At 37.4% G+C, this 72089-nt stretch overlaps 2 protein-coding genes across 7 annotated transcripts in view; both read left to right on the plus strand.

The window, feature by feature from the left end:
* The first annotated feature begins 8277 nt into the window (after window positions 1-8277).
* Window positions 8278-38558, plus strand: LOC109050906 (E3 ubiquitin-protein ligase SMURF1). Of its 5 annotated transcripts, none has more exons than XM_042721283.1 (19): window positions 8278-8603; window positions 25357-25395; window positions 27573-27681; window positions 27849-27982; window positions 28126-28191; window positions 28272-28347; window positions 28568-28806; window positions 29545-29629; window positions 30077-30097; window positions 30779-30925; window positions 31244-31445; window positions 32335-32438; window positions 32708-32822; window positions 33018-33196; window positions 33841-33978; window positions 34332-34452; window positions 35284-35485; window positions 36017-36092; window positions 36374-38558. In XM_042721283.1, exons 1-19 carry the CDS (start codon window positions 8438-8440, stop codon window positions 36471-36473), a joined length of 2319 nt encoding a protein of 772 aa, XP_042577217.1. In that variant the 5' UTR covers window positions 8278-8437; the 3' UTR covers window positions 36474-38558. The 5 variants fall into 5 exon arrangements, with proteins under 5 accessions (XP_042577217.1, XP_042577211.1, XP_042577219.1 ...); XM_042721277.1 differs by having other exon boundaries at window positions 8280-8603; window positions 36008-36092; XM_042721285.1 differs by lacking the exon at window positions 30077-30097 and having other exon boundaries at window positions 8281-8603.
* Window positions 38559-47946: 9388 nt separating this feature from the next.
* The window catches only part of LOC109056739 (E3 ubiquitin-protein ligase RNF216-like), a 27292-nt gene continuing 3149 nt past the window's right edge, over window positions 47947-72089 (plus strand). Inside the window, exons 1-14 of one of the 2 annotated variants that reach the window (XM_042721290.1) lie at window positions 47947-48092; window positions 48915-49053; window positions 49155-49294; window positions 55144-55722; window positions 55819-55895; window positions 55980-56082; window positions 56214-56375; window positions 57282-57396; window positions 57491-57627; window positions 57768-57818; window positions 58059-58196; window positions 59079-59227; window positions 59468-59546; window positions 68525-68622. In XM_042721290.1, the coding sequence (XP_042577224.1) occupies window positions 48987-49053; window positions 49155-49294; window positions 55144-55722; window positions 55819-55895; window positions 55980-56082; window positions 56214-56375; window positions 57282-57396; window positions 57491-57627; window positions 57768-57818; window positions 58059-58196; window positions 59079-59227; window positions 59468-59546; window positions 68525-68622 (1895 nt within the window). In that variant the 5' untranslated portion in view covers window positions 47947-48092; window positions 48915-48986. Of the gene's footprint in view, window positions 48093-48231; window positions 48462-48914; window positions 49054-49154; window positions 49295-55143; window positions 55723-55818; window positions 55896-55979; window positions 56083-56213; window positions 56376-57281; window positions 57397-57490; window positions 57628-57767; window positions 57819-58058; window positions 58197-59078; window positions 59228-59467; window positions 59547-68524; window positions 68623-72089 lie in introns of those variants that run through there. The other variant, XM_042721291.1, reaches the window with a different exon arrangement.

Raw genomic sequence — 72089 nt, forward strand, 5'->3', positions numbered from 1 at the left:
GATGAAGGTTGGGCCTCTGCCTTCTCAACCTCCCAATCCAACCCCAGTTTATCCACCGCGCGGGAAACCACTACCAACAGCTCGTTGTAGGAGGGGGAAGCACGCTTCTCCTGTCCACTAGGAAGGAGAGGGCTGCATGCGGCAGCCATGATGTCCTCAGACTCCGAGGCCACAGTGGATAAGACGTCGTCGACATGTGGCCCACAACCGAAGGAGATAGCATCGTAGGCTTCCAGGGTAGGCTGTAAATCCTCATTTGCGACGGGATCCACAAAGTTTATGCCCATTTCCTGCACTCGAGTCGGGGAGAGTGAGCGACGTGGAGAGAACTCCAGCGCAGCACTGTCCTAGTAGTCCATGTCGCACATGTCTCCCCAAGCAATCGCCTCGTGCGGTACCTCGGCAGCCGCAGAAGTGACACGGCGGGGGTTGGACAACATTTTTTTTTATAATAGTGCTCTCATTATAATGTTATGTAGCCTATATGACAGTAGTTATTAATGTTCTGCATTTTTGATGACCAGTAGAATGAAGTATTTGATAGCAGGTTTTTTAATTAATGGGATTTAACTCATCATTTATCTCATATAGAATACGCTTCATCATTTATACAACATAACGTTAATATTCTATGTATAGGCCACCTGCACAAAATGCCCCGAATGCATGAACGTGTCTGTGTGGCTCAAAATGAACTACTTTTGTGAACGTGTTCTTTATGCAACAACATGCAGAAACACAGCAACTAAACTCTAAAAATTCACAGCGTTTTATTATAATAGTGTTCTCATTATAATGTTATGTGTATGACAGTCCTGGTCATAGTTATTATGCACTGTTGTTTGTCCTGCTCGCGCTGAGCGCTGAAGAAATATTCGCCGTACTATGAAGTGCTTTACTGCAGCGCAACTCAACCGAATGCATCTTATACGACATATACGATATATACACACTACTTAATAGAATGAATATAAACGTATTGGGAGAAAACCGGTAGTTCTATGTGAAATCAGACATTTGAGCATTTATAGCCAAAATGGCATGATCATAACAGCCGCGAATATTAGACTGTGAGATTGGTGGTCGAAACAGGCTCCTCCTATCAAAGTATTGAATAGTTGACTATTTAGGGTCACCCCTAATAATGTTGCAGTGTTTTGCCAGAATATAACTTAACCTTGTGTTAAAACCATTTTTAATTATGTACTCAATAATGCCTTCTGTTGTTGAACTGGGAAAAAAGTACACACATATTGGATATGGATATGTACGTGAGTCAACATGTGTTTAGAACTGAAATTTGAAAATGTTGTAAATGAATTATTTTAGTCTTTCGTTCAGTTTTCCCTTAATCTCACTCTCAATCTCAATCAACCACTGCTCTCTTATTGTCTCATTAAGTCATGCAGTTCATTCACACTCTGTCACTCTCTGTGTATCTCTGCCATCAATAAAGCATAAAATTTATTTTTAACATTAAAAAAAGTTCCACAAAAAAATATAGGCTAAAATATAGGCCCTGGGAGACTTCCTGAGGTGGAAACTTGGATTTTGTTTAGTTTATATATATATATATATATATATATATATATATATATATATATATATATATATATATATATATATATACAGGTCCTTCTCAAAAAATTAGCATATTGTGATAAAAGTTCATTATTTTCCATAATGTAATGATAAAAATTAAACTTTCATATATTTTAAATTCATTGCACACCAACTGAAATATTTCAGGTCTTTTATTGTTTTGAAACTGATGATTTTGGCATACAGATCATGAAAACCCAAAAATCTCAAAAAATTTGCATATCATGAAAAGGTTCTCTAAACGAGCTATTAACCTAATCATCTGAATCAACTAATTAACTCTAAACACCTGCAAAAGATTCCTGAGGCTTTTAAAAACTCCCAGTCTGGTTCATTACTCAAAACCGCAATCATGGGTAAGACTGCCGACCTGACTGCTGTCCAGAAGGCCATCATTGACACCCTCAAGCGAGAGGGTAAGACACAGAAAGAAATTTCTGAACGAATAGGCTGTTCCCAGAGTGCTGTATCAAGGCACCTCAGTGGGAAGTCTGTGGGAAGGAAAAAGTGTGGCAAAAAAAACATTGCACAACGAGAAGAGGTGACCGGACCCTGAGGAAGATTGTGGAGAAGGACCGATTCCAGACCTTGGGGGACCTGCGGAAGCAGTGGACTGAGTCTGGAGTAGAAACATCCAGAGCCACCGTGCACAGGCTTGTGCTTTTAAACCAGAAACAGCGGCAGAAGCGCCTGACCTGGGCTACAGAGAAGCAGCACTGGACTGTTGCTCAGTGGTCCAAAGTACTTTTTTCGGATGAAAGCAAATTTTGCATGTCATTCGGAAATCAAGGTGCCAGAGTCTGGAGGAAGACTGGGGAGAAGGAAATGCCAAAATGCCTGAAGTCCAGTGTCAAGTACCCACAGTCAGTGATGGTCTGGGGTGCCATGTCAGCTGCTGGTGTTGGAGATGAAGATTTCATTTTTCAGCACGACCTGGCAACTGCTCACAGTGCCAAAACCACTGGTAAATGGTTTACTGACCATGGTATTACTGTGCCCAATTGGCCTGCCAACTCTCCTGACCTGAACCCCATAGAGAATCTGTGGGATATTGTGAAGAGAAAGTTGAGAGATGCAAGACCCAACACTCTGGATGAGCTTAAGGCCGCTATCGAAGCATCCTGGGCCTCCATAACACCTCAGCAGTGCCACAGGCTGATTGCCTCCATGCCACGCCGCATTGAAGCAGTCATTTCTGCAAAAGGATCCCCGACCAAGTATTGAGTGCATAACTGAACATAATTATTTGAAGGTTGACTTTTTTGTATTAAAAACACTTTTCTTTTTATTGGTCGGATGAAATATGCAAATTTTTTGAGATAGGAATTTTGGGTTTTCATGAGCTGTATGCCAAAATCATCAGTATTAAAACAATAAAAGACCTGAAATATTTCAGTTGGTGTGCAATGAATCTAAAATATATGAAAGTTTAATTTTTATCATTACATTATGGAAAATAATATAACAATATGCTAATTTTTTTAGAAGGACCTGTGTATATATATATATACATATTTACAGTTTAATTGTTGTTTTCTTTCTCAGATAGATGCTGGAACAAAAAGCAGCCAGGCCACAGCATCTAAAATGGAGACTTCTATTAAAGTGGCTCCGTAACGTAAGTGACTTGGACAGTGGAAGGAGCAGAAGAACCAGAAGATCAGAGATCAGGCAGAGCTCTACTGGTGCTATCTATAATTATTTATAATATCTACTTAATGTTCTGTAGTTATAATTGGTCATTGTTCTGTTTTATAAATCTATTCAATATATTCTAGTGTTCAATAGTTTTTTTTTCTTCAAGATATTACTTGTATTCAGCAAGGGCACATTAAACTGATAAAAAGCAACAATAAAAGATTTTACATTGTTGGACAAAAATCATATAAATAAAAAATGCTGCTCTTTTAAAAGCTATATTCAAAGTAACCTGAAAAAAATATATATTACTGTTTCCAAAAATTAAGCAGCACAACTGTTTTTGAGATGATATAAAAAAAAATGTTTATTGAGCACCAAAACAGAATATTTGAATCATTTCTGTTGGATTGTATGAGACAGAAGACTGCAGTAATGGCTGCTGAAAATTAAACATCAGTAAAACAAGTTTTTTTTTTTTTTTAAATATTAAAACAATTATTAAAATGTTTTATATTTCTTAATGTTACTGCTTTAACTGTATTTCTTATCAAATAAATGTAGTTTTGGATATAATAATAGACATCATAAAAAAACATTTACAAAAAACACCTACAAAAAACACCAACACTAAACTTGAACAGTGTTTTTTTTTTTAATTATTTTTTTTTCTGCATTTTTTACATGGCCGTGAATAAATCAAAGTATTTGAAATTTATGACTTGAAATTTATGACTTCTGCTTTCAACGTGTAATTATTCTGCATGTGATTTAATAATAATATTGCAGCATTCTGCAGGTACAAAGTTTTATTTGTTAAGGCCACAAAGGCCCTACACAGGTTTATGTCCACATTTCCCTCCAAAGTGTGGGCATACTGTGAGGTCTGCTGGGGGCCCTAGGTTTACATTTTTTAGCTGGGACGCTATAGCGAATCGAAGCATTTTTGTAATAAAGATATCCATATTCAAAACGTAATAATCACTTTAATGTAGCTTGCACCAGCAGTTGTACACAGAAGTATTTCCAGGTGGATGACGTATGGGGTCGGAGTTGTGCATGCGCCAGTGAGTCTCGTGAAAACCAACGTTTGTTAACAGGAGCAAAGGAAGCAAAGTTTCAGCAAAGTTAAACCAGTCTCTTGCATTATATTGAAAAACATTCTTCTTTACAAATCCTCGTTTTGTATTTCTTATTAGTGACCATTGTTTTGTTGTTTTATTTTTTTAATATACATTAGAAACATTTTTAGATCTGCATTCATGACATTGTAACGAGTAATTAAATCTAAACTTTATCTAAAAATCTAAATTTTCCCTTGATTTAAAAAACCAGATGAGTTGCCCAAAAGTTAAAAAAAATTTTTTTGTTATTTTAATGGTATCATTTACATGTGTGTGTATGCGTGTATGTGAGTGCATGTGTAAAGAGTAAATCATAAAATCATCTTTGTGAACCAGAAATCCTTGTTGATTTCATCATGAGCTAGTGATAGTGTAGCAGCTTTTTGTGTAGGAAGAATAGACAAGTAAAAAACATTTGTCTTTAATCTACTGATTATAATGTGGCTATGTTGTGTTATTATTGAGTAGTGGTGGATCAATAAGGCTGTTAACTCAAAGCTGTGAACACACATGCTGCTCCCCAGATACTCAGAGGGTATTCCTGACAACTATTAGTTAGCTATCAAAACTATAGGCGGTATATGCTCAGATGACTAAATGTACTTTCTTAATATTGGTATATGTAAATTCACCAATAATTATGAAATGTAGGTCTAAATGCAAAAAGGAGTCCCAAATTCATCTGACAATGGTATATTTTGATTATTTAATTATTTATATATATATATATATATATATATATATATATATATATACAGGTATATATATATATAAGATATAATATATATATATATATATATATATATACATACATATATACAGTATATTCATCTATATTAACACCAAAACTTTTCTTCTGTTGTAGATGTGGTTTTCCCATCTGTAGAGTCACATTAACTTGTAGCTTAGACAAAACTCTGAGTTTTCATTCACATAACATATCCATTCACATATAAAAGAGACAGGAAATACTGTTTATTTATCATTTTCTACCAATTTATAGATCACAACAATGAAAACAGGGACAGAAACAGCCCATTTGTTTGTATATTGTTCCACAGTGTCACATTTTCCTTTGGCTTATGTTTATTTATATTGATATCTCAAGATGTAACTTTTTTAATATTTATATATATATATTAAATTCATAAAATGACTCACTACTAATGGATTTTAAAAATTAATTAAATCTAAATAAATTCATTCATTCATTCATTCATTCACATGCTCTCTTTCAATTCCTGTTCTACTTCATCAAATCAGTCAGTTAACAGATCTTTCTAAGGCTCTGTCTGTTTTAGTTGGCAAACAATCAAATCCTGCACTTACTGTATCATAAACATGACCAAGAGGTGGCAGAAGTGAGCTACATCTACTCGATTGAGTAAGCTATGTCAATAAGGTGTCTATCCATATTATGTTTGCATTCTTTCATATCTGGGGTAGTTTACAGCATATTTATCACATTCTAAAACATTCTGACATATATCATTTGTTGTGAATTGTAGTTAAACGTCCTCAATGACTGATTTTGTTCTCAGCTCATGTCTGGCATTTAATTATAAGCCCTAGTGTTGCAATCACTTTCTAAAATCCCAAGCACAAAAATACTGCCAGAACTAATACCTAAATTTTGTAATTTAACTAAAATGATTTTTTTTTTCTGTTACTTCATAACATTATTATTGAGAAGCCCCTTTTTTATTTGCCTGCAGTCAAATTGACAATATTTTATGATCAATATCTACATATCCTCTGAGGTGACATGCCATAATTACATGATGTCCGCAATAATCAATAAATATATTAGAATGTTACCATTCATTTTTGAGTTCATTAAACCACATTGCATCCCACACAATGAACTGATTTAATTAAATGCATTAATATGTATTTGTTTCCATTTTAATGATTCTTCAGATCAAATACATTTCATTGTAATGCCAAAACCACAATGCCTCTCTGCTCATTAAAGTGGTGACGGACTGAAAAAGGCCAGTGTGTGGCCTGCCCCCCTCATTAGCCTGCTGTTTATGTGGATTGGCTTTTCTTCTGCACGACACTATTGAATGGCTCTATTGTTTCCAGTTGCTAAAGTCCTCAAATCCAATCCCTTCCTCTATTATTCAGACTAACCGTATTTGCTTCCACCCCATCTATCTATCTATCTATCTATCTATCTATCTATCTATCTATCTATCTATCTATCTATCTATCTATCTGTCCGTCCGTCCGTCCGTCTGTCTGTCTGTATGTCTAATAATATATTAATTAAAATGTAAAATATTAATTAAAATACTCTCGATGACATCGCTGAAAAACAGCCAACATAGTAATTTTTCATTAAATAATTCAGCATTTATACGTATGATTAATGTCCTTCTAGATCACACATATAGGCTAACGTTACCACAGATGCACTGGCAGCAAAGAATAAATGAGGAAATCAAATTAAAGTTGTATTATCACAACCTAGAACGGGTATCCAAAATAAGATTTCTTGGAATCTGGTTAGACAGCAGACTCACATGGAAAGGGCATATAGAGAAGATGGAGGAGAAATGTAAAAGAGTGTTGAGTAGAGTGAGATGTGTGTCTGGGCAAGGCTGGGGGGCAGAGGCTGGCATTGAAAACTATTTACATAACATTAATCAGATCAATAACTATGGAAGCATAGTATATGGATCAGCAGCAAAAACTCATCTAGATAAATTGGAGCGAATTCAAGCAAAGGTATTAAGGATCTGCTGTGGGGCTTATCCGTCATCGCCTGTTTCAGCATTACAGGTAGAAGTAGGGGACATGCCTCTCAAATTAAGAAGACAACAGTTAACTGCAGTATATTGGGCAAATCTTATGGGACAGGACAAATCACATCCCACTTTAAGGGTACTAGAGCAGTGTTAGGAGTATGGAAAAAGGGAATGTAATAGTTTTGGATGGGTGGTTGGAGATTTAGGAGTTGGCTATTAAGGAGTTAAATATTACTCCAAGAGTGGCTTTACCAGCAATGCCTTTGTGGATTTTGCAACAGGCTTCAGGTGATTTAAAAATGCTGGAACATAGGAAAAAAGAAGGCCAGAGTGAACTAGAGGAAATCCAGGTAAGGGAGAATACCTGTGGTTAAAGTATGGACATAAAACACAACTACATACGGATGCATCAAAAAATCCAGATAATGAACAAGTAGGGGTAGCAGTTGTCATTCCAAAAATGCAAATATTCAGAAAGGTAAGGATCTCAAATAAGTCATCAGTATTTTCAGGGGAATTAATAGCAATAATGATGAGTAAGCGAGGCAGGATTAAAGGACGGGGTAGTATGTTCAGGTCTGCTCTTATGTGCATTGAAGCACAACAGTCAGACACTAGACAGGATTTAATAGTGTAAATTCTGCAAGAATTATATACGTTACAACAGAAAAGGGTGAGTGTAATATTCATGTGGGATCCAGCTCACGTGGGGGTGAAAGGGAACAAAGGGAACAGGCGAAACAAGCTCTGAGGGCCACTAGAATAGAACGAATAAAAAAACGAGTGTCATCATGTATTGTGAAAAGTATAAAGATGACAGAGAAAAGTTATTAGAAGAGGTTCAGAGGAAAGAGGGCATTGAAATTAATTTAAGATGCCTGTTAAACCCAGAACAGAGAAGTAATAACAGGGCCGCTTTAATTAAATATTTGGAGAAAACATGTTTAATGAATAGGATTTGAATTAGGTATATATAACATTTTTAAACCAGAGGAGCTGAACACGCAGCGCTGGCTGTAGTTAATTGAGAGGAGGAGGATGGGGGGGTGGTAGAATCTCTGGATCGAGTTCACAGTAGGTGGCGGTAATGCGCGAATTGGTGCGATCCGCCAAAAACAGGGAAGAAGAAGAAGAAGAACGCACTGAAGCGCGCGCTCATGCCCAGCCGCGAGTACGTGCACGTACAGCTGTACTAACGTGATGTCATAACGCCGTTGAGCTAAAAAAAAAAAAAAAAAAATGTTAGCCTGTGTTGTTAAGTCTGAAAGCTACAGGGGATTTGCCAGACGGAAATAATACCGTTCTATCGCCTAGAAACACATGCACAGCCCACATATTAGCGTAGCGCGTTTTTATACGTTTTTCTATCCGCTTGAAGCGAGCGTCGTGGGTTTATCCTGGAGAAAGTTGGTTGGTTATTTTGTGGGAGTGATGTCGAATCCTGGGACTCGAAGGAACGGGTCAAGCATCAAAATCCGACTGACAGGTAAAACACCAACAAATATCTAATTTATGGCTTTAACCGTATAATAACAGGGTTAATTAACGTTTTGTACTTTTCGTTCGTTATCATCGCTGTGTATTTGTGGGTAATGTGTGTATGGAAGGCTAAGCGACTCTCCTGCTAGCTCCTGCCGCAGCAGCCTGGCTCTTAATGCTACATGCAATGCTAACACCAAAAACAGTCTTTAATTTAATCAGCATCTATATAAACAGTACAATAGCCAGTGGACTTGCTTTATTTTCACTTATGTGAACGTTATCAGCCGAAAGCAGCTCCCTCTGCATGGTTTACGTTGGATTAGTCATAAATCAGCTGAGCATAAACCGGATGAAGCAAATGCAGCTGTTTTCTCGGTTCCCCTCATCTGGACGGCCGTGTCTCCGTTGTGTAACTTATTAAGATATCAAGACTATTGTGCTAGACTATTCATTAAAGCGTCGAGTTGTGTATTTCTTGTCAGATTTGAGCACTGATGGAAGTTAACAAGGGGTTACAGTGCTCGGTCTTTATATGCTAATATACTCTTTCACAATCCACTGTTGGGGATTTCTTGAGGGAGGATATTTTTCCCTACTCTTTAGAAATCACTTCTCGGAAATTAACAGGGTATGATTGATGCATGCTGATCTCATTGATCTCATCAGAGGACTGGTCTCTGTAAACCAGATCTGCTGTTGACGGTGTTTATGGAATCGCTTCTACTTTGTGAGTCGCTTTGGATAAAAGCGTCTGCTAAATGACTAAATGTGAATGCAAAATTATAAGGTTATATGCTTTTGTATGATATCATAGACTCAGCATGGGCAAGGTTAAAAGCATTCTGTTTTATTGCTTTTTTGGTAACACTTTGCAACAGGGCCCCTTTAGTTAATGCATTAATTAAATTACCTAACATTTGTTACAGCATTTATTCATCTTTGTTAACGTTTGCCAGTTAAAACACTGTTCAATGTTCATGTTAGCTCAGGTCCATTAAATCATATTAACAAGATAGAAGTTTTGATTTTAATAATGAATTAGTAAATGTTGAAATTAATATTAACTCGTATTAATAAATGCATTAGAAGTATTTTACTTGGTTAGTTCATTTTAACTCTGGTTCATGTTAACTGTATTGTAGTGTTACTGCTTTTCCTCTTTTTCCTGTTAACAGTTGATGCATGCCACTAGTGCCACTAGTTACATGGGCATTTTTTTCATTTTAATGTGAGAAAGTTTGACGAATAGTTGGATGTAGTTTTTTTTTTTTTTTTTTTTTTTTTTTTTTTTTTTACATCTCCCATGGCCCCATTTTTGTCTGGCAGAATTATTTTGATGTCAAACTCAACACTGTACTATGAACTGCTTTGATGAAGGCAGTGACGACACCAAATAAAGACTTTTTGTTTCCATACAAATAAGAGAGCTCTGAATGAGCCGGTCTTAATTTACACAGATGCATTTGTGTCTCACAACATCTCCTCTGTGGCCACTTGAGTTTGTTTGTGGAAGAGATGTCCACAGCAGAGGTGGAGAGCTGCTGGGCCACAGACAAACCCAGTGCCTCCAGCTCTGCTTCTTTTGGTCCCCCCTGGGCCCATGAAAAGAATTCTAATTGGACAAGGAATGTCTGTCTCATGAAACAAAATGAGTGTTGAATCTCTTCAATGGCTGCTTCACTGTTTAGACTCACAGGGCGTTTAAGGCCGGAGGATTTGGGTAACCAAATCTTGCAAGATCTTTATCTGTATGATAGTCATCAGTAGATGCAGCATTTTTCTGTGTTATTCTCAGCGTCTTGTTTGCTGGTATGTTTTGAGTTGTTTCACGTAATTGCTTTCTAATTGATGAAGAACGGCAGTTTTTGCCAACCACTGCATCAAATCTTGTTTATGGACAGTAGCAACCTTAACATATCAGCGGATGTGGGAATTTAGTCACCCTCATGTTGTTCCAACCCTTTAGTTCTTTTGTGAAACATAAATGAAGATATTTTGAGAAATGTCAATGTTGTTTGCTTCCCAAAGTTCTTCAAAATATCTTAATTTGTCTTTCACCGTCGTACAGGTGTGAAAAAAACACATGCATTCTGTCATCATTTACTCGCCCTCATTTTGGGTGGACTATCCTTTTAATGATTGTTTTAGTACTTTTTAGAAATAGTTAATTTTGGAAAATGATAACATGCAGTTCATATTGCATCTAGCCTACTGCCTTCATAAGGGTATTGCCAAATTAGATAATTTCAGCACAACAGATATATTGATGAATAGACTACATGTAATGCTGTTCTCGCAAAAGATGTTTACATACATTTTTAATGACATTCCACATCCTCTTTACTGACATAGTATAAGCCAGTTTTGAAGAACTGCACCTATGTTGGAATGCTTAAAAAAACAAAAACAAACAATAACGTGGTAACATATTAACACAAATTCATGTATTTAACGTCATAACAGGATATGCACTACAAGTTAATAACTACACAGAGTTAAGTCTCACAAGCGTTTAGTGCTACATAACAGTAACTATTATTGGTTCATGAGGTTCAGTACAATATGGTGCGTGAGTCAGATAATTTCAGTATCAGCAAAAGAACTGGTTCTTGTACCCAATTCCACGTGTTAGCCTAAAAACGTGATCTTTTGACAATAAAGATAAAAAAAATTGTTTGTAGTCAACTTGCAGGACCTTTTTACACACAGATTCCTGGTAGTTTTGTGTTATGGCTTCATGCCATCTGATAAGGGTTGACAATCAACACCCTCACACTATAGTGTCTAGGAGGCTTTGACGGCAGTATGCTTTTTGTGACCTTATCAGCGAGGGGTCGTAGACAATAAGTGCCTGAGGAGGACAATAGAGTGACTAATTTAATTCCTCAAAAAAAAAAAAAAAATTCTGCATGGTCAGTTTTTCTAAAGCCCCGTCCACACGGAGACGCGTTTCGTTGTATACGCATAAATTTTGTATCGTATAGGCATTAAGTCCACACAGATCCAGTGTTTTGGGAGAGTGAAACCGATACCTTTTGAAACAGGGTCTTTGCGTTTTCATGTGGACAGCAAATCCGTATATTTTCTGAAACGATGACATCATCAGCCCACATCTCGCCCCTAGTCAGACACTGCTACGTCACGTAAGAGTAACAAAAACATGAACAAACACTGAACGATTGTCTTTTTATTAACTAACATTAACACAGATTAATAAATGTATTGTTCCATGTTCGTTTGTATGCCGTGCGCAAGGTTTATGCGCATAGTCCAAGTCTTATTCTCCATTTTTAGTGTATCTCTGTGGCAGAATTACAGTGCCACATGCTGGTCTGGCATGTATACTACATCGGTTTGTCAGTTTTGTAGTTTCGTGTGGACGCAGATATTTCTTGAGACAAGGAAAAATAAGATTGGATAGGGAAAGCTCTGGCTTCGTGTGGACGTAGCCTAAATTCCTCCTCACCGAAACAAGTACAGTTTTGAGTACAGTGATATGTTTGATATTATATATATTTTTTTTCTTAAATATTTTACCAAATCTGAATTATTTTCCCAAATACATTTGATGTTGTTGATGTTTAATTGTTTTTTAGAATGTCTGTCTTTTCATGTTTCACACAACCGGAAGTAGGATGTGGCTTCTGTGATCATTTTTTTTTTTCATGATTGAGTGATATTGTGGGTTTTATGTGCTTTTTTGCACCGTAATAACACAGATTGTGTCGTGTTGTAACTGTTGTTCAGTAATTGATTTTTAAAACCAATTGTGTGTGTTTTCCACCTAAATGATTTTGTATGGTCTGAATATTTCTGATTTCTTCATGTCCAACTGAATTGTAGAACCTGATGTCAGATTATTAAGATTAATGACATTTGTGACCTGATTATATCCTTTCAGTAATTTCATTAGAGGGGTCAAAAGAGGGGCAGAATTCTGTTAATTTCATCACTGAAGCATGCACCTCCTTGCTGTTTTTATTTTAAGCTTGCTCAGAAGTTATCATGGTTACAGAGTAAAAATGCAGTTTTCTTATTTTTCTCATTGTTGTTTCCTCATTACTTGGAAAGGTCTTTACTGATAGTGCCCTGAGAAAGCACCTGACTTCACATATTTTCAACTGTTCTTCACCCTGAAGGTATTTTTTTGTGGATTAGTTGGGCTGTTTGGTTTTTGTTGTTGTGTTAATGAATACGGGAGTTTGGATGCAACCGTATAAGAATGCAAAACATTACAGAGTCCTCGATTTTTATTCTGCTTTTATTGTAAGTTGTTCTTTCACTGAAGCTGTTACAAACACGCTCACACACAGGGATAATAAATTTTAAGGCCATTCAGGCTTCAAAACATTTGTTTGTTACTGCAAAACAGCTGTGTTTAACTTCTGGTGTTAGTGAGACTCTGTTGTATACCTCCAAAATCTGTAAAGCTACCAGGGGATTTGGCAAAGCTGATTCTTAAAGCCTCTATAGACTCAATGATGTGTTGATGCTTTCGCAATTAGCATTTCTTTAACTAAACTCCAGGTGTGCTATTCAGTCCAATCAAAATACATAGGGTTGAATAAATTGCATTATTAAATGCTACGCCTGTTTTAAACCGATTATACAATGCATTTAACTTGATCAGGTTTATATTTTGCTCAGGACTTGTCATTGTGCTTGATGTTTTCTGGCAAAGATATAGGATTGCATTTTCTGATATTATTATACAATGGTAGCCCAGGATGTCCAGTTAAACTCTGTTATCATGTTTTGGTATATTTGCTTTGTTCTCAAACTATTTGTGGTCTAACAATTCAGTTTTGCGTGCTCGATTGATGCTCACTGTTTTTGTATTCTAACTTGATGCATCACAAATTACATTGCACCAATTAGGAAATTCGAGGCATACTTAAATACTTGTTTAACCTCTTCAACATTTTGTTTGGGCTAAATAATGCAAATCCATTAATAATTAAACATTTGCAAGAAGAATGTGTATTTTCAGAAATGCACCGTAATGCAAATGTGCATTAAATAGTGGGTGCCGAACAGTGTGCGGCTTTTTTTTTTTTTTTTTTTTTTTCCTTGCCACACCAAAATACACACTTCAAAGCACATTTTTAATGTGGTTCAAAATCTGATACGTATCTGAACCACTCTGGTTCCAGAGATTCTTATTTCACAATTTTTCATCATTAATTGTAAAAGCGTTTTTTTTTATATATATAACTGTACCAGCTTTGTTTTTAAATCTGTAGCTCCAGAGCCACTTTGTTTGTACAAGAAGTCAAGCAATAATGACATGTCAGACACACTTTTTGCAGTAAAGTAACATAAATACAAACAGAAACACCACAAGTACTCTCACCGACTCATGTTGTCTAAGTTTGTGTGCGCAAATTTTTAGCATGATGTAAATAACATGAGTGAGAATAAATAGTTTTATTTTTTGACTATGCAAAATTACTAAATTGCAGCATAATAACTGGTATGAGTGAGTGTCTTCAGTGTGAATTGCAAAGTCTGTCTTCGTTTATAATGGTAATTGCCTAGTTTTGTCAATTGCTTAACATATTTCTAACAAGGACATGTTGTTCTAACAATGCCTCTTGGTGGTCACTCATGTAAACACAGTCTTAAGTGACTGAAAACAGGTGGCACGAAAGCTGGATCTGTGCATTAAGCCCTTCAGTGCAAATGCAGCCATGTTTGCCTTTTATGTTGACTTGATGTGCTGACTTTAGAGTAGATGCTGTGAATGATTTATTGAACATCCCATGTCCTCTCCATAATCATTTGCACAGTAGTAGTTTTTTTGTAATGTGTAGCAGCCTAGTTCAAGCCTGGATTATGCTCTATGTACAAAGCTGTTGCATGGCATGGCCAGCTACTGTGACTTGCATCAGGTGAAAGAAGCAGCATGAAAAGCAGCTTACTGCCTGTGACTGTGAGCTTGTGCTAGAAGCAGAGGGCTGCACACTGGGGAATCCTGCTTATTCATTAAGGAGCACTAGCAGCTGTCTGCTGTTATTGTTTCTTTGTCACGTGCAGCCTGCTTGTCTGTTTTCTCTCTTTCCTCTTTCTCTATTCTTTATCTTTTTTTTTCATCTGTCCATTTGCGCGTGATCATTTATTGTTCATGGTTGTGTAGGTATCTGGAGCATGTGGCCTCTCAAACGTTCCTGTGCATGAAATTGATGTGAAGTCCAGGTGTGGGTTTGTTGGGGATATACTGTTTGTTCTGGCTGTCCGCAGCACTGTAAACTGACACTGTTGATCACAGCCAGGCCGTCACCCGTCCTGTGTAAATAAATGCCTTGATGGAAAGCACGGGGAAGCGAAAGCAACAGATAGTTGTTATACATGTGCTTGAGTTTGTGTTTGTTTGCCTTTAGAGCTTAGATGCTAGTATTCCTCTCCTGTGAGAGAAGCCTGCTGCAAAAGAAACCGACATGATACAATTTTAACCATTTTTGTAGTTCTTGTGTAATTATACAGTTTAAAAATTAGCTAAAAGGTCATTTAAAAATGGTGAAAAATTAGAAATGGTAAACAAACAGAACTAGAGATACACCTTCCCTAAACATTCTTATAAATTCTATACATAAAATCTTACTGACCCACTTTGTTTTTACTGGTGTAACCTCTCTATTTATTGCATTTTATATTTTACCACTAAATTAGATTTATCATGCTCTTACATGCATATTTGTAACATGTTATATTATGCAAGTTTAAGCCATGTTGCAGTGTTAAAGTTCTGTATCAGGGACGTTCTGTGACTCAGATCACTATTGCATTTGCGTTGTTTTGTGTTAAATCAATCTTGTTCCTATTTTGAACTACTTTTTTGAACTCAAGGTTTTTGTTATGTTGTTATGATGTTTAAGCACCTGAAGTCACACCATTTAACCTTGTGTGTTATGATAGACTCATCCCTGAAGCGTCATAGGTGAGAATGATTAGTATGAGACTTTGTATTCTGGTCACTCAGTGTCAGTTGTAACCAAATTGTTTGACCTCTATTATGTGATTTTTACTGCTGGGTTAATTGTTAACTGAAGCAGTGACTTCAGTATTTCATTAAAGCCCCTTTCACACTGCACGTTGGACCCGGAAAATTGCCGGAACATTGCCGGGTCGCCTTCTGTGTGAAAGCAAACACGTCCCGGGATTAATCCCGGGTCAGGGACCTAGTAACATTGCCGGGTTCAGTCCTGGAACGAGCGCAGTGTGAACAAAAGCCAGAAATAATGCTGTGTCGTAGTGATGATGCACTTTATCGCGCGACTCTTTTACCGGCTGTTTTGAATGAATATCAACGTTCCTGAGGAAAAAAATAAGTGCAAACTGTAACGAAGCAGAGATCAGTTAGCTCCTCACTTTCCGCGCTGAAGCTGAGATCGTTCACCAGCTTCAGTGAAAGTTAACGTGCCTAGCGTTTTTGACTCATACATTACACGTCACACCCTGATATCACGTGTCTTTACGGGACATTTACGGGTTGTGTGTGAAAGCACACACATATTCTGGGTAATCACTGGCAGTGTGAAAGTGCAAAATCTAGCGACCCGGGAGCAATTGCCGGGACACATTACCCGTGTATTTTCCGGAATCGCAGTGTGAAAGGGGCTTAAGTTTATATGTGGCTCACCACTTTCAAGACTTTCAAGTGGGAGTTCAGACTAGTGAACTAGTCAGTGCAAAACCACATTTTAATAATAGACTAGTCAGTGGGTTGCCTAAATGACTAATCGGTTTATGGTAATATCCACGAGAACATGTTTCTTTGATACCTTTAATTCTAAATTCATTCCATTTAAATCCCTGCCCCCACAGGAATAAATTACATTAAAATAGAAAATAATTATTATAAATTGCAATTTTTCACAACACAACTTTTTTTCCTGATCAAATAAATGCAGCCTGTTTTTATCTTTATAAAAACATTTTAAAAATATCAACAACCGCCATTTTTTAATAGTGCATTTTAATTTTTGCAGCTTACAGTAGCAGAAAGAAGTTTTGTGACCGATTCAAACACCTAAGCTTACAGATTCTATTATTTTCTTCTATTTTGTATCCTAACAAATTCACCTTATCCTTACAAATATTTGGAAAATGCAGATTCGTGCAGCTTGTTGCCCTGATAAAAATGTGTGACGTGGTAAGCCTTTGTGTCCGTGTGTGTGAGACTGCATTGTGGTCAGCTGCAGACAGTGCTGTGTTGTACAGTCCCGTAAGTCTGTGGGGCCTCCAGACAGGATGAAGAGCTCATATGGTGATTTTAGCCTCCCTCAGCAGCCTGGCCGGCTCCCACACGCCTTGTCTGGATTTAGGTTACTGTACAGCACCCGGTGTCACACTGCCACCTCCCCCAGGTCACTACCGTACACACACATACTGCTGCAGGACGCATTCTTTCAGCTGTTCCAAACAAGAATCGCTAAACACTGGGATTTTTTTTTCAGCCCGTCAGACTTTAAGATGGTACTTTTCTCTGACATGGCGCATAAGTAGGCCATTGTTTCTTCAGTGGGAGCAGTCCTCTCAGCTCATACGTGTCGCTATAAGCATCGCTCATATCTCTATATAGATGACAATTGACCGTTGGCCATTCTCTAAACTGACCGACATAAATAGCCTGTTTCTTTTCAAGCTTGTTTTTGGCCAATTCCTGCCGGTGCTCTCTGTGTGAATTGAGTGCACTCTGGAACCAATTAGCTTTCTCAAAGTGCAGACCAGACCTAGTTGAAGTCTGCTTGATAGCACAATAATCGTCATTGCGTGTTGTATCTGAGTACTTCGGACGGTGTCAGACAAGCTGTCATGAGTGCAAACAGGCGGACATCTGTCGGCATTGTCGCCATAAGGTTGCAGTCTCTTTGGTGTCAGCTCAGAGCTGTGATTAATGCGCTACACATCAGATTCAGGATGTCCTCCTCTTCCAGTCACTGCCGACTGAATGCATTCTCTCATTCCTATGTATTGTGCTTTTAACCGCTCAGTCCCCCGAGGTATGGCTCCGGTTTCCCTTCCTTTTCACGCCTGGTGACTCCGTGATGGGGAAGTCTGTCTGCCGGTCCCCATCATCTTGCTTCTTCCTAGGGGAGCTTGGCGGATCCACCGTGGAAGTTGGAGTGGCTGACCTGCTGTATCTTTGCCCGAGGAAATGTCTTGTCTATTCATGCACATGAGGAGGTTTAGCATTCCAGTTTACCCTCTTGACTGACAACTCATTTGTTCAAAGTTGGATGGGGATATATTTTTAAAGGCCTCTGACATTCTGATCAACCTTACAAAATGGCTTCTCACAGTTTAATCTTCATCGCAGTGTGAGGATTTGGCCATGGAAAGTGGAAGAAAGAGAAACAAAGAGCCCGGAAAGAAGGGTGGAAGATATATTTGGAAAAGCTCATGGATATTTCATTCGTGCTGGGGGCCGGACGTCTTGTGTTTCAGCACTGCGTATGGCAGGGCTTTACATGAGAGTGTGCAATACGGTCTCTCTTATATCCCTCCAGTCTTCATGCCACTGTAACTCAAACCGAAGCTGTGAATGGGAGGAGTGCTGTGTGTCATCTCTGAATCTGGCAGGAAATGAGTCGAGCAGGCCACATTCTTCATCCCCTAATCAGTCTAGTTCATCACTCAATTAGAGTGATGGCTTGCTTATGCGAAGTCTGAATGGTCTGTACTGTACTAATTAAATGTAATAAAATCAAAATAGCAATAAACAAATTGCAAGAGCTGCAAATTATTTAAATAAATGCATCCACTTTGCATTACAAAGTGAAGCCTGACATTGTCTTCATTGTCTAATTTTAGTTATTTAATTTTAGATATATAATTCATATACATATCATTTATATAATTTCATATCATTTAGTTATATAATAATAATCATACACATAATTTGATTTATTAACCCAATTTGAAGCAAAAACAGAATGTTCTGACAAGCTTTGTGAAGTTATACCACGTAAACTCTTCAGAAGACAGTCAGCTCCCCTCAGAAACACATTCATATAAACCCCAAATCAATATTGAGGATTTTCTTCCAATAGTTTGTACATCATGAACAGTGAGTCATCTGCCTGCTACAGTATTTTTCTCTGTGCGTCCGTCTTCAGCGTCTCTGGCCTGTTTTAACGGCTGTTAACAGACTTCATATTTTCACATAAATGACATTTTGGAAAATGATTGCATTGCAACACAGTTTGTGCAAGTGCAGAACATAGAGTTGCAATAAGGCAAAAAACTGTGTAAAGGCCAAAGTATATTTCGGCTGTCCGTGCACCGTCAACATTACAGTACGTTATTTTCGTCATCAAGAGGGCTCACGGACAGCCGCGCTCCCCGTGGTACTGTGCATGGGTGGAGCTCATCCGTCTGCGCTCATCTGTGGTTGAGTATACTTTTGAAAGCTGTGCGGACGCGGCTGTGCTTGAGACGGAAAGGAATGCTGAATGTGAAGTGTACTTCCTTAAAGGGTTAGTTCACCCAAAAATTTTAATTATGTCATTAATGACTCACCCTCATGTCGTTCCAAACCCGTAAGACCTCCGTTCATCTTCGGAACACAGTTTAAGATATTTTAGATTTAGTCCGAGAGCTTTCTGTCCCTCCATTGAAAATGTATGTACGGTATACTGTCCATGTCCAGAAAGATAATAAAAACATCATCAAAGTAGCCCATGTGACATCAAAGGGTCAGTTAGAATTTGTTGAAGCATCGAAAATACATTTTAAACTGTGTTCTGAAGATGAACGGAGGTCTTACGGGTTTGGAATGACATGAGGGTGAGTCATTAATGACATAATTAAAATTTTTGGGTGAACTAACCCTTTAAGTTCGGCCATCCTACACACACGTGACTGACCGCTCACTCGCACCAACAGGAGGAGGAGGGGTCAGTGTTACTCTCTACACTGCACTCAGCCTGAGGGATTCCTACTCTTTCAGTCTTTGAGGAGACATGCATACCGCAGGAACGTTATAATGGAAAATATTAGTGGTTTTGAAACCGTGAAATTTTCAAACCGCTGTATACGTTACCTTGAAACCGGTAATTGGCCCAAGCCAAGTCCATCTGTGTCCCATTCACTGAGAGAGACACTTATGACAAAGTAAGGAGAACTCATTTAAATGCTGTAATTTTGCATAATTTACTATCCATATTATAATGCATAATATTATCTAATTAAATGTAATAGTAGTTTATGTAATTAAAATTAATTTAAATAAATTCAATTAAAATAGTTAAAAATTGCACACTATTTGTTATTTGTTAGATGTAGCAGAACATTTTTGTGCCATGAGTAATAGGAGGATTTTCCACCTGATTACCACCGCAAGTATATTTCATACCTGTGGGAAGCACTGTAAGAAATGTTTGTAAAATGGCACAGTTTTTTAAATAACTGAAAGTACACTCTTAACATCAGTATGTCAAGCATTATAATATGATAATCAAGTATTATTTAATGATAGAACTTTAGAATTAAAACTTGAAAACCATGTTTGAATGCATATTATTCATTTTAACTGAACATTTTAACTGGGCTAGTGGTGTTTTTGGTCATTCAGTGTTTCTGTAAAAAAAAAAAAAAAAATTGGGGAAAAATTTTCAAAAATACAGATAAGATAATATTGATATGAATTCTACTAATAAGAGCTATATAAAACGCACTAAGGATTAATGTGCTACTGGATTCTTAAATATTAATCAGGTTGTGTGTGTTCGCTCGAACTGATTTGCTGAAATCAGTACAGGGACAATAATACGTGAGCACCAGGCAGTTTAGATTGCTGTTTGTGCATTTGTTCCGCCTACTACAGGAAAACCCAGCAGTTCTTAAAAGCTGAAGAATTCCAAAGGAACGCCATTATTTTGACAGGAAAATACAACAAAGAATATTGTTTACATGTAGTGCATCAATTCTCTCTCTCTCTCTCTCTCTGCATGTATGTTAGACAAAGCGACGGCGAGCCATGCGCCTTCACACTAGAGTTTACGGCACGTCAAATACAGGTGCGCTGCGCATCCATTGAGATGAACTAAAAAAAAATATCACAGATCGCTTGACGGAGAGTGCAGTTCTGAAGCGCTCAGTGTGTTCGGAGAGTGAAAATATATCTGTGCTAAATTTATACTTAGCCTCCAACTCACACACTGGCGAGTAAGATCTGAGAATTTATTAGCCGTTGGGTGATATTAGACCTCATTTAGTCGCCCAGACTGAAGCTTTAGACGCATATGCGAGTTGGCCATTTTGTTTAATATTTTTATTTAATGATGATTATTATTAGTTTAGTAATATTGATTACATAATTACTAATTTGTGCAGACCTACAAACAAGCACAGCAAACCTGGAGCCTTTAAAAAACACATTTTAGATTGTCGCAATAAAAAAAAAAAAAAACTCTTGACAGTACAAACAACATGCACAATAAAATGAAACCATTGCATCTTTTTGTCTCTTTACCTCAAGTCCATAATATCGTGCTTCAGTAATCTTTGTAATTTGTCTTATTTACAATTTAGTATGAATTTAAATTTTTTGTTCAGGGACTGAGCTGTACCTTCATTTATCCAAACCATTTTCAGAGAAGATGCTGATAATTTGTCATCGGAGTCGAATGTGTCAATAGCGAGTAAGCTTCGGCACAGAAATCCTCATTAAATAGACAGAGATAACAATCCCACTCTTTTTACTGTGCCCCTGCCTTACATCCTCCACCCCTGCTCATTGGATGCTCTGCTCGTATTGAAGAAGTACAGAGATAAATAACTGTTGGCTCATATTCTGGTGAGTTACACCATAGCGTGTCAGCTTTACAGTGCCCCCCCCCCAATGCATTAACTTCATATATCAGCAAACTACTTGCCTTGCAAACAGCTGCAGAACCCGTCAGAGACTCATTCCCATCTACTGAGTAATGTTCCTTTGGTTACACACGTGTTCTTTCGCTGATTAACTATGTTAATGGTCTTGTGAACTAGCTCTCTGCCCTTACGTCAAGTAAAGAAGTGCTTTTTATTAAAGTCAGGGAATAAGTGGGTAGGAAACTAAGAATAGAGCTTCTTCTGTCTGCCTTGCACCCACCCTCATCAGTCACTACCCCAGCTGTCCTAATGCAAGGTATTGAACACACTCTGCGCTGACTAGCAGAGATGATCTACTGTCTGGTTTTGCTTCAGGATTTTGGCAATTGGAATTGGCAACTGAGTACCAGATTTGTTTATCATACACAATTGAATTTTGATGGTTTCATGCTCTTGCTAGGCAATAATTAATTTCAAAAACTTGTCGGTCAGCTCAAACCATGTTCTTATTGCAAGCAAACTGTTTTATTGTAGTCTGTTTTTTTTTTTCCTTGTGTAGTTTTGTTTATGGTTTTTGAGGATGCATGACACACAGCCCGCCCCTGCCTAATATGTAGGCTATAGCTAGTTTATTTCTACCATCTTACAGATTTGTGTCAAATTTTGAAGTTTGATTGGGCACAGTCCCAGTCAGCAAAAAATAGCAAGTGGTTAGGATTCTTCTCTTCTGTTCTGTGCTGGGTCTATGTTAAGGTGTTGGCACGGTGTCAGTCACTATCGAGTTATGATATTATGATGAGTTGTGATTTATCACAGCCGTTTGGATATACACTTGGATACCCTTCTGCAGAAGCAAAACCAAATAAAACTAGATGAAAATCAGTTGGACTTAATAATATCATATTGGTCTATAGAAGTTTACATCCACCACAAATAGTTCTGACTCCCAGCTTTTGGAGTTAATGATTTCGAACTGCTAATTCTCTGTAATGAAATGGTTAAGATGATGGATGATCTCCCATGTCTGATAACACCATACCAGACTGTTTGGCCTCCTATCAAAGGGCTTAATGAAAGTGCATGGGCAATGCTGTTTGTACAGCCCCGGGCAGTTCTCCACGTACAGCACTGGGCAAATAACACCCGCCGAACTCACTGCATTTTTATGTGTGCGGCAGGGTTGTTTGTCAGTTTGTGCAGCTGGCCGGCAGGAACTCTGAAGTGTTGTGCATGTTTGTTCTGCCAGTCACGACTATGATTAGGCAGTGGTTAATGCAACAGGAAAAACCCTCTTTAAAGGCCCTACACTGGTGTGTACCGCTCTTGAACTTCATTCAGAGGAGCTCGGCCAGTGTTTGAGAATGGCACTCATGTGTTCCTGTTAGTAATTGTCATGTGGTCTGTCATACAGCTTCATTTTGAGGTTTTTGGCACCAAGTATTGTCTGGTTTTCTTCTCTGTTTTCTGAATTTAAAATCATTGCTGTGTTAACTGAGCTTACAGATCTATCATGTACAGGAATATATATCAGTCATCTTACTGATTGTCTCAAATTTTAACTGACAAACAGAAATTAAGACTTAAGACTTTCTTGTCTAGTTTTTGGCAAAATCCATTGGTTACATTTTGACATTTTTGCACTCAGTAATTAACAGAACAAAATATCCATCTGCTGGTCTGTGAACTAATTGGTTTAAATGGAGGGGATGTTACAGCCCTGGCTGCCTGTGATGAAAGTTGTGTCTGACAGCAAAGTTTCTGCCTCCATTCCTCCTTTGTTTCCATGGCTACATATGTGGAAAGCTCCTGAAGGAGAGCTAGGGTGGTAAAGCTTTGAAATATCTCCTGCATGTATATTTGATTACTCTGTGACTGCTGTAGCTACGCCTCTGTCGCTCCTGAGGGATCTGCCTCGGCTCCGTCATACCTGTGAACTTTGATCTGAGCCTTTTATGCATCATGGCACCTCCGCTTGGGTTATTGGTTGCCACAGTAACAAGTTATTGGGAGGTGATGGACAGCCTGGAGGCTGAAAGACATGATGGACTACGGAACCACCCACCCCCGCTCTCGTCTCTCCCTGTGAGTGCTGAGATGAATTTCACAGCTAATGAGGCACTGCCCTACCCAAATCATGGAGCTGTGTGTGGGTGCTAACAGAGGTATGCCGTTTGGCTCTTCTGTCCACAGCGATGAATTTCCAGCTCTCTGACCTTTTGAAGATCCTGTCCTCTCGACTCATTATTAGGGCAAAAACTATACCATGCATTAGGGCAGCATGAAACCTCAGCACACACCAATTAGTGGCTGAGCTTGCATGATTCCTGTTCTGTAGAAATTGGCTGCGTTTTCTCAATTTCAGCCAGTTTCTTCTTCACTGTATTGTCAGGTGGATTTCAATAAATAAATAGCCTTCTGCAGGGACAACGAGAATACATAAAAGAAAAGGGTACAAGTGCTTTTTGCTGTCTTTGCTGCTTTTTGTCTAGGATTCTGATTTTAACAGCAGGAACACTAGCATGTTTTCTTTGAAACACGCTGGGATCGAGGGAAGATGCTTCTGTTGTCATCAACAGGAACCAGTCAAAAAGATATTTTAATCTCCTCATGTCACTTCAAAACTGTATAATGTTCCTCCTCCAGAACTCAAAAGGAGATGGTTTTAAGAATATTTCAGCTGCTTCGGCCTTATAATAATAAAAGTCATTGGGGTCCAAAACAACATTGAACTCCACTGACTTTCATTGTGTTGCCATGGGAATGTTTCAGTATGTTTTTTGTATTCTGCATAAAAATGTTCTGCATATTTGGAAAAAATTTAAATTATTTTTGGCCAAACTGACCCTTTAATGTTGTAACGGTTCTCCAGTGTAATAATTACCACGACCCTACTAAACAAGGTCAAATGAGTGATTGGGCATAAAAGAATTTTCTGCACCATTACTCAGTTGGGTAACCATGTAAAGTGGTGAAAGGGACAGATTGCAATCATTTAAAAGTTTATTAGTATGTTCATAAATTGGATGGTTGCCAGACAAAGTTGTGTTTACCATGTCATGTGTTGTGCGGCATTCAAATGTACTGTGTCTGTTCTGACAGCACGCATGAATTAGCCCCGTGACCTCATGGAAGAAATGAAAAACTCTTTAGACGTAGAACACAGGTCTTCTCTGTTTGTCAAGCTGCACTGCATATGATGCCCCACAGCTTCCTGTTGTGCTGTGACTTTAGGGCAGTATAGGTGCTTGCACTTTGCTAATACCTCTTCTCCACTATTATGTACATTTTTCTTTTCCAAAATGATGCAGGTCATTGGTTTGCTATTACCGTGTCCTCTGTGTACACTGCAGTTTTGAAAAGATTAATTTTGCTGACCACACCTGCTCTGTCTCACACCACAGCGTGTCAAACATGAGCTGACACCAACCTTATTCACAAATGCTGCTTCTCTTACGTGCGCCAAATCCCATTGAAAAGCATGAAATCACATTGCAGCCTAACACAGAATGACCTTTGATATTTTCACATTAGGTGAAGGCTAGCCAAGAAAAAAACCCTCTCAAGCAGATGGCTTAAGCTTTGCATATCCAGGGGAAAGAAGTGCATTTGGGGTGCCGACTAACAGCGTTAACAGGAAGTCTGTCTGATTTATTCTGTTCAGGCTGTGCTGGGACGGCCCCAGCGGCCCCTCTTGAGGGACTAGGGGAATGGATCCTGGTCATGTCAGTTAGTTAGTGGAACGAGGCCCAGCTCTCTCTTTAAAGCTGTCTCTGCAGATAAATGCTGTTTTCAGTCACGCTCACATCAGCAGCAAAGCTTTTAATTACATCAGGCTTTCAATTATTTATTTTCCATGTACATAAATTCCCAAGTAAGTGGTGCATCTGTTGATATATTGAATGATTTGGGATGATAATGATTTTTTTTTCTTTTTCTTTCAGTATTATGTGCCAAGAATCTGGCAAAGAAAGACTTCTTCCGTAAGTATACCTCATTTCACAGTTATAACTCATTTTGATAATTCTTCATGTATCTTGAAAAAAAAGTTTGCTATTTACTGGCCCTCATGTCACTCCAAACCTGCATGGCTTTTGAATAATGTGCTGGTTGCTCTTTTCCAAATAATGACAATAAATTGGGCATTCAAGTTTCAAAAATGGACAAAAAAAGCACCATAAAAGTATTGTAGCAGTAGTCCACGATAATTGTGCACAATTTTCAAAGTCTTCTGAAGTCAGTCTGATAATTTGATCATAGTAAAAGACTAAAATTTAAGTTATTATTTCCTGATACAGCAGTGTGCTAACTGCATTAAAATCATTCAGGCCAATTTTGCGAATTGGATCAACCGTTTATTTTAAAAGAACAATTCAGTTCACAAATTGGATGTCACACTACTTCTCTCGAACTTTTATAAATGCGCCAAGGTGAGTTTGGGTGGAATAATGACACAAAGTTATCAAATGATTACAGAAACCGTGAAGTTTAGAGCATATTTCAGTTATACTTCCGGTTTCTTTTATTTTAGAGTTTGACAACAACAGTCCTCATACACTTTCACTTTGTGTAAATTCACATCTTTGTTGAAAAGAGTAGCAAGGATATTCTTCAAGTTCACCTTTTGTTTTTCACATAAAGTTAAAAGAGTTTGAAATGATACTTTTGGATGAACTATTATTCGACTTCAAATGCCCCTCAGAAATGACTGTATGAAGCATTTGTGATTCTGGAACATTAGTGCCTCTCTCCTCTGAGTAGTTCAGAGCCGCCCACTGGCTGCTTGTATCACTGGGGGAATTCACATCCTCATTCAGTGGCTCCTCATCAGATTCCACCCACTACAGCATGAGCACACTTCACTGTTCTGTACTCTGGGCTCTCCATCCCAGCTGTTCTGACTGATAGGCTTGTTTGCCCCACTATCCTCATCAGTGTGTGTCCCACATATTATTCATATGATTGGTGTGCGTCATTCATAGATCCTGTTTCTGTGCCATGTCCATTATGCTTCTCGTATTACAAAAGGCCACATGTGAATGTATGAGGAAGAGAGGCAAAACAAGACCAGTTGTCCCTGATAATAATACATTAAATTATTAGTCTTAATGTTCCACAACAGATGCAGCATGCATTTCTCAGTAGTCACCCCCCCCCAATCACTGAAATGCTTTCAGTGGAAATGCTCTTCAAAGCTTCATGCCACTGAATGAACGGTTCACAGAGCATGAGACTGTCCTTTCAATAACACTGAGCAAAAAGCATTGCCAAGGCTATGACTACACAACATAATACAGGACTCCAGACTGCACCTAAAATGATTGCAAATGGAACACGAAAATAAACATTTATGACAGTAATTTAAAATCTGATTACTGTTGGTGATGTCCCATGATGTCTGATACTCGAGTGAATTAATCATTTAAACACCTTAACAAATCTGTATCTTCAGTTTGAATAATATGACTAAGAAACACTCAAATATGTTACAAAAATACTGTTGGAAATTTTTTTAGCATATACATTAAAAGTTCACTATGCCAATCAGTTGTAAGGTGGAATCATTTTTAAGAGTGAACTTTGCTTGGGTGTGAATGTGTAAGCTCAGTGACATGAGCCATAAAGTGAAATTTGACTCTAAAATTGGAATATGCTACACACATTTTGCCCAGATTTTTGCTGGAGGATTCAGTGCTAGTTGCCAAAAGTCAGAGCCAGTCTACAGATATTGGCCATTTTGAGGCGACCGATAAATAATGGGCACACAATGTATAAAGGGCACCTTTTTTAAGCTTTGGACTATGATTTCATCCAGTCATATAATATCAAACAAGTTTAATATTTTGCACCAATTTTATAATGCATTGTTTTTGTTTGTCACGAGGCACGTTTCTATGCGAGAATGTTTTGGTCAGAACGACTTGAAAGTCTGATAGTGCTTGAGAACTTTAATCATTTAGTGTATGATGCACAGTTTTTTCTGTAACCATTTACAAAGTCAACAAGTGTATGATGTCTAGTGTTTTAAAATCTATTCAGAAGTCATGTAGTGTATTCCAGCCTGTGAGAGGACGGTGGGCAGTGAGAGGACGGTCTGTGACAGCCGAGTTTGTCCTCTGTTGTTTATTTGTCTTCCTGCCACACTGTCGTTCTGCTGCAGGTTTGCCTGATCCTTTCGCCAAAGTGGTGGTGGATGGCTCGGGTCAGTGCCACTCTACAGACACGGTCAAAAGCACATTGGACCCCAAGTGGAATCAGCATTACGACCTGTGAGCAAATTCCTCTATAAAGTTACTGACGCCTACTTTTGTTATGTTCTCAGTGGTATTCATGATGTTGTGCAGTTTCAGTCATTTAGTTGATCTTTAAAATAATGGAAACAATATTAGCTAGTGATTTTAAAAAGAGGGAATTGCTAAAGAGAGTCTTTCTGCAGGTATATTGGGAAGACAGATTCCATCACCATTAGTGTATGGAACCATAAGAAGATCCATAAGAAGCAGGGTGCGGGTTTCTTAGGCTGTGTGCGACTCCTGTCCAACGCCATCAGCAGACTAAAAGACACAGGCTGTGAGTGTGATACTTTTATAGCCTGCTGTAATCTCTTAATTGAGCCAGTTACATAGTCGTTACATGTCTGTGTATCTGTAGTCCATAAAAGTTTGATGACCTTGTTTTTATTACATCTTGTCAATGATCTGTCTCACCATCAGACCAGCGTTTAGACTTATGCAAGTTGAACCCATCTGACAGTGATGCTGTCCGTGGACAAATCGTTGGTAAGTATTAAGCAATGCAGGTAGAACTTGTGTAGATCAATGTGAAGACTTTTCTTTAACCATTTTGTTTATTTTTGTAGTGAGTCTGCAGACCAGAGACAGAATTGGCAGTGGAGGGCCTGTGGTCGACTGTAGAGGACTGGTAGAGAATGAAGGGTGAGCCAACTTTTGTCTTGAGGATGCACCTTTTTTTTTTTTAGCACTGACTGGCTGCCTGCCCAGATAAGGCGCTTTATTTGAGGTTCCTAAAGACCAGTTAGTTTCACAGTTCATCACTGTCTTGATCATCAATACCAAGACTGTAGATCTGACCCAGTGAAATGTTTGTGTAGCTGTATGTATTTTAACACCTGCTCTGTGTATGTGTATGTTTCAGGCCAGTCTTTGAAGACTCAGGGCCCGGGCGGCCTCTCAGCTGCTTCATGGAGGAGCCCATGCCATACACAGATCCTACAGGAGCCGCTGGCGGGGGCAACTGCCGTGCACTTGAGTCACCAAATCAGGAACAACGGCTCCAAGCACAGCGCATCAGAAACCAAGACTCCCGAGGGCACACACACACACCCCAAAATAGACCACACGGACACCAGTCCCCCGACCTCCCTGAGGGCTACGGTAAGTGTTAGCGTGTTATGAATGGGTGAGGATGAAATTTACCTGGATTTTGTTTTTTTTAAGCTTTTCATTTTTTTTCAGTGCTTTAAAACACCACTGCTACTGCAATCAGAGTACTGCTTTTGTAACAAATTAACTTTTTTCAGTACACTTCAAATTGCCTGGTGTGAGCAATTTTCCTGTCATTACATATAGTCTGCAGGTCACTGTTCTTTTTTGAGGGTTTTCAGTTTTGTGCAATAGGAGGTTTATATAAATATTTAACTCTAAATATATGTAGTTGTGCACATCCCTAGTGTGTATACCTGATCTCTTACCTACAGTACTGCTGGAATCCACTGAGACTAATACAGCTTACTGATCAGGGTAGAGGTTACTGAAGTGCAGTGAACTGGGGAGACTGAGCTCTGAAAGGAATCTATTCACTCTGGCACTGATGCTTTAGCTGAGCCGTGTGGCCGCTGCGGCCCGCATTACACAGGTGGATTGGCTGTGGTAAAGCCCCTCAAGTGTAACTGTGCCTGACCCTGTTGGTGTTGTGGTCGAGTCCTCTACCGTGACCAGTGGACAGCGCCAGTGTAATGAAATCTCAGACTAGACATGCCACACTAGCTGTGTGCCATCTGAGAACTGGAAGCTCAGCGTCCTGTTGCAATTGTTAAGGTCACTTGTAAACTGGCGTCTTAGTTAGCAGTGGCTCATTCACTCTTAACGTGTCTTTTCTCTTTTCTAATGCAGAGCAAAGGACCACCGTGCAGGGCCAAGTCTATTTTCTGCACACACAGACTGGCGTGAGCACCTGGCATGATCCCAGAATACCCCGGTAGGTTTAATCACCACCCGCCTTTGCTGAAGTAACGATTGCCCTTGTTTGATTGCTCCTCGCTGCTGTTGTGTAATCACTCTAATCGTAGCTCTTTAATGTCCACAATCAGCTAACTTGATCATCAGCAATCTCAGTTAATAGCTGCTACTGTTGACATTAAACTTAAAAATTTGCTCAATATTATAATAATGATCTCAGAAGCATGAGGAAAGGGACACAAGAGAAGAAGCCTGTGAGTGAGGAAAACGGGGTGGGAAATGAACACATGCCACCAGCTAAATGCAGATGCTTTTTGTGCAGTGGCAGGTTATTTTGCCTTAACAGACACTGTTGCATGTGACCTCTTAAATTGGTCAAATAACATGCTTGTATATTCAACACACACATGAGAGTATATTTTGAAGAAGTTCTCATATACTGTCGACTGTTTGTTTTCATCTTCAGGTGTACCAACATCTCTTTAAGGCAAGTCAGTCCACTTGGTGTCTTTTTATGTTATGCCCCGGGCAGCTTTTTTTCTAATTGGGTAATAAATACTAACTCTACTTGCATGGAGAAAGTTTACTTTTTAGAAAGAAAATCATACCTTTATTCAGCAAGGATGCATTAAATTGATCAAAAGTTATAGTAAAGTAATTTATGATGCAAAAAAAAAAATCTGTTTAAAAAAATGCTGTTCTTTAGAACTTTCAAAAGAATCCTGAAAAAAAGTATCATGGTTTCCACAAAAATATTAATCAGCACAACTCTTTTCAACATAATAATAGAAAGAAAAAATTTCTTATTGATTTCTGAAGGATCATGTGACACTGGAAACTGAAAATTCAGCTCTGCCATCGCAGGATTAAATTACATTTGAAAATATATTGATATAGAAACATTCATTTTAAATTGTAGTTATATTTCATAATAGTACTAAGCATAAGAGATTTTTTTTTCAAACATTACAAAAATCTTACCCACTCTTTTGAATTTAACAAAAATGTAAATGGTTGGTAAAATCTAAGTGTCTGGTAAAATCGGGCATTCACCTGCCATTGTGGCTGGTGGATGAAAAAAGTTAATTTCCCACCCTGAAAGGAGGTAAAAAGAGACACCATTATATGTGTTGAGCACCAAGTGTGATGGGTGCGCTTGCTCCTTCAGGGATTTGAACAGCGTGAGTTGTGAGGAGCTGGGCCCTCTGCCGCCCGGCTGGGAGATCAGGAGCACTGTGTCAGGACGAATTTATTTTGTCGACCATAATAATAGAACCACGCAATTCACTGACCCCAGGTTACACCACATCATGAGGTAAAACATTTTTCACATCAGCTTTGCTCTTAACATCTGATTACTCATTCCAGCTCTTAAATTATCCTATTAATTATTCACCACAATGAATAAATCATCCTTGTGTAATTAAAGATGCTAGTAATGATAATTGCTTGCTCATATAAGGGTTTATTCAATTAATTCTCAACATTTATTTAATTCCTAATCGTCCCTAGTGGGAGTGTAACCCAAATGATGCATGAAAATTTCATGGTCCAGTGTCTGGATAAACTGCTGTCAATGTGTGGATGTATTGGTGCACATGTGACATTTATGTGTTTTGCATGTAATGAGCAGCCAACACTCTCAGGGGAAGGAGTCGAGCCAGCCTCTGCCTGTACAGATGGAGGTCGGTATGGAGGAGGGTGACGGGGAGCTACCAGTGCGCTACGAGAGAGATCTGGTCCAGAAACTTAAAGTTCTCCGCCATGAGCTCTCCCTGCAGCAGCCTCAAGCTGGCCACTGCCGCATAGAAGTGTCCCGTGAGGAGATCTTTGAGGTACTGGCATATGGAAATGATTTTGTCATTGGAAGTGACTAGAGATGCATCACGGTTAGGTTTTCACACTGATGCTTGCTTTTTGGTTTCCAACAGTAGACGCCAATATCAGTATCTTGAGTAACACTGCAGTTTTTGGTCAGAGGAATATGAGACAGATAATTTTAAGAGAGTATGTCTGTTATTTTGTATTTAATACTTGATTTAGTTTAATACACATCACTGGTATTCCTGTGCATGACTCATCAGTGCACATTATTCCAAAAAAAAAAATATTTTATCCCAGTGTAGAGTTGATATGTTTGTGGTCAGTAAGATTTAAGTCTCGTATGTTCACCAAGGCTACATTTATTTGATCAAAAATATAGTCAAACCTGTAATATTGTGTAATATTATTAGAATTAAACTGTTTTATATTTTAAAATGTGGTTTATTCCTGATGGCATAGCTGAATTTTCTGTCTTCAATATCACTTGATTCTTATTTATATTATTCTGAAAAGCTGATTTATTAATACATTTCTTAGTAATATGGTACATTTTTATCATTCTTTAATGAATAGAAACATCAGAAGAACAACATAATTTGAAATGGATACTTTTCATAACATTATAAACTTCTATACTGTCACTTTTGATCCATTTTTACGAATCCTTTATGAATAAAAGTATTATTTTCTTTAATAATAACATATTGACTCTAAACTTTTGAATGGTAGTGCAGTAACTTGCTATTTGAAACAATCTTTTGAAACTTCTTTGATATAATACATATTATTTTAAGATAATTTACCGTTTGTTTCATTTATAAATTAAGTTTAGTATGTTATTTATGTAAATGAATGTTTCACTCAGAAATACATCACATTTCTGCTCTGTCTGTGCAACAGGAGTCTTATAGACAGATCATGAAGATGAGACCCAAAGACCTGAAGAAGCGGCTGATGGTGAAGTTCAGAGGCGAGGAGGGGCTAGATTACGGTGGAGTTGCTAGGTAGCATATGAATCTGTTCCATGCAAAAGGTTCTCATTAATTAATTTCCCCTGTGCCTCATTATTCCCCCATCTCTTTTCGTACGCCAGACTTGAGTTTATAATTTCAACAGTTTAGCTGAATCTCAGCCAGGCTTATCAGCATGCAGGGTATCATGTTCACGATATTGCAGGAGTTTAGACTGGACTGCAACCAGCAAGACTCAGTTATGTGCATCTTAAAAAAAAAAAAAAAATCTGACTTCTCTCTGAATTCCTGTCCTGTTCCAGGGAATGGTTATATCTCCTCTGCCATGAGATGCTGAATCCATACTACGGCCTGTTTCAGTACTCCACTGATAACATCTACACACTACAGATCAACCCAGACTCATCCATCAACCCTGTAAGTCATGCAGCGACCTGTTTCCTTTTCTCACCTAAACAAGACCCAGTGAATCTGTATGTTATGAAGAAATTTAGCAAAGGCTGTGTTTCTTGGACCACACTGTATATGGTTGTCATGTGTGCTATAAAAGGTTCACTCTGCTGCTGCAGGGTCTCATTAAACTTCCTCTCACGCCCTCTTCTGTTTTCTCAGGACCACTTGTCTTACTTCCACTTTGTTGGGCGGATTATGGGTCTGGCTGTTTTCCACGGGCACTACATCAATGGAGGCTTCACCTTACCCTTCTACAAGCAGCTCCTGGGAAAGCCCATCCAGCTTTGTGACCTTGAGACTGTGGACCCAGAGCTGCACAAGAGCCTCGTCTGGATACTGTGAGTGAATTTTATAAGAAATGCTCTAAGAAATAAAGTTTATTTTGCTTAAAGAAAATCAAGTCTTTTAGTCCAAGAGAGAGCACTTCTATTTCCCACAGACTTTTCTGTACCACTGTCGTGCTTGTCCCACTTTTATAGTAAAGATTTTGAAATGTGACCAATCTATCATCTGGCTGAAATTGGATTTTAAAAATATAGCAATTTTCAGCATTAAAATAATACAATAATAATTAAAATATCTGCAACACCAGTTAAAGGACACACCAGCTTGTTATTAGGATTTTTCAAATTTTAGAATAATAATAATAAAATAATACAATAATACAACCATCCAAATTCTGTAATGACACAAGTAGAGGAAGTATAGGCTTCATGCTTCTTCATGCTTGAGTACAGTGTTAGTATTTGGTTTTGGAAGTATTTGTTGTGCTGCTTTTTAATGTATGCTAATTTAAATGTAAAAATGCTGTTTTAAAATAAGAATATCATGAGAATCACCATTGCAAATGTTGGAAATTACAACAAAAAACATTCAGTGTGGTTAGAAAAACAGTTTGATATTTATATGTGGTTAATGGGTAGCCTGTTGAATGTAAGCAACATTATAAATAACTTTGCTATATTTGTCTTCTGTTTTTCAGAGAGAATGACATCGCATCTGTTTTGGACCACACCTTCTGTGTAGAACATAATGCTTTTGGCAAATTCCTCCAACATGAGCTGAAACCAAACGGCAAGAACATCCCAGTCACAGAGGAGAATAAGAAAGAATATGTGAGGTATGAAGAGGTGCACGCATGCGGACTGACCAGACATCGCAAATTCATGATCACGCTCTCAGAGACAGTCAGCCAGCAGAGGGCAGCAGTCACATGGCTAGTTGGGCTTGGCAGAGGTTTTAGAAGCCTCACTGCTTTTTCCTCTGTCAATTTGATTGAGTGAACCCTGGATATATAAGCTACTGCTCAAGAATGTTAAAGGAATGTCCATTTTTATGGGAGTCATTATTGTGAGTCATTGCCAAATAGAAATGAATCAGAGGTTGTCAATGGTGGACTGAGGGTTGCAGATGCCTGTTGGTGTTCTCCATGTTCCACTTCAAGTCTCCAATGATTGATTGTGTCTGTGTTAGGCTGTATGTCAACTGGAGATTCATGCGAGGCATTGAGGCCCAGTTCCTCGCCCTGCAGAAGGGCTTCAACGAACTCATACCACAGCATCTGCTCAAGCCTTTTGACAACAAGGAACTTGAGGTAATTCAGACACTTGCTGAATAAATAGGCTGATCAAGAGACTACTCTGACTATTATCAGACATTAAAAGGGGAGGAGGTGGACCGTTTGTACTATAATATAATGAATAGGAGAATCATAACACTAAATATGACATTTCAACCAATTGTTTTTTGTTTGTTTTTTTTCAAATTGAATTCAGACACTTAAACATACTCTTATTGCTCTCATGAAAGGTATTAGGAACGATGAAATCTAATTACATATTATTTGTGAGACTTAATGGCCAATAAGAAGTGTTTAAAATATTATGTCAAAAGCTTTTTAAAATTTTGAATGTTATCATTTAAAAGTTTGAGGTCTGTAAGGCTCAAGGCTGCATTTGTTTGATCAGAAATACAGTAGCATTGTGAAATGTTACAACAATTTTAAATAAGTTTTCTATTTTAGTATATTTTAAAATGTAATTTATTCCTGTGATGCAAAGCTGAATTTCAGTCTTCAGTGTCACATGATCCATCAGAAATCATTCTACTATGCTGATTTGCTGCTCAAGAAACATTTCTTATTATCAGTTGAAAACATGCTGCTTAATATTTTTGTAGAAATCATAATAATTTAAGGATTTTTTTGATGAATGGAAAGAACATCATTCATTTAAAATAGAAATCTTTCGTGACATAAATGTCTTTACTGTCATTTTTGACATCTTACCGAACCCCAAACAGAAAGAGCAGTGTATCTCCATCAAATGCCGTTCCCTGCCCCCTCATCATCATTTTCTGTTCTCCTTACGATCAGTAAATGTGTTGTAAAGGTCAAAAATAATTTTTGTTTCTCTCTACATTGTAGCTGATCATCGGTGGTTTGGGCAAGATCGATCTGAACGACTGGAAGGCCAACACACGGCTGAAGCACTGTGTGGCTGACAGTAACATAGTGAAGTGGTTCTGGCAGGCGGTTGAATCGTTTGACGAGGAAAGGAGAGGCAGACTGCTACAGTTCGTCACAGGCTCCACACGCGTCCCTCTACAAGGCTTCAAAGCACTGCAAGGTGGCTAATGGATAAGCCATGTGCACTTTCAATACATCTGATAGATGACAGATTGTGCTTGTCAATGTTAAGCTTCCTAGTCTGACACTTTTTAGCTTGTATTGGCCTTAATCCTAGTTAAACATTCCCTGACTTAAGGCAACACGAAACCAGAATTTATTCATTGTCCCTGAACTTATTATGCACAGTTTGTCAGTGCATGTAATTCTGAAGCAAAAATTTTTTTTTGCATGTGCATTATAAAAAGATCTTTTCATCATTTGAATGATTTTTCTTTATCCATTTAACTAATAAATCTGTAGCCTAACATGTTTCAAACATTTCCTGTACAAACAAAAATATCATGTTCAACCTTGTTATATTATACAACCAATATGATATCCTGCTGGATATTCTGATTTACTTTTAACAAAGCGAAATGAGTTGTGAATTTCATTGTCTTTTTAAAATAGGGTGTTCATGCTCACTTCTGTTGAGTGTGATGATTTGGAGAACAGTGATAACTAGAATGTATCTTTGTAGGTTCTACAGGTTCTGCAGGACCAAGACTCTTCACTATTCATTTAATTGACGCCAACACAGACAACCTGCCCAAAGCCCACACATGGTAAGATTTAGTCTTTCATAACTTCACACAGATAAATATATGCAAAGACACTGTTTTTGAAGGATCAAGAAAGTACAAATTATATTGTAATCACCCTACAGAAAACTCAGTTGCTTCAGTTTCTTAAAGGCACAGTTGTAAAAAAAAAATATTGTTTATTTCTATGGTCCAAAGAGACAGTGGATTGTCATATTACACTATTTGGTGCTGTACTGAAATTAAAGATACAAATGTGTGATGGAATGAAGTCTGAAATACTGACTTCTCTCTTATTCCTTCAGCTTCAACCGGATCGACATCCCGCCTTACGAGTCATACGAGAAGCTCTACGAGAAGCTCCTGACCGCGGTGGAGGAGACGTGTGGCTTTGCAGTGGAGTGAGCAAGTGCCCTGTCCAGCCAGGCAGCAATGGCAGCAAACCCACCAAACAGCCCCAGCCATCCCTTTCACCCCCTCCCCTTCTCCAGGACAGACAGACTGGTGTCTCCTGACAGACTTTAGCATCAACCGCCAGCCTGAAACTGCAACGGAGGGGAGCGACCACCCAAGGGCAAAACTCTCAAAGACTAATGATTCCTCACAACGTGATTCGGGAATTGTTTTCCCATTACCACAATAAGTTACAGAGAAATCTGATCAGCATTTATTTTGTTTCTCAGAAATCCAGTTCGTATTGTCTTTGTCACTGAAGCGAGGGTTGATAGCGTCTGACTGTGACGCGAGTATGTTTGTGCTGCAGTACGTAGAGCCTCACTGAGTCTGCGGTCTACATGAAGTAGAGCTCACGTTTTAGTCTAGGTGGAGTATTTTAACATACACAGAGCCTGTGACCATTAAACCAGTTTACCTACAGCAAATGCATCTTGGGACATGTTTGGTCTGCGTTGTAATGTTCGCTATCGTCTCCACTTATTTTCCTAATTGACTTTATTTCCTTGCGTCCTGTTCAGTGCTATAGGATGGCATTTCAGTGGTATCCATTTCCTGTACTCATCATCGTTCTCATCGTATCTTCAGCTGAAGCACAACGATCGTGTGCAGTCTAGAGAAGGACCCAAAGCCCTTGCAAAGTCAGCAGTTTCCAGAGCAAGCCAGTATTTTCATCACACAGATTTTTAAAAAAATTTTTAACATTGTTTTTATCCAGTGAGCATTTCTCTGTTGTCAACAAAAGGCCTATTTTTAAAGGTAATGTTTAATGAATGGTGTTTTAATATGCAGATTTTGAAGCAAGTCAACTTCTGGAAAAACATTCTGATCCATTGTGTCCGTTAACACACCTAAACTAGATTCCTTAGTGTAGCTTTGCAAAGAAAACGGATGTTGAATGTTTTGAAGAACCTCTTTTTGACCCCATTAATCTTTAATGAATCCAGCCATTATCATATGGTAACTTGGCATTAACCATTTTAACTTAACGTACCATGAAATTCAACTCTAGACTGTTATTCGTGTGTCTTTTTTATTTAAACCTCTGCTTCTAGTAACATTCAGCACTTTCGCTGGCGTCATGGAGCGTTTATTCCCCTGTAGGTGAATGTTGATGCTCTTCGGCTCCTAGCTGTGGCGGTACTTCTGCAGACTCTGATGGAGTGGGGTTTGGTCCAGGTTTTGGTGTGGTGAAAGAGTAGGGGAGTGTCTCGGGTTTCATTATGTAGTGCTTGACGTGCATGGCACCATATTATTCTTTGTAAATGTAAAGGATGAGCCAACCTCATAGTGTTCATTCAACCACTTTTGTCTTTGTTTTCCCACTTTTTTTTTTGAAACCAATTATTTATTACCATGTAATGTCCTTTTAAGTATTGCTGCTATTACCATTTTTCCATAGTTTTCAGAGAAGGCCGAGTTCTTGTGAAAGCTGTACACTAATCTCTTTTATTTTATGTATGAATCAGAGTATTTAAACCTGCTGCTGATTCTTCAGGACGTTAAGAGGACGGGTTCCCCCGACCTTTGACCTGGATGGAGTTAGCAAAAGATGTAGGCAGGGCCCCGGTGGTCATGTTCATATTTGTGATATATGCAATAAAATCCATCACCTTTATATTCTTGGTTCTGTCTAAAAATGTCTCTTTCCTCACTTAATATGTGTTGGATCAGTCAGAATTTGTGTCTTTGACAAGTTTTCTGTTTTTCCATAAGACCGTGAATGCCTAGAGCGGTGAAGCATTTTTAAACTTGCATAAAAGACAAAAGAGGTGACGTTTAATGTTGTGTTATTGTGGGAATGGCTAGTGAGCTTGAAGATGAGTATGGACTTTGCCTGAAGTTACAGTTGTTTTCATATTTCTCTAAAGAAAAACCTTTTTCCAAGTAATGTGACAGGTATCATCACATTGTACAATTATTAGGTCCTGAGTGTCATTGTTTATTTGATGCAAGAGTAATGTAACTTACTGTGTACTAAACATTTCTGAAAAAAATTCAGTGTAAATAAGATTATATTAAAGAAACTAAATTGCAGTCCATTTCTTCTTGCTCTTTTGTTTTTGGTTTTGTCTTTGTTTGCATATATATTGTGAATTTTATTTAGTAATGAATGTTAAAGCCATAGTTCACCCAAAAATGAAAATGTAATTCAGTTCAAGTTTATTTGTATAGCACTTTTCATGATGCAAATCATTGCAAAGCAGCTTTACAGAAAATGTAAGTTTCTACATTATATTTAATAATAGCTTATCAGTGGTGACTATCTCAAGTTGATGTCCATATGGCAGAAATGTACGGTAAAAATCGAGCAGTTTATGTCATGTAATCAAACAGACGGTGAACATTAACAGAATTTACTCACCTTCAGGCCATCCAAGATGCATATGAGTTTGTTTTTTCTTCATCTGAACAGATTTGGAGAAATTTAGCATTACATCACTTGCTCACCAATGGATCCTGTGCAGTGAATGGGTGCCGTCAAACCTTGAGTCCAAATAGCTGATAAAAACATCACAATGATCCAGTCCATCAGTTAATGTCTTGAAGTGAAAAGCTGCACGTTTGTAAGAAATGGATCCGTCAAGATGTTTTAACCACCCTGTTGTCCTCTCACATCAAAATATTTTCACTGGAGAAAGCAATGTTACGGATAGAAGACTCGTATTTTAAACTAAGACTATGGTTTAAGTTTCGTTGCAAAGACACAGATTTTTGCTTCCAGACGTTAATTGGCTGACTTGAGTTGTTTGGATTACTTGTGGATTATTGTGATGTTTTTATCAGCTGTTTGAACTCTCATTTTGACGGCACCCATTCACTGCAGGGAATATCTGTTTTACATCTTGGAAGGCCAGAAGGTGAGTAAATTTTCAACAAATGTTCATTTTCGGAGTAACTACTCCTTTAAGTAAAATAAGCTGACTGACCATCATAATTATGCACAGTTTTGTTTTATTTGTCTACAAAAATAATGAAGGAACTGGTGATTCAGAACATAATTTCCTTTGGTAACTGTGAGCACAAGCAGTGCCTTGTGTCCAAGGTGTTTGCAGGACTGGATTAGAATTACATTCAGACTGTTGACTTTATAAACAGAGTCAAAGTAACTGGCCTCGTGTGGGCATTTTCAATTTATGGCCTCTTATATAGATTTACTGTCTCCAGCAGTGTAAAAATTCTAGATGTGTAGACGTTACATAAAAAAATGGAGCAATATTTTGTCAGGAAGTAAAACACAATTATATTGGGAAACTCTTGTCATTATGTCAAGGAAAATATAATTGCCTTGTAATAATCATAATAATGATTGCTTACAATTACCTTAAGATATGTTTTCTTAATTGCCCAACACTCTAACAATATGTGCAAATGAGCAAACACTGTCGTAAAAGTTCATTGGAAATGCAACACTGTCTCAGCTAATGTTTGCTGTGTCTTTTCCGCCATTAAAAATGTCTGGAAAATTGTTGATGAAAAAAAAAGTTAATGACTTAAGCTGTGAATCCAACCAAAAAAAAAAAAAAATAAATTCTGCAATGTCCTTAGATGTCTTCCCTGCATTGCTTCCTGAAAGCATTTTGAAAATGATATCCACAGAGAAATGTTAGCAGACAGGAGACAGTGCCAAGCCGACAGTGGTGCCACAATCCTGCAACAGTAATAAGACTTTATGAAGAGGCATTATAAAGTCCCGTGACCTTAACCTGGGAGTTAAAATTAAAGCCAGAAAATGATGATGCTCCTAGAAGTAGGTGTTCATCCAGGTTATTTCCTGCAAATTTAAGAAAATGAGTTGCTCCTCTGTCTGTAATGAAATCAATGAGGATTGCGCTTGAGCTGTCAGGATGATGAAGACCAGATCTGTGGTTTGGTGAAGGGACTGTGAAGTCTGATCTCAGAGGTTCAGACAACATAAGAAGACAAGAGATAGTCAATACAGTTTAACCTTTTCACTTTTTGGGAGCTCAAGTGAGTTTTTGATATGTAAGATCAAATGCAGTGCGTCATACTTTACCTTGACGTAGTCATCACTGATAAACTCCCAAATATAATGCAGAAACTTTTATTTTCTGTAAATCTGCTTTGCAATGATTTGTATGGTGAAAAGCCCTATACAAATAAACGTGAATTGAATTGAATACTTTCCTGTAAATCATTCCTTGTGGATTACAAAAGAGCCTTCTGAATGCTAGTAGCAGACATCTTGAGGGATTTTGGGAGGAATCTTTGAAAATTTTACTCACCATTTACTCACCATCATGTCGTTCCAAACCGGTATGGCTTTCCTTCTTTCTTTATAACCCAAAAGAACATATTTAACCAAGCAGCTCTTCTCCATACAATGAACTTGAATGGTGACCTGAGATGTCAAGCAAGAGCTTTCTCACACAAATATTTGTATGGTTTTAAAAGTCTTGGATACAAGTGAACTATTTTTATGTTTTTTTTATATTATTATTTTTATGTATTTATTTATTTTTTATTTTATGATTAGTATTATTATTATATTTTTATTATTATTTTCTCTCTCTTTTTTTTTTTTTTTTTTTTTTTTTTTTGCATGTATGTGTGTCTTTTTGGAGCTTTGTTTTGGTCCTTAAATGGTTAATTAATAATTTACACAACCCTTAATACATCTTAAACCACCAAAAAGGGCTGACTGGCTTGCTACATGCCCCACACTGGTTCATTGTGCTCCATTCAGTGTTAAAACTTTGAATAAAATGAGAACATGTTGGAAAGGTTGATTTTTTTGTGACTTTGTTTTGTTTTGTACTGATTAGTACACTAGTGCATTTGGATGGGTTAAATGCAGAGCACAAATTCTGAGTATGGGACACCATACTTGGCCACATGTCACATGTCACACGTCACGTCACTTCTGACCAAGCCAGTTAGAAGTAATCAATCTGACTTTTTAGATACAAATTACCAATTTACCTTTTTGTAACTGACTTTAAAAAATAAATGACCATTCTTAAAGGAAAAATAATAGATGACTCAATTTTTAAGACTAATGCAAGCAGTTTATGTCCACCTGCCTTAGGTTGGAAGTAATATTTTACACTCTAAAAAATTCTGGGTTAAAAACAACCATTTCTGGGTTATTTGGCAAACCAGCACTGAGTAAATATTGGACAGAACAGATTCTGGGTTATTTTGACCCATCTTGTTGGGTTTTATACATTAACCCATTTGCTGGACTGTTTTTTGCTGAGTCAGTCAGTCTGTATTGAAGGTTTTTCATTTTGAATAATAAAAATGCACTCTAAAATTTGTAAGCTGTTCCGGTTCATTAAATGACAATCTTATATATTCATGATTGAAAAGTTACATCAAAATTCTCTCAGGACAGAACACAAAATGACCGTTAACGAATGTATCCAGTTTGAACTGGTTTGGCACAGATTACCAAACATTGGGTTACACTGACCCAGCACTGGGTAGGTGTGTGAGGATGATGAGCAGTCTTTTTGAAATACCTTCAGGTGCAGAAAAAATGCTTTGACAAATGGACTCAAAGAGCACATATTTGTCTCCTAATGAAATGCTTGCAGGGTATTTCTGCATTTTTTAAAGATCCAGAGCGTTCATGATGTATTGACGCGTCTTTGAACCCCTTTGATGCATTTCAATGAGTGTGTTTTCCAGTAAATGAAATGTCTGTCATTTTATTCTTTCAGCATCCAAACAGCGTTTACTGAAAAGGCATAAACATAACATATAATCAAAAACAAGAAAAAAAAGTCTTTTAAAAATGTTTTATATTTTTCTGAGTCTTGATGGGATGCATTTTGCAGAAAGATGAGGTCTGAAGGGTATAAAGGGCACCAGGTGCTTATTATTGGCGTAATGGACAAATGAGCCGTCTGCTCCCTGATGATATAATTTTGTATCCATGCACATGAATTCATATGGTCAGCACTCCAGAAGAGTTGATAATTGTGCAGAAATTACAGGTCTTCATCCAGTAATCACTCAACACTGATGGTGCCAGGCTATTTCTGTACACTTACTGACAGACACTGGAGTGAGAATCAAGGCCAATGAGTTTTTCACAGTGTGCTGACACTGGCTCATTTCACTCTGCTGTTCTTATAATCTAATTTAGACCAGCACAAATCATATTCCCTGCCAGATATTTACTAACCTATTTATTATAATGGAAATATAATTATCTGAGAGATCCATCAACATTTTTGTATTAACATTTTCCATATGCAAAGCCCTTTTATTTTATTTTTAAATCTGAAAATATTTATTACAAGTGATGTTCTTCCCCACAAGATATATGTCAAACTATTTGACCAAGCATCCTTTCTATTATAAACTGCAGTCTGACCTAGTGGTGGTGTTCATTCAGTCCTTAAGTATGTGGTTGTCAAGCCACTTCTTAAAAAGCCTGGTCTAGATCTTGCAGATCTAAATAATTTTCAGCCAATACCTAAGCTACCATTTTTATCTAAAATTTTAGAAAATATGTTTTTTAGTCAGCTTAATTTTTACCAAAAAATTAGGTTTCTAATAAATTTCAATCTGGTTTTAGATCAGGTTATAGCACAGAATCAGCTCTTCTTAGGGTAGCTAATGACCTTCTATTAAAAACTGACCTCTGCTGGATCTTAGCCCAGCATTTGATACAATTGACCATACCATCCTAACTGAACGTTAAAACAGCATGTGGGCATCCAAGGAACTGCCATAAGTTGGTTTTATCTTCAAAATAGAACCTTTTCTTTTAAAATTGTAAACTTTTCATCATCAGTAGCTTCTGTTATCTGTGGGGTCCCTCAAGGTTCCATTCTGGGACCAATGTTATTTTCATCATACATTATTATTCATTATACTCTATATGCTTCCTCTTGTTTCTATTTTTAAGAAATATAGTTTTTCATACCACTGTCATGCTGACGACACCCAGATGTATTTGCCGATAAAGTCTAGAGATGATATATGTGTTAAATCACTCTTTGAATGTCTAAAAGAAATAAAATGCTGGATGAATTAACCTCCTTCATTATTATATTTGGCCCTATAATTGTGCAAAAAAAAAATATAGTCTAGGTCCTTTGTCCTCATCTAGATGCATTCATATTAGTTTATTTTTATTTTCATTTTATTCTTTTTTATTACATTTTATTTCTTGATTTATTTTATTATCTCTTTCTTTGCATTTTATTATCATATCATAAATTCCATAAAATTCATATTTTGAATTAACTCACCTTTGTGTAGTAATTTTAATAAAAAAATTCAGTTCTTTTTTTATTTATTTTAATGACAAACTCTAAAATAACTTTGTTTCTTTTATTCATAAGTGCAAGATTCCTTGCCAATTCCTTGCTGATACTTCAAAACAAACACAGAAGTAACTGAAGCATTCGGTGAAACGCGCGCAGTGCGCATCCAAAAAGCTCAATCCTTTATTGTTCTATATGTGATGCAGTACGTGCTAGACCCCAGTGACCCCAGTGATTCTCCAGACCCCAGTGATTCTCATAAACCCCACCCACGACCGTGGGGCTACGACAATATCACATCAACTGGACCTGCAGTCTTGGAAGTTTTACGCGCAGACGATGCGAACGCGGCTCATTTTGCGCACATTTGTTTTTGTTTATTTACACCAATTTACAATGCATGTACGTTTTTAGAACGTCGCCTTGAAATACATTAGAAGTAATGTATATATTGGTACGTTAATAGCTATATTTTTGATAATGGATATTTCAGGTAACTGATTTTTGGCGCACATTTTGCTGCTCTTAACAGTAGTTAAAATGAACTTAATTCACCGAGGAATGAAGTGACGCTTTTTAAAATGGAACTTGGTTTGAGGAATCAGGTGAATATCAAGGCTGTATTTGCCAACATCTCACCAACAATAACAGGACCCGACGAGCACGCGCCCGCGCGCGTCTTACCATACACTAATAACATTTATACTCGCACAATTTTGACCATCATGTGTCTGGTAGGAGTAACTGGAAACATTTACACTCTGATCATCATGAACACCTCTGTGCGCGTAACTGGATAGATGTATGTGTGCATTGTGAACTTGGCTGTGGAGGATCTGCTGTACCTCTCCACCATCCCTTTCGTGGTTTGGACGTATTTTGCGAAGGACTGGTACTTTGGCGACATCGGATGCCGCGTTCTGTTCAGCCTGGATTTGGTCACCATGCACGCGAGCATCTTCGTCCTGACCATCATGAGGACAGAGCGCTATCTGGCTGTGGTGAACCCGCTAGACACCTTCGGCCGGTCCCGGCGCTACAGGCGCGCGATCACCTGCTTCGTAAATGTAGCCTAACAAATGCATTTTCTCAGTGTTGTGTAGCTATAGTGGTAAAAGGAAAGATACTAGGGGCCCACTCATTTTTCCTTCTTTTATTTATGCAAACAAGAACATTGTCCACATATTACAGCATGATACAATGTACTGTATATTTTAAAATATATATATACTAACATTAGGCAAATGTTCTGTATTTTTTGGAATGCTTCATAAAATCTGTACTAATGGATAATTTCTATAGATATTAATAATTTTGTCATAAAAATCAATGTTAATATTTTGCACTGTTCTTCTTCACTTTGTGCATCTAGAGAGATGTTCTACATCACTGACCAGATATGTAGATATTAGTACAATGGTGACGAGCATGGCTCTGAATCTAAGGACCATATTAAATACATGCAGGGTGATTCATTGTTAGATTGTTATGTGAAAAATGTGTGCAGTCATAAATAATATGCAATATCTAAGTAAATAATGTGTTTGGATTGATCTTCAGTTTCTGTTTTTTTAAAATCACACATGACCTTCTTTTGTATATTATATTGATATGTGCTTTGTTATATATAAAGTCATTTACACATTAAATATGTTGTACTCAAGTACTTTATATTGCAGTTTAAAAGCTATTATCAGTTGTGATTTTTAATTCGCATACTACTCAGACCAGAGAAAGCAAAATATGCGGTTGAAATAATGTATGCAACCAAACCTGGAAAAATGTCCACATACCATATAGTGACAATGTCGCAATTTCCTTTAAAGCACTGATTCCTGGAATATTATCAATGCATCAATGAGTAATAAGTTTGCTTCAGTGCTGAACAGTGAGCCTAATACACATTCGCACCACCACCAAACATACTTCAGGCTGTTTTCCATAAACACGTCAGTGCATTAAGCATCCAATAGTCTCTTGGATACTCACTGGACTTTACTAAGCTGTTCTTCCCAATCATTTTTGAAGGATCTAAATGGTCCTGGTATTGAAGCCAAACACTAACTCTGTCTATATACTGTTCACATGCACACGCTGTACTGGCTGTTCTGTTTTATGCTGAAGAACTGAAACCATCTACTGTTATCCTGGTCAATGCTTTTTGAACTTCTTCTTGACACTACTTCAGTTGTGCAATGGAGTAATAAATGCCATGGCTACTGTTCAGGGAAGCTATGCTTTATTGTAAACAATTTATATCTCATACCAAGCAATGTATTTCCCACAGAAATACTTTCAGTTACATTTGGAGCAGAAAGAAAAAGTATAACTGACTGCAAAAGTCTCAAAGTTTTTATGTATTGTATAAAACATTTTCTTGAAAAAGATAATAAACCTTTTATGAAAGTATAAAAAATTTCATAGAATGCAAGAGAGACATCTGTAAATTTAATTTGAAAAACTGATATTTCATGAAGAGGTCTTTTTTATATTTATTGGTTAATAATTAAAAAATAATAAATATATGACAGATACAGGAAATTGGATATCCTGTTGGAGTTATATTTGTGACCCTGGACCACAAAACCAGTCATAAGGGTCAGTTTTTTGAAATTGAGATTTACACATATTCTGAAAGCTAAATAAGTTTTCCATTGATTTATTGTTTGTTATGACAGGACAATATTTGGTCGAGATACAACTATTTGAAAATCTGAGGCTGCAAAAAAATCTAAATATTGAGAAAATCGTTTTCCAAATGAAGTTCTTAGCAATGTATATTTACTAATCAAAAATTAAGTTTTGATATATTTACAGTAGGAAATTTACCAAATATCTTCATGGAACATGATCTTTACTTAATGTCCTAATGATTTTTGGCATAAAAGACAAAATTCAATAATTTTTACCCATACAATGTTTTTTTGGCTATTACTTAAGACTGGTTTTGTGATTCAGAGTCATATTTAAAAATATGTACATTTTAACTAAACAAATAAATAAATTAAAAAACATCAAATTATGCTTTTATTTAATCATTTTTTGGTGGTGGGTTCATTATTTTTATTTTTTATTTTTCCAAATCAGGTTTTGCAATCCCATTTACTTTCACTACGGTGTTCCAGACCTAAAAATGTTCTATCGGCAATTAATTGTTGAATGTTTTAAATGTCAACAAATATGCAATGATAAAGCAAAATTTGCTTGATTAATCATGTAGAATATAAATAAATAAATATAGTAAGATGTCAAATGAAGTGTGTCTTAAAAAAGAGGGCCAATACCTTATATATATATATATATATATATATATATATATATATATATATATATATATATATATATATATATATATATATATATATATATATATGTGTGTGTGTGTGTGTGTGTGTGTGTGTGTGTGTGTGTGTGTGTGTGGTTCATTATGGTTCTGTGTGTGTGTGTGTGTGTGTGTGTGTGTCTGTGTCTGTGTCTCTGTGTGTGTGTGTTTGTGTGTGTCTGTCTGTGTGTCTGTGTGTGTGTTTCTCTCTGTGTGTGTGTTCTCCTCTGTGTGTGTTTGTGTAGGCTATATTTTTTTTGTGGATTAGGATACAGGTTACATGGGTTTTTACACATACTATCTGGAAACACAGAAAAGTGGTACATGGGACCATAGAAACAGTGTCTGGAAAATAATAATTTTTAAATATTATATCCATAGGCTATATCATGTAGTCCAAATGTTTTAACGTAACTGGTGTCAATGGATCTTATTATCCTGGAACTTTCATTAGGCCTATTTAAACATGAAATATTGTCTGTCAGTTTCCATAAAACAATTAATTAAGAATAATTCAACAGTCGGACTTACCCTTTTGATCAGTTATTCCAAATGATAGTAAGATCATTGTGATGAAATGATTAGACAGTCACCTCAGATGTAATTTGTGAATTGCATTTTGAAATGGTAATACTTTGATGTTTAGTTGGAATGACTTTCAATAAAAAAAAAAAAAAAATCTGTGTATTGTATCCAAGCAATTGGGGAAAAAGTCTGGACTTATGAAAAATATGCACTTTGATAGTCGTTGATGAATCTAGAGATTTACATCGAGATTTTATCAGTGATTTTAAAACTGTATTAATGAAAACAGAGACACCTAGAGAGGGCATCCAGAAATAAGCAACAGACAACAGAGAAGAACTACAAGCCCCATGACCCTCCGCGGTTCCGCCTACAGCAAGACGCATGTGCGTCTGACGTCACATGCTGGCTTGTTTTGGCCGTTTGTTTCGATATCCGGCGATCATACGCTTTCGATGTGCTGGATATTGTGACTGAGAGGTACGTGCAAATTTATTAAGCAGTCTTCGTGTGTTGTAGCCTCATTAGAGATCGTTTGTCCTCTCCATTAGTTTGGGATGAGATACCTGGCTGATAATGAAAATCTGCCTTGTTTAAGTGATGTCAGCTGGCGCGGGGGGTTAACGCCAAACAGCTAGCTGAGCCTGGCTAGGGACTTTAGCGAGTACAGATTTGTTTGTTTCTTCTATCCTACTGTATATTTTACTTCTCTGGCAATGTCCACATGTTTAAAAAGAGCAAGGAAAACGAATGATCATAACATCAACAGGGTTTCGAAGCATGCTACGTGAGATCAGCTCGTCTGTTCTGCCAGTCTACTGGAATTAACAGGCTGTGTTTCAAAACCTAGTGAGCAGACTACTTACACAGCATGTTTGGGTGTCATAGGCGCGTTTGATTTGAATCAAAGTAGCTAAACAAAACAAAAAACGCACTTAAGTCAATGCACACAGAGATACTTATTGACAGCACTCATTTTTAAATACAAATGCACTAATTCATAAAGGTCATCAACTCTTCTGACTCTTTTACTTTCGATTTTTTTGTGTTGTACATGAACTCAAGCTGAATGATGGTCATGAATATATTGTTGTTATGAGTCTGTCTTACTTGCCTGCTTTAAAAATGTCAGTCATGTTTGGAAACTGCATCATTTCGTGGGAAATGAAAGCTTACAAGCACACACACAGATGCATTCAATCTAAGTGCATCATGAAGAAACTATGACTGTATTTATATCATAAGCATGATGAGTTCACTGTGTGGGGTCATTAATGTGTGGCTACGCTTGTCTCATTTCAGGTTCCTGTGTGTGTGCATGGGTGTTTGTGAGAGAGAGAAGGTGGACGACTCAGGGAGTCTGTGTGTCTTATCATGGCTGACGGGTCCAGTGATGATGATGTCATCCACCTGGCTAGTTTCAACACCCATCGCAGTCGAGGTACTGTCACCAAGCCTTTATTTTGCCGTTACTTTCATCTTTATTATAAGTAATAGTGGTATTCTGGATGTCGCAACCCTTTTGTCGTGTTATTTTGTTAGCTAAAAGAGTTAGGACGAAGACGTCCTACATAACCATATCCTCATCGTCGGATTCTGATGACGAACCTGTCAGATTCGTACCAAATGTCCCTGTCGTGGTCAAGGATGATGAAGAGGAGGAGGATGTGCGCATCTTAGAGGTAACTGGAGATGCGTTCCAATTCACAGAGTCCCTGTGTAGTATTCATATCTCCCCACACACTTAGCAATGCATATCTGCGGAATTCATGAATTTGATAATGTAGCTTAGTGATAAGAGTCAACAGGGACCTGGCGATATGGTTTTATAACTGTATATAGTTAACAGTGTAATGATATTGCATGATAGTTTTTCGAAACTGTGAATTCATCGAAAAACACGTGCAAAGATTGCTTCTGCATTTGATTTGGTACTTTGCACAGTTGTTATTCCTGTTTGGTTTGAATTTTGTTTGAATTTGATTTTAATTTTGTCAGACATCACATCTTTAAATAAGCAGCTGAAGATGGACTTAAACACACACACTCACAAAAAATTTTTTTTTTCTCTGTAGTTAACCTTTATAAATTTTGTATATGGCAAATATGCTAACAATGACAGTTAAAAAAACAACAACAACAAAAAAAACCTAGTGTTTTTTTCTTTTTTTCTTTTTGTCTCAAGTTTGCTTGCCTGTAACCCAAGAAGTATTAAAGATATCTTAATATCCTTTTAGATTCTGGTCCTTAACAAATTTTCCTTTTGGTATCTTCATTTTAAAGGCCCTTAATGGTTAAATCCCAGAGATATAAAGATCTCAAAGCAGCTTCATGAGTAAATTGGTAAATAGTTCACATTTTCAATGGTCAAAAGCCAAATGTAGGTCACTTTTTGAACAGCTGATAGTTGTTTAAAGAGGAATGTCTGAAGAACAAATAATACTGAAAATATAAATAGTATCTTGTTTCCCTCTTATCAAAACAATTGAATACAACACACTTATGAGTGCCAAAAAAAAAGAAAATCCTTTTTTCTTTTTACAAGTCTGTAATTCAAGAAGTGTTAAAGATATCTTACATTTCAAAAGGAAAGTTTATTAAGAATGAGAATCTCGAAGGATATTAAAATATCTTGAATACTTTGGAAAAAGGGTAACACTTTACAATAATGTTCCATTAGTTAATGTTAGTTAATGTATTAACCAACATGAACAAACAATGAACAATACATTTATTGCAGTATTTATTCAGTATTTGATAATGTAGTTAATCAAAATACACTTGTTCACTGATAGTTCATGTTAGTTCACAGTGCATTAACTAATGTTAACAAAGACAACTTTTGATTTTAATAATGCATTAGTAAATGTTGAAATTAACATTAACTAATATCAATAAAAGCTGTAAAAGTATTGTTCATTCTTAGTTCATGTTAACTGAAATAGTTAACTAATGTTAACTAATGAACCTTATAGTAAAGTGTTACTGGAAAAAGATTATTTATGGCACTCAGACAGGTACGCGCTATGCAACTGTGTTGATAGAAAATAACAAGATACAGTTCTAGTTATTATTTGTTCTTCAGATATTCCTCTTTAAAAAAAAAATCAGCTGTATGCAAAATGACCCACTTTTGGTTTTTGACCACTGAAAATGTGTACAATTGTCCAGTTTACTCATGGAGCTGCATTAAGATCTCCATATCTGGGATTAAATCATCCGAGGGCCTTTAAAATGAAGATACCAAAAGGAAAGTTTTTTTTAAGAACCAGAATCTAAAAGGATATTAAGATATATTTAATACTACTTTGGTTACAGGCAAGCAAACTTGAGGCAAGAAGAACTAGAAATGTTTTTTGCCATATTTTAACTGTCGCTGTTTGCATATAATGAAACAAAGATTGCTAAAGTCAACAGATTTGACTAATACAGCTACCAATCTCTGTGTAAAAATAAAACAATGCTGCTAGCTTTTTAAAGTCATTTTTATACCCCTGTAAATTGGCTCCAAATCTCAAAATAGTGTATTACTCAGTAAATGTACATCTATGACATTTAAAAATTTGGCTTTCACCACTATTTATGCTTGTCCTCCTACGGAAAAATATTAACAAAATCAAATATTTGAACCAGGGAAGTTTCTAAATTTTGGTTGATTTGACACAGAATGACCCAAAAGTGTCTGCTAAATGTAAATAATAAAATAATTTGAAATAATTGCTTGTTCTTTGATTTGATACTTCAGCACGTTACATTTGTTTTAAATGGTGGTTAGTCTCCTTTTTTCAAAAAATACTGATGTAAAAAAAAATATATTATTTATCACAACATAAGCTATCACCCTGAAGCAAAGTCTACCCCATTGTCCTGAAGGGTTTTTCTATTTTGCAATATGTCTGGATGACTGTATGTTATCCAGATTGTTACATGGTTATTTACCTAATCACTAAATAATTCAAAAAAATTATAAAGATTTTTTCCTCATTTGTAAAGTCGCTGCTAAATGTATAAATGGAAACTAGAAACATTGATTTAAATTCAAATTATTTGAATGAAACTTTCTTAAAAGTAACTGTCAACAAATGGAATAGCCTTAAATACAGTTCATATTTAGTTGATAATCTTAATATTTAGAAAGATAATCTTTCTTGGTTTATTTATTTATTTATTTATTTTTTTTTTACTTTTTACAAAAGTACTTTTTAGTGTGTTCAACGTGGACATGCAAGCAGTTGCTTTGGTAACAAACAATATGATGCCTGCTTGGCAGTGAAAATATCCAGCATCTGAGGATATCACTAAATAATAATGAGAAAAAAACAACAACAGCAGTGCATATTATATTTTTCTACATGTTATTTTAGATCATGCATATTACCTCTCATTTCTGTGAAGGATCCAAGTTGGGGACACATTTGCAGTTCTTTGATCTTTCCACTCTGGCATTCCGCTACACGTTTCTTTCATTTTTGGTAAACTAATCTTTAAGCATGTAAATTAATACTTTAATTTCAGTTACTTTTCACAGGGATTAAAGTTCTCCATTGCTACGATGGATTTCCGTTAATTGCAGCGAGTCTACGACGGATTTCCGTCAACTGGAAAAAATGAGGGGAAAAGAAACATGTAGTGCATTGTTGCTGTTGTTCTGCCGGCACACCAAAAATCATCCCCGCCACATTTTTAGCTATGATTTCAGTTATTTAAATCAATTAATATTTCTTTATTCAAAATTTTATATTTAAAACATGAATCCCCACATGAATGAATCACTCACTCTGAGCCTCATTAAATGTCTGAAAATGTACCTACAAGCCACTTTTGTGTTCTTCTGTGCCATCTATGTAGTACAAACACATTTTTTTATTAATACTAATTTCATATGATTGGTAACTTATTTGTTTTATTCTACTTCTTATTATATTGTTTTAAATAGAAATTTTAAAAGCTTAATTTGACAGATGAAAATGATGCCATTACAAAGGTAAAAAGAACATACCCCTGTAAGTCACTTTAAAGGGGTCATATGAAGTGATTTCAAATTTTCCTTTATCTTTGGAGTGTAACAAGCTTTTGGTGAACAAAGAAGGTCTGTGAAGTTGCAAAGACTAAAGTCTCAAATCCAAAGAGATATTCTTTATAAAAGTTAAGAGTCAACCACGCCCCCCTAAAACGGCTCGTTCTAACACGCCCCCACATCTCTACGTCAATATGTGTGAAGATTTGCTTAACACCGCCCAGATGTTCATGCAAAGAAAGAAGGTGTACCATTTATTCTTGTTGTTACCACCGCTGCCATGTCGTATAGACACTGTGTGTTCCAGTGTTTCACTGTGAAAGTGAAACTACTTTGTTTAACCTTCCGAAAGAGGACGATATCCGCTTCGTCATGTGTGGCTGATCCGTGCAGGTCGCTGAGGAAATACATCAACTTTGCACTGTGGATCGCTGAATCGGCTTTCACTGTGGACGAAGCGGAGTCCAGCCCGGGGTCGTCACATGTGGTTGCTGCAAGACCAAAGTACGCTCCTTCGTAGAATCCGCCTGCCGGACCATTCTCAACCCGCCTGCCTCTGCTCACTACTTTGTTTTTGCCTTCCAAAAGAAGACACGACTAGAAATAGTTTATATCACGTTTATAATGGGTTTTATGTTTATAACTCCTCGCTTCGGCCAGACAAGGCATCACAATATGTTAAGAGGCGTAACATTTCTGTCACACGCTTGAGGCATTCGGCCAATCACAACGCGTGAGATAGCTGGCCAATCACAGCACACCTCGCTTTTCAGAGTGACGAGCCTTGTAAACATCGATGCGTTTCAGAAGGCGGGGCATAGAGGAGAAACAAAAATGTACAGTATGTGGAAAATAACGTTTTTTTTTTTTTTTTTTTATATACCTTAAACCGCATAAACACATTTCATTACACCAAATACACAAAATAGTGTTCTTTTTAGCAGCATCATATGACCCCTTTAATGAAAACTGTTATCAACTGTTCTTGATTTAAAAACTCAATGATACTAAAATAACATTGGTAGGAAATTGCTCATATAACCATTTGAACATGGATACTATACCAATGTGAAAATAATATGCTCTGATGTCTACTGTCTAATGGTTAATTATCATTTTTAAGTTTTTCTTTAATTTCTAAATACTTTAGCAGCACTGTTTTTGTTTTGGCCATAAAAAATATTTTTTTCTCAAGAAAAGTGACAACTACAGAGAAAGAGTTGAGAGAAATTATTTTTCTGCTCAGTGCTTAACCCTAAAAAGGGCAAACCCATAAAGAGACATAAGAAAATTTATTTAATGCTATTTTCCATCTTATTGGGACTCAAATAATACAATATCATGATTTTGACTCTTATATTTGATTTTAATGTTTGCATCCCCCAGAATACATTGCTCCTTTGGGGGTATAAATTCAATGGAAACAGAACACTTGTTTATCATTGCTTGTTACAGCATGGTTGTAATTCCTGAACACTTTGGAATACAGACCTAACGTTGGTCTCTTTTAAAAGAAGACACATAGCAAATTATTGCTGAGGTGAAGGCATTTCAAAAAAAGAAAGTATAAAAAAGTTATAAAGGTTTAAGTTAACAGTAAAGATAATGTAGTATACTAATTGTTTTATATTTTATATAAAATAAACATTTCATAAAATATTTTGCACTCTAAAATTGCTATAAAATCGAAGCCATATGTCTAATCAATTTATGTTCCAAATTTTAAGTTGATATCACAAAAATTGTGGTTCCTGTGAGATTTTGTTTGGGCGCTATACCAAAAACAACCACTGGGTTACACCCAAACTCTATTGAATTTTTTTATACAGTTTTCTCTCACAAATCAATCATTTTCTGTCAAAATATCACATCTATTACCAAACATTGGGAACCTTGACTGTCAGACCTTTCCAATGATATGTGTATTGTTAAGATTACAAAAAGATTTGATTTTCTAAAACACAAGCCACAAAGTCACACAGTATGTATGTATGTTTTATATCTTGATTTATACCCCTAAAAGAGCGACGTATCCCCTGAGATACAAACATTTAGAGACAGATTACAAAAAAATATAAGCATTAAATTTATAAAATTTCAATGTACACCTAATAAGCTAATGCTGAAAAACAGCTTTTTAAACAGGCAAGTCCCCTCCAACGTGTGTAAATATGTGAAATAGACCCACTTTTATCAGAGGTTGAGTAGATTTCCCACTACAGGTGGCCATTCAGGTTTAAATGCTGCCCGTGAGCTAAACAAAGAATGGAGAAACAAGTCACCTCATCTAAATATTCAGAACAAACACCCTTTCAAAATGAAACCATGAAATGAGACCTACACTTTCACTGGTTCTCCCCACAGCTTCTCAAATGTTTGTATCCCACAGGATACGTCGCCCCTTTTAGGGTTAAAGTTCTGATTTCCAGAAAATTGATGTGTAATTACTGCACTAAAACGTGATGAGCAGTTCCTCTTTAAACATTATTCATACACTCTCTTTCCATCTGGCAGCCACAGCCCTCACCTCATCGTGAGCTGATCCGACCTGCTGCCAAGTGGGGTGTGAGCACCTTCCCAAGCCAGGCATCTGGATCCAACAGCCATCCTACCAGCGCACACGCTCATCATCCTTCTGTAGTCAACGCACATCCTGCATTAGGAAACCAAGCCATAGGTGTCTTAACCACGGACCAGAATGCTGTACCCTCGACATCTAGAGAAAATGCCTTGCACAGACCTCCAATGCCTGTTAAGGACTCACTGCCCCTTCCTAAGGACCCTTCAGCTAGTGCACAGGCCAATTCTGTTTTTACAGCTCTACCCACCACTGAATCAGGTCAGTCAGACTTGGGCAACAAAATTGAAGTGGTTGTCTGGCCGAGAACTGAAAGGACCACAAAACGGCCTCGGACACCAGTGGAGACTGTGCTAGTAGAGGTCAGGCGCGATGAGCAGCCGGCGGCCCCTCTCTCTCCTGCACGTTTCCCTGCACCGGCTGACAATGAGAGGCCTGGACCGTCAGCACCCAGAGAACCCGTAATACAGCAGAACCCCGGCCGGACGTCCCTTGATATGCTGGTGAAGGGGGTGGTGAGTCTTCTGATTAGCACCTCATTTAATAGTATCCCACTGTTTATATTGCACTTTTAAGGTGGGGTATATTTTGATTTGTTTTGACATTTACAGATGGACCTTTTCCCCGATGTGCAAGACACATATGTAGCAGAACTGATAGAGAGAGGTGACCTGAAAGATTTAAATGTGTAAGCACAAATCGTTTTCTGCTCATTTCTTGCTCAGATGTATTTTGTTCACGTCTGAGACATTGTTTGGGTTCTTTATCACAGAATATGCAATATATTGTTGGAAAACCCTGATTATCCGAAGAAAGCAAACTCAGTTGTGACACAAAGCAGTGTTCTCCTTGAGACAAATGATTCTGAGACGCAGGTTTGCACAATATTTTCATCAGATCCATTGTTTAGTTATATATATATATTTGGTGTTGTTACTATGAATGTATTAAACATAAAAACTGAATTTATATGGTTTAATGTACGTACTTTTTCTCTGTCATGCAGGAAAGTGAAAATTATTTTGATTATTTCAAACTAAAGACTGTTGGCCCAGAGGTTGTCATACAAGCTGCAGACATGCTGATGGGTGACTTCAGAATGTTGAGCTGTCAGGACATCAAGTGGGCCCTGAATTGCCTCAAAGGACACTATGCAATCACCCGAAAGGTGAAAAATATTCTGTTTTTAGTATGTATTTTATGGAAAATTGTAAATAGTTTAAATATTGGTTGTCACAATTGTTATACAAATTTTAGCTGACATTTAATTGTAACTACGATTATGGCCTTGAAGATTATGATGAATAATTGTCATACTTTTTTTGTGTGCTACATTTAAATGTTACAAATGACTGTGATGAACTAAATCCTTTGGCTGTCACCTGCAGTATAAGATTAATACTCTAATACCTTTAAATATTTAAGTAATTTATTACATTTTGTAAATAACAGAAACGCTCACAATCAACTGGCGGCAAATGTTATTTCCAAACAAACCTGTGTATATATACAGGTCTATTTTTGAACTATTTAGTGTAAAGTTGCAGTCACATTTATTGTTGCTCGGCAAAATTTTGTGAGCGACACCCACACAATGAACAGTTTTGCCTGATAAACTTTAAATGGCAGAGAAATGACCCAATGTGAATTTTGCGTCAGGTTTAAGTTTGGTGAACTGGACACACAAGTGCGCAGTGCTAACCCATAGCAAGCCTCTGGGTGTGACAGTGATCTCTGTGTGGGCGGAGATTCGTATCTTGCCAACATTGCAAAACTGAGTGACGAGGTGCTCACTCATTCTCAGTGAGATTTGTATAACATTATACTTCCATGTGTAAATCCATAATAAAAAGGCTGTTTGAAAAGCAGTTGTTTTAGGGTTGGTTAGTTTGCTAGTTGGCAGAATAGCTTTGGATATGTATTTAGTTGTCATTAATTTAGTATCATTCATATTTTCTTTCACCTGAGAAATTTCACAGAGCAGCTGTAAATGTCACTCTCCAGAAACTGGCGTCTCATATTGTTTGACCACAAGTCATTTGTGTGGCATTAATCTGTCTGGTAACTCTCGAAGGCCTTATTCGAAGCCCTTAAGAAGTGGCAAGAGAACTCTACTGACCCCTCAGGGAAGAAGAAGAGAAGGAGAGAGCCAAATGAGCGCGCCTTCATAGACTTCAAGTTTGAGCAGGGTGACTACATATGTCTTTGCTTTTTGCATGCCATTCAAGCGCAGAATAAAACCAGGTAAACAGTGAAATGCTCACTGCATCTCGTTCATCTCAGGTTCTTTTAAACTGGAAAGAAAGATGTACTTTTTGGAGAAGAATCGCAGATGGAGCCGTGGTAACGAGACTACACTGGAGCCGTCGCTCATGAAAGAGCTGCAGTTTTATGAGCAGAAAGCCAAGGAAATGGCTGAGGTACTTGGCACGGCTCACTTCTTCAATTTATTTCTGATGGTTCCGCCTGCAATAACTCAAAGAAATAGGGTTGTGGATAACTGAGCTGACAGGCTGTTAATTGCTGAAATAATTACGAGGGTGTTTTCCTCTACTTTCAGCATGAAGATTTCCTATTGGCTTTGCAAGTGAATGAAGAGCAGTATCAAAAGGTCGGTGTGAAGAGCCAGTTTATGTTCTTTTAATGTCAAGTTAATGTACAAAAAAAAAAACGTGATTTAGAGTGTGAGAGTTATTTTGTCCCTTTCCACAGCTGTAAATTATTGTATAAAATAGACAGTTCCAGCTCTATAAGCAGATTAGAGGGGCTTCGTTCAGCCTTGTAATGTGTTGTAGATTATAATACTAAACTTGTGTTGAGCGCATGTGACACTTTTGACCTGTTCTCTCAGGACGGCCAGTTGATTGAGTGTGGCTGCTGTTGTGGGGAGTTTGCCTTCGAGGAGATGACCCAGTGTACAGATGGCCATTTGTTCTGCAAGGAGTGTCTGGTGAAATACGCCCAGGAGGCAGTTTTTGGCTCAGGACGGGTAAGTCATCCGTTTAGACTGTTCGGTCTCTAAGGTTACCTTTATGTCTTTTAAATTGCATTACTGGAAACTGTATGTGCGGTCACGGCCATTATGATGTCACAAATTTTTCAGGCATTATGCACAGCATTCATGTTTTGTTCTCATATTTGTAAAATTCCCCTGTAATTTGGTTTCATAATCCGCCCTGTGCTTTTTTAGGTGCTTCCCAGTTTATCTCCCATCTTAGTTTCATTTTCATTCTAATAATCATAAACAAAAGGTATACTGTTTAAATTCACATTGATTACTGAAGCTCTGGCATCATTTGTTTGCAGGTGTTTATTATTTTATGTCTAATGGAGTGAAATGCATAGTGTTTAGACATTCACTACCATTCAAAAGTGTGTGGTCGGTAAGTGTTTTTTTTAAAAGAAATGCTTCCCAAGATTGCATTTATTTGATCAAAAATACAGTAAAAAGTTTTACATTTTAAAATAACTGTTTTCTCATTAAATGTAATGTATTCCTGTGATGCAAAGCTGAATTTTCTGCGTCATTACTCCAGTCTTCAGTGTCACATGATCCTTCACAAACCATTCTGATGTGCTCATATGCTGCCCAAGAAACATTTCTCATTATTGTTTAAAACAGTAGAGCTACTTAATATTTTGTGGAAACCATGATATACTTTTTCAGGATTCCTTGATGAATAGAAAAGAACTACATTTATTTAAAATAGAATCACTTTTGATAAACTAAATGCATCATTTAAAAAAAAGCATCCTACTGACCCCAAACCTTTCCATGGTAGTGTAGGTACTCAACACAAGCACTCACTGAATTTTACAGTTAAAGTGTATTTTGGCTTAATTAAAAATGGTTCTTTGTGTTTGTTTACAGTCGGAGTTGAGTTGTATGGATGGGAGCTGCACCTGTTCCTTCCCTACGAGCGAGCTGGAGAAAGTTTTACCTGAAAACATTCTGTACAAATATTACGAGCGACAGGCAGAGGAAGCCGTAGCCGCCACCTGTGCTGATGAACTGGTCAGGTGAGTTAAACGTGTTGATAGACAGCTATATGCTGTTTTTTGTTCTTTCTGTGAAACACAAAAGGAGATGTTTTGAAGAATGTCCAGACTGTTAATTTCTTGACATGGAAAGTGAACCGTAACTAGAGCTATCAGGCTCCGAAAAGGACAAAAAAGTTATCCACATAAGTAATCCTTATATATGTCTATGTTATCTATGTTCTGAGATATCAACACTGTTTTCCTCACTTTCTTTTCAAGGTGTCCATTCTGTAACTTCCCAGCACTGTTGGATAAAGACATTTCTCTGTTCAGTTGCCCAAACCCGCGCTGCAGAAAGGTTAGTCCGTGTGCCTGGATACACCGTGTGTATGTGTTATTCAGTCGTCGCAGTGATGTCTTTATGAAAGTACTATCATGATCTGGATCAGTTTTCTCTTCCTCTATCCACTTCTATTTCTGAGCCCCACAGTGGTCACTTGGTGGCGCCATAGGCCTGTGGAAAAGCTCAGCAGTGTCTGTGGTTTGCAGTCTGAGGCCCCATAATGAACCATGCTAGTGTATGTGAAACGGATGGTATTTTATCATTGGCAGGGTTTACTCAGCTGGAGTTAGTCAGGTCAGGGCAACAACAGAGACAGCCATTCATCATGTCTGCTATAAATATTCAGCACCCCGAACCCTAAACAAAGATTAACCAGGGTCAGGGAAGTTTAGCAGAACTAGATGAATCAGCATTCCGGTATTCCACCATCTCGTGATGTTTTGGGAATGATAACTGTGGAAAATGTGGCTTATACCTTGGGGATATGAATCACAAATAAAAACCTGTTGTGCCTTTGAGAAGCAAGGTTTCAGAAAACAGACTGAAGTGGCTGCTGAAAGGAGATACTACATTTTTCAGTAGTGTGATAATAGTAGCTGTTTTTAAAATGGTAAACTTTCCAAGTAATAACCAACAACTGAAAAATGATTCACTGGTCGTGCTTCTTCATAATAGTAAATAAATATGCTAAATGTTGCTGTTTTGTCACTGCTGTTTATTAGGGTTTGACTTTGTTTTAAAATTAGGGTGTGTTCTAGTTTTTCTAGTTGTAAGTTTCATGGAACATAAAAAAGTGTCAACCTAGTTAAACCCTGGGAATTGGTCAGGGTTGTTCCAGGGTTTCCTTTGTCATGGAAAACCTGGGAATATGAGGATTTTTTTAGCGTTCTGGAAAAGTCATTAAACTTACTAAAATCTTAAGGCATGATAAAGTCATGTACTGTAAATTGTTAAAGTGTACACTAGTGTATGTTTGTAGCATCTTAATTAAGTTACTGGTCCCCAGCTCCCTGGTTTAGAACCACTGCTGTAATGTGAGGTGAAACTTTATAATTTGGGTGATGCTTTGAAGTGATGCTTTAAAACTAGCAAGGAAATAATACTTTAATGCATTAAATTTATCAAAAGTAGCAGTAAAGACTCAGTACAAAACATTTATAAAGTTACAAAACAAAAACTAAAAAAGTAAATGCTGATCCTCATAATATCAGTAAACCATAAACACCAATTCAATTCTATGTCAATTCCATCCAATAAAACCTCAACTCCAACCAGTGGAAAATGTTTGTTGTTAACTGACAAGCTGCGCAAATCTACGTTTATTATCAGCGTGGATTTGCGCTGCTTGTTAGTCAACAACGGCTCCGTGTAGTAACAGCTGCTCTATGTGAAATAACGCACCTGATGGAATTTACCGCTGATTAGAGAACTATACAAACAAACAATATGCCCATATTTATCGTGCACACAAACAAACACACACACCTACTTTTGAATTGTTTAATCAAAGAATGCTGAAAAAAAAAAAAATTTATCACGGTTTCCACAAAAATATTTAGCAGTCTTCAGCATTGATTATAAGAAGAAATGTTTTTTGAGCAACAAATCAGCATATTAGAATGATTTCTTAAGGATCATGTGACACTGAAGACTAAAAATCTAGCTTAACATCACAGTAATAAACAAAAGCTTAATTTAATTATAAATTATAACAGGATAGATTTATATTTATATATGTCCCCTTAGGCAGGTTTAATGTTGTCACCTACTTTTTGTTAGTAGTTTGTAGGATTTTCAAGAGTAGTTTGTAGCTTGACAATTTTCACACTAGCTTCTCCAACACTGGATTCAAGTACATTTGATATTTTGTCTTGAGTCTTATCAGTGTTGGGCTGTGAGGAATGTATCAGGCCGTGCCAGGACACAGAGAGCTGTCAGTCCGTCTCTGTGTTAGTGGATTTCAGCTGGCAGGCGGAACATGTCAAGGACTCTGAACTCACAGATACTTTCTCAACAGGCCTGACAGGAATGTCAGAGCTGCCTGCAGTTTGTCAGTGCTATCTTTCCATTCATCTGTCAATCTCCATTTCTCTCTCTATCTCTGTTTGTCCCTCCATCACTTTTAAAGTAATAAACACATGCGGGACAGCTGTGATTGTGAGTGCCTTTCAAACATCATGAAAGTGGAGGGTGTGTGTTCCTAATTATGACAATGCTGCTTTTTTCCCGACTATTTTATTAACAGAAACTGAGAGTGTTGATTATATTAAATTTATATAAACACGTTTAGTTTTGTGATTCCACAATATTCTGTATTTTCTTAGAAAACAGTTGCTTTTGTGTGTGTGTGTGTGTGTGTGTGTGTGTGTGTGTGTTTAGCATTTCAATTAAGCTGCTCTCCGGCTCCCTGGTTTAGAGCCACTGCTGTAGTGTAAGGTCAGACTTTGTATTTGTGTTTGTAATTTTTTGTATGTGAATGCAATGTAAGTGGAATAATGGTACTCGGACCATTGAATTATTGCAAATGAGTGCATACCAGAGATGTAATGGTACATTAATTCATTAATTTTTAATCATTCAGTGGTCTATCAGCAATTATTCTCTAAATAACTTTGTTGATTATAGTCTGGGCAAGTCTTATTGATGTGAAAGGGAAGATGATGGTTGGCATTTTCCTTTAAAGGACTTTAATATCCTGTTGTCAGGAAAAAAGTACTTTTGTGTTTATGGACATATACCAGTTGTCCACTGGATGGCGCTCTTGTTCTGTGATGCCAGTGCAGTTTTATTCTGCCACACATCTGCTGCTGATTACACTGCTGAACCCGCCTCACACTTCAGCAGCAGCTCACAGCAGGGCGGGAGAGGGGGGCAGGGAAACTGCTCAAACGGCCACATCTTTGGCCTTCCTCTTGGCACAGCCGATAGCTTAAGTGTGCCATCAGACAGGACCTCCATTTTCTCCTCCTATCCGTCTTCCTCCTGGTGGATTTACAGGACTGGACGAGGGGAAATTGAGAACAGTTGTGTGGTATGATTTCATAATGTGACCCACTTTCATTTCCTCTTTCTGGCTCTCAGCATGGCATTCCTATCGAAATGGAGAACTGGGCTCTCGTGCACAGCAGTGCTTGACTTGGCCAGCATTATGAGGACTTTTCCAAAGCCGTGCTTCTAGGGAACAAATTTCTTGGGTAGATAATCTGTATAAAATGACAGCCACCTGATAAATGGTCTATTATAGGAAAAAGCTGAGGCTCAGTGGTTAAACATCTGGGCCGGCAACTGAAAAGATGTTTGTTTCAAAGGGTTGGCCTATGAACCATCACCTCTGTATGTAGATAAAACACCTGTCACAAAAACAGTAATAAGACGTACTTCACTTAATAAGTGCTAAATGTCTTTGACCTCTAGGTAAAATGTGCATACAATTACAAAGTTTTACATATGACCAATGTACTACATTTGTGGTCTAAAAAAATTGTTGATTTTACGTAATATTATATTTACGTAATAATATTATACATATTACAGTTCTGTAGAAAAAGAAACTTCTGTTTTCCACTTAAGTAAAAGTCGTTCTTAGTAGACGGTTTCATGTCACTTGTATTATTGAGAGTCTGTCATTGTTAAGGTGCACTCACGTTAGTGAAATTTGGCAAATATTTATGGGTTAATTTGTCAGTAGTGTGCCATAAATGAAGCACAGCTGACATCTAGCATAGCTATCAAAGTACCACAACAAACAGGAAAAACAGCTTATGCGACAAGAGGAAAACGGTCTTTATCTCAACAATTTTCAGCATCATTACTCAGTCTTCAGTGTCACACGATCCTTCAGAAATCATACTAATATGCTAATTTTCTGCTCAAGAAACATTTCTTATTATTATCAGTGTTGAAAACAATTGTGCTGCTTAATATTTTTGTGGTAACCGTGATGCATTTTAAACATTACAACATTATAAATGTCATTTTGATTCAACGCATCCTTGCTGGTATTTGATTCTTTCTTTCAAAAAACTGACCACAAACATTTGTACAGTAGAGTATATAATATATATTACACTTTGGATTGCATTCCATTAAACCGTCTGGTTCAGACATGCTTAACCATAATTGAGTTTATAGGAAGCTGTGTTTGTTTAGCCCTGCGTCACAGCACTTATCATGAGCCAAACCCTAAATTCTTGAGCATTTCATCAAAAACGCTTCTGTGTTCTAGATTTATGATATGTAGTTGTTGCTTAGGGATGTCTGTGGGTGTGTCGCTCTCTCTCTCTGAGGCTCATTCAGGCCTGTGTTTCTCCTCAACAAGCAGCCCCCCAATCAGATGCTCAGCAAATCTCCTCTTCTGCCTTATAAGGCCTGCTGCAGCTGCTGCACGCCTGTTCAGGAGAGAAGCAGTGAGCTTACTCACAGAGTGCCTCAACAGATGTTGCAACAGTTCACACTTTGTACTTTAGAGAACTAGCCACATATGCAGTGGAATGTGTCATGGTAGCTGCATGATTATGATAGAAATCATAATATTATTTGTTTCCTTTATTACCATTGCAATTATTAGAATTTTAAATAAAAATGCCTATTTTTTTGCTCCCGTTTCATTATAATCACTGAGTGCACAGGTTCATGTGACAATTCTGAGTAACAGATTTTAATGCAAACTAACAGATTGTCCTGCACCAAGTTGAGTCAAGCCATTTAAAGGGATAGCTCACCCCAAAATGCAAAAGTCTTTTTTTATTTTATCCTAGAAAGTCAGTAGTCGCCAAAAGTGTTAGGTTACCAACAGTCTTTAAAATAGCTTTTTTTGTCTCGCAGATGAGCGCAAATAAGAGATTTGTTTAAAGATGTGCTCATGTGATCAATGAAACTGTCTAGACTGGAGAATAAATCTTATTTTCACCATGTTTACACCTTCTTGATTATAATGGGAGCATTTTAGTTTTGTTGCAACGCTCACTCTTTAGAACAGGCCTATGGTCTATTTTGGATGTCTCTGATTTCTTCATACATTCATATGCATAGCTGGCATATTTATGATTGGATACAATTCTCAGCCACTGCAAAAAAAGTAAGAAACAATGAATGCTGGTGGCTTTTCCATCTGAGGGGATGTGGCTGTGATACACCAGATAAATGGACTGAATTTGCACAAAAATATGTTCAGTCAAGATAAAACTAGCGTGACTACCTAGCGCTGTGGTTTCAGGTTATAAGGTTTCAGCTTAAGTGAGAGGTATGTACACAGCGATTAACAGGAAATAGGGGGTTGTTCGTTTTGGTGAATCAGATTTATGTTAGAAGAACATGTAGCATGACCACAGCTGTCACCTCGGGCTTGTTTTGTTGAGATAAAGGTTTGCCGTTAAAGCCGTTTTCCTCTTGTAGCATAAGCTGTTTTTCCAGTTTGTTGTGGTACTATGATCGCTATGCTAGATGTCAACCAGTTTCTATCTTTGTTATGTAAAACAGACCCTTACGCGGGTGCAGATGAATGTTACATGCATCCTGTGTGGTTAGAAGGTTCCTGTGGCTCATGTGGAACAGTATTTTAGTGATAAATGAAGTTTGCAAAGTCACATTTCTTCTACAAATGAAATGTATCATGTACATATATCAGATACACATTGGTTGGTGGCACTCCAGCCGGTCTGATGACTTTCTCTGCAAGAAAACTTTTTATTTTTCTTCAGTTTTGCTAAAAGAGTCAGATGACAGCTTAGAAATCATGAAAGAGCAATGTTAATGGGGCTTTGGTTGCTCATAAGTTCCAAAAATCATACTCTTGCTTTGAAGGAATCTGTAGTGTTTGCCAAAACAGATAAGAACTGTTGCGTAACAGGAGCGACCTGTGTGGATCTGAGACTTACCCCGCCCCGTTTCGAGAGTGTGCACCCTGCTGATCAGGAAGTGTCAGCCTGGCCTTGCAAGGTATACTTTGTACCAGGAAGCAGTGTTTAAAGTGATGATGTCAGTGTGTTGTCACCGCTGTATTTTTAGTCGTGTATATAAACAGAGGCACCAGTGTGTATTCACACTCCTGACTGTGAGAGAATCGCCAGTCACTTCCTGTTAACTCCTTTTGTGTGTGTAAATGCAAACACGACATTTAGTGACAAAAACTCAAGAAAAAATCATTTAGGAGATCATTTAGCCTCTTCAATTTTTGTTTTAAACTTTCAGAATCACTTTGAAACTTTTTTGTTTTTTTTTTGAGATGCTTATGTCCTTAGCTCACAGTTAGCTAGAAAAAATAACTAGAGAGGAGCATTTTAAATGTAGGCACTATTATATTACAATCATTATATTTTTACTTTATATTCTAAATTATTTAATGTATTTTTCAATTAATCTGTCATGAAAAAAGTTTTTATTACAGGCACGTTTAAATGTTATATTTCAGTAACAAATTGGAGTAGAAAAATAATTATATCATTAAAAAGTTGATATAAAAACCTGCCATAAGTGCAATTTAAATGTTTATATGAAACACCGATTGTGTTTGAGTTTTGATTATTAAATAAATGTGACTTAATTTATTATTAAATACATTTTATTTTTAGTCTTGACAAAATGAAAACTTGAATTTCATTATGGCTTTAATGTATTTTAAGAAAATTAAATTTTATGAAATGTTTATGACCATGAATATGAACTTTTTTCTTGTTGCAGTCTAGAAACACCGCAAGTCTGTCAATGTTCTATTTCAAACTTGAGAATGATATCAATGAACTATTTTTTAAGTGTCTTGTCAGTTTAAAGGTGTTGGCCCTCCCCTGCTATGCTGTTGTGCTCCACTAGGGGGCAGTACATTACTACAGTACTCTAGGTCACACCTCATGTCTCCATGGCCTGCTTCATGCCTCTTGGCTAATGTCTGGCCTGATCTTTGCATCATTCACCATTTCCACTATAGTTTTCTGGTACAGCTTTTTCACAACGATACTGATGAATGATGACTTATGTTTTCTACAACATGCAGCCTGAGGCTGGATTTCATAAATATGTTTCTGAGGAAGCCACTTTGCTAGTGTTATTCGTAATTTAGGTACGTTTCCCATTTAAGATGAGTTGTCATTATCCTAGAAAGTTGCACACTAAGCTATCATTTATCATCTGTCACTGTCATTAATATTCAGCTTTATCTTTAATTATTTATGCTAATGGTATTTACCATGGGGGCTGTTACCAAGCAACAATGGGTTACGGGATTCGAGAGCTCTCAGTGGATAGTGGCCACATGTGCCTCTTCTCCATCATCAGGAAGGGGCTAAATCTTCTATAGCAGCTGCATTAAAGACTTATATTTTTCATGAATCTGACAATATTTATCTTAAAAATTCATGCAGCTTGGCTGTTTTGGAATTATTCTACTTGGCTACAGTCTTTAACGTACTGTCAAATGTGATGAAGAACCGTAGCAAATGTAGAAGTGTCAAGTACATCCTAATTTAATAGCCAGTTGTGTGGTTGTGAAATGCGTAGGCGTTTACATGGTCTTCACAGGCTGAATGTAGAGGTTTAGCTGCATGTTGCACTCAGATGTCCTTTCCAGTCAGCTGAAAGGCAAAGCATTGTGGGCAGGCATGGCTAAAATGGAACAGATGAAAAATGTTGTTCCTAAGCAACCAGACAGATGACGAATCACATCCAGAGTGGAGGGCAGGGAGCTGTTCACCCTCAGTCTGTGCTAGCTGCGTTCTGCTATCTTATAAAAGAAACCAGTTTAGATGACTTTATCATTATAATTTATCATTTTATTTACAATTCTATAGCCTTTTGCTGTAGACAGTTGTATTTTTGGCCATGATCATTGCTTTATTAGTTAGTTGTTTGCAAAGGCAAGCTATTGCTCATACTTGCATTTAGGAATGTGAATAAATCTCTAACCTTAAGCATTAGACTTACAGGCATGTAACAGTGTTTATTCTAGACTCTTGATTAATTACTCAAATCATGCTGTTTTGTTGAGGATGCAGACTTACTGTTCAGACTTACTGTTTTCACCTCTTGGACAGTAAAATGGCCAAAAAATCACACAGCCTTGCATCATCCTGAATTTAAAAGCAGCTGTATATTTTCATGTATAAACACCAAATTTATACAGTGAAAATGTATTATTATAAATGTGGAGATTTATATTATTATGTTATTTATATTACTATTACGTTTTATTCCTGATCACTATAGTACTGTACTGTACTATTTTATTATTCATTCATTTATCTAGAAAGGCATTTGTGGTGTGTGTTGGAGACCTGTGCGCCAAACTGGAACGCTTCTCACTGGATCTCGCAGCACTGTTTAGTGACCAGTCAGTGAGTGAACTCATTTGTTATGTGTTCGCGCTGCGCTGTCTTTTGTGATGAGTTAATAACGCTCCATGCAGCACTCTTCATACAAGTAGCACTGTTCTGATTTTGGTGCGTTTAAGAATTAAGAATTCACATGTAATAATAGACGAGCTGTGGGCCGTTTGAAATTCATCAGTGGGCCACAGGCTGAAGTTTGGACACCCCTGCTCATAGCAACACACTAAAAACACCTTGGCAACCACATAGCAATGCTGCAAACCAGCTGGACCACACTAAGCACATGCAATATCGCATCATACAACACAGAGAGAATCACGCTGGAATCACTCTAATATGATAATGCTATCAATGCTGCATTTGCATATTTATATTTTTTGGTTGATGTATGTGCAGTTATATAGCTGATATAATGTATGGACATTGTAAATAATTCCAGAGGGGTCATAGCAACGATACTAGTGCATTATGCGGGGTAGGAAGCAATATGCACCTCTGAAACAATGCCGGGAACATCAGCTGCTTCCGTATGCACAAATAGACATGACTGAACAACAGAAACTTAACCTTTTTTCCCCACTGGATGAATGAAATGTGGTCCAGGTGTTTCTCTTTTCACTGTGCATTTCAATTGTGATCAATAACACAGATGCTTGTTCGTGTCCCCTTCCTCAGGAGAGTTGCAGGAAGTGCCATGTGGTGTGGAAGGAGCACGCGGGAAAGACCTGCGAGCAGGTGCTGGAGAGGGACGAGATCCGGCTGCGCGTGGCCTTGTAAGTGTCCGACTGAAAACTCTTAGCATAGAGCAAACCTGTTAATAATTCATCCGTGCACTATTGAGGGTACTCAATAGTGTAGCGAACCACCTGGGAGATCATTAGTATCCCTGATGCTGAGTCAGCTGCTTCCCCAGGCCTTTCTCATGGCACGCTAAAACACTCGCTGTATTTGATGGATTCCCTTGAGTGTAATGTTTGCAAATACAAGTCATCCAGAGCTGCGCCTGTGCACAGCAGGGATTCATGAGGAAGTGTACTGAAGCGAGAGTGTCTGTGTAAACTGACGCAGTGTGAAAGCGGCCTATCACTGCTGCTCAGTCTCTGGACTGGACAGGATGTGATCGCCTGGCTTCCTTCCTGTCATACTCATGAATCAAAGACTGTGTATCCTGTTTACCACGAACCTTTTCTGTTGCCTACATTTATAGAGACAGGAAAGGGACCCTGACTGAGAGAGGAATTAAATGTGGTGTCACAAAGGCAAGATAATATGTCTCAATACCAGTATGCTTTCTATATGTGAAATAGCCCAAAATAACTGATGCTAAAATGAAAATATTGGCTTTTTTCCAGTAGCTAGTGAACGGCAGCATCCTAGTCTTGCGTAATCAGAAGGTCTGGAATCCATGGCAGATTTCATTGTCCAAGGCCCGCCCATGAGGCTGTTTGACCAACATTTTCATTCGTTTCATTTTCATTCGTTTTGATACAAATAGCACTCACACCTTTTCATTCAGCGTCACGTTTCAGGAAATGTCGCCACAATAACGGACTGGTGTGTAAAACTCTTGGACGTATTTTAAAAATTCTATGCCACGATCTTTAAATATTTCACATACTTTTGAAACTCCAGTGTTTAGTTGATCCTGATAAGCGCTCGTCGTCACAGTTGTAAAAATTACAGCTTTCTTCTTTCGTGAAGGGGTTTAGCGCCACGGTATGTTTGTTTCCAGACAGAACGTTAAAGAATGCGACACACACGTCTCCCAGAAATCCTGTAGAATTCAACCAATCCGATGAAGACTTTGGCACTCCTGAAGTGTTTCCACTTTTGTGTCCCATATGCATCAGAACTTTAGCCAACGGTCCGTGGGCCTAGCAGCATCCTAAATGAAATTAAACCCATTAAACGCATTTGGAAAGGCATCGATACAAATAGCACTCCTCGTGTGAAGCACACGATGAATTCAAATAGAGTTTGATGTTAGCATGTTGCTAAGCTAATGATGTGATACTCGAAATGTATTATATTATATGTATTTTATGCTTTTTAAAGTAGTCCATTTTACATATAACGTTTTATTTGAAATGAAATCCAAGTCTATTTATCACAGTTCTAAGAAACACTTTGCAATACTTGAACATGAACTTACAATGAAAAATTATTCTAAATCATTTATTAATCTTGGTTTATGTTTGTTTCAACATTTACTAATACATTATTTAAATCAAAAGCTCTGTTTATATTATTCAATGGAACTGAGCTAACATTAACCATGAACAGGTTTTTTAAAATTATTATTAAAATGTTCATCTAATTTTATTTGATTATATTTTTTTTCTGCTTTTTAAGCTGAGCTTGAAGATTTTTCTTTTTAATTCAGGGCTCCAGACTGGCACCAGCACCACTAAGTTCTAACGATTGTGGCACCAGGAGCAGATTTGGTAGCGCTGGGGGTGGTGTGGGGGGTATCATAAAATTACTATAGTTTTGCATTAATAAGTGCAGTTACTAATAAGATTTTATGTTCATTTCTTGTTTATTGTTTATACAGTTTTGACAGTAAAGCACTAAGCTTGAGTTAAGATGCATACAAAATGTACTTTTATTAACAACAGTAACAGGTGCAAAATCTACTTTTTATATACAGAAAATTAATATATTCCACTCTTATTAAATGTACCATTATTCTTCTAGCATATGGAACTGACCAAATTCACTGATTATGTGTGATTTAGTAGCAAATTGAAGAAAAGTTTGTGACTTTCTTCATGCACAAAAAAAGTGGTAAATGCTGACAAAATCTGATTTTTTGATATTTTATAAAAGTGATTTTATAATTTCAAAATATAGAGAAAAATCTTAAATGAATGACTAATAAGCCAGTAAGTGCTCCTCTGCTGATGTCTACTGATTATAATTGTGATTTGATGTATTTTTTTTTACCACAAATTGTATTTTGTTCACCCCATTAAAAATAACATTCAAGCTGGATCATTTTGCTGGAAATAGTTGTGTGAAATGCTTGAAAGTCACTGGAAAGTGGTTGAATATCTCTCTCAAAAAGGCTGTACAAACCCTGAAATGAATTATGTAATACATTCGACTATTTCTACCACAACACCATGGTTACAGTTAGCGTTACCGCTTCGGGTTTCCTGACGTATGTCAGCGCTGTTTATAACAGAGATTTCTGTGCAGAATATGAATGGTTCTCACTAGATCTCGCAGCAACCTTGTCATTGTGGGCCGAATTCAAACGCTTCTCACTGGATCCCGCAGCACTGTTGCATCTGTGCAGTAACAGTGTCGCGAAATCAGCTTTGGCTATGAGTAAAACTGTTCTGAGTTCGGACAAGTTTGGATGTGTCGTGGTCCAGCTAAGAAACGGTCTGTTGCATTAGAAAGACATCAAACGGCAAACGAAAGCGAAAATAAACCGTGCTAGGTTTCAGCTGCACAGCACAGTTTAGGTTCGCTTTTGTTTCGTTTTCCGTTTAATGTTTCTCAAATGCAATAGAAATGGCAGCGCTTATGAGTTGGGCAATGTGGTGGTCACGCCAGTGCGACCACTCACAAAAATTAGCCACACCGGCAGAAAAAATCTCGTAGTTTGGAGCCCTGTAATTGCAAGTTTTTTCAGTTTCGGCATAAGCAAGACTTTTATTTTCACAGCACAAAGAACCCAGTGACCAAATGCTGATGCTCAGTAGTCAGTCCCTCCAGGATTTTGTGATCGCTGAATTTATCGCAAAATCAAGCAAACTCCGCAGTTTTCGCAAAAGATCACCAATTTTCATAATTGCCACAAATTTTCCGCAGAATTTGGGCTTAGAAGCATCCCGTGACGTCATGCGCATTCAGTCAAAGAAAGGCCTTGCGTTCTCATCATGACCGATTTACAATAGCTACATTGGATAAACAAACCGAAAGCGGAACGAATCCGTGCCGTGGGCTGATCTCGATCACACGACACAGATAGTGCTCATTCTCCATCTTCATTAGTTCACTGGCTATAATGCTGCTTTTACTGTATTGTCTATATTCAGACAATATCAAGGTAATGTATGTCATAAAACGCGCGCACGCACACAATTCCACAAACCTCACAAACGTCTGCAAATACAGCTGTTAGATCTTCTTAAGTTCATGTTGTATCCTGTATAAAACCGCGTGTATGTGTATGACGGCCCATATTATTCATGCTTTTAATCATTTCTTTATTTTTGAAAATGCCAGA

Source organism: Cyprinus carpio, chromosome A3 (assembly GCF_018340385.1).
Source record: "Cyprinus carpio isolate SPL01 chromosome A3, ASM1834038v1, whole genome shotgun sequence".
NCBI classification, from domain to species: Eukaryota; Metazoa; Chordata; class Actinopteri; order Cypriniformes; family Cyprinidae; genus Cyprinus; species Cyprinus carpio.

Coding starts and splice junctions, on each gene's coding strand:
- LOC109050906 (XM_042721277.1), top strand. CDS start 8,438: ATGCACAGCCCACATATTAGCGTAGCGCGTTTTTATACGTTTTTCTAT. Junction 25,396..27,572: donor GGCAAAGAAAGACTTCTTCC/GTAAGTATACCT, acceptor GTTCTGCTGCAG/GTTTGCCTGATCCTTTCGCC. Junction 27,983..28,125: donor CAGACTAAAAGACACAGGCT/GTGAGTGTGATA, acceptor TCTCACCATCAG/ACCAGCGTTTAGACTTATGC.